Source organism: Chiloscyllium plagiosum, unplaced genomic scaffold, assembly GCF_037043375.1.
Source record: "Chiloscyllium plagiosum isolate Xiang-an unplaced genomic scaffold, Cpla_swu_hap1 HiC_scaffold_18, whole genome shotgun sequence".
NCBI classification, from domain to species: Eukaryota; Metazoa; Chordata; class Chondrichthyes; order Orectolobiformes; family Hemiscylliidae; genus Chiloscyllium; species Chiloscyllium plagiosum.
The window spans coordinates 59,543,143-59,615,231 of NW_028270156.1; the positions used below are offsets into that span (position 1 = coordinate 59,543,143).

The following is a 72,089-nucleotide window of genomic DNA, read 5'->3' on the forward strand; positions in this document are numbered from 1 at the left end:
GGAGGCAATTCTAAAACTCTCTAAAAGGCTGTAAGAGTAATTTTATGCAGCTCTGGGCACGGGCAATGGGGGAGGCAATGGCCTAATGATATTCTCACTAGACTGTTAATTCAGACATCCAGATAATATCATAGGGACCTGGGCTTGAATCCCTCCATGGCAGAATTTGAAGCGAATAGAAAATAATCTGGAATTAAGAGTCTAATTTATGACTATAAATCGATTATCAGGGTAAAAAAGCCCATCTGGTTCACTAATCTCTTTAGGGAAGGAAACTGCCACCCTTCCCTGGTTTAGCCTACATGTGACTGTAGACCCACAGTTATGTGGTTGACTCTTTCCTGCACTTTGGCAATTTGAGATGGGCAATAAATGTGCACCCAACCAGTGCCACCCTCATCCCATGGATGAATAAACAAAAAGGCGAGATGTTGAGAACCTAACAACTGATTTTTTTTTTTAAAAGTGCTTTCCATGGAAGTTAAACTGTAAAATTTTTTTTTTTCTTTGTTCCTTCATGGCACGTAAATGTGATTTGCAAGGCCAGAACTTGTTGCCCATCCTAATTGCCTTAAACTGTGTGGCAGGCTGGGCTATTTTCAGTGGGCAGTGAAGAGTCAACAACATTCCTATGGGTCTAGAGTCATATACTGGGTAAGCTTGGCAGCATTCCTTCTCTAAAGGGCATTAGTGAACCAACTTTTTTAAAAAAAGAATAATTGAAGATGGTCATCATGGAGTCTGGCTTTATTTTCCAGATTTGTTAATTGCTGTTAAGTTCCACATGCTTCTATGCAGTGATTTGGACCTCCAGAACATTAGTCTAAGCCTCTTGATTACTAGTCTAGTGACCTTACTACCAGTCATGTTGCCATAGTCTCACCAGACCATAGGACTGCTCTCTCATTGGAGAGAGATGACTGGTGGTGATGTAATATGAGGGGCACACACCTCAGTTGAGGGGACAGGTTGAGAAGGAGACGCCATTATGGTAACCTCTGTCAGTGCGGGAATTGAACCCAGACTGTGGGCTTTGCAAGCCAACCATCCAGCCTATTGAGTTAAACCAACCCTCACAAGCTGCCAGTAAAACCATTGTCATAAACGATTGCTGAAGCACAATGAAATGAGGCCTTTAATCATTGGTCAAAGAAGCAATTTGTGACTCTGGAATGTGAAGAGCAGTATGATGTTAGACTGAATGGCTAATGTGGAGCAAAATACCAAGCAATTACCGCATAGGAACACAGGGAGAGTAAACCATTCTGCTGCGCAAGCCATTTCCAATACTCATTTAGATCATGGTTGATCTCAAGTCTATCTACTCAGCTTTAATACACATCTGTTGACACCCTCACTTCGCAAAACTCTGTTAACGTTTTCAATTGACACATCTCCAACCTTTTATGGGACAGATTTCTTGATTTCTGCTGTCATTTGTGGGAAATGCTTCGTGCTCCCTTGATAAAGCCAGCACAGCAGAGCAGGCAATGGTGCCAGTAGAAGGCCTAGACTCATCGAGAGAGCCAGACCTCATTGCTATGGTTGGCAGTAGGCTGTACAGCCTGAGAAAGCATCCTGCCACATGCTGCTTGTTCCAGAGAGCAGTCACCGCTTTATCGAGTCTGTTATGGCATGTGACTTACTGCAGCACTTCACTTCTTTCCCATGTTATATCACTGCCACGTTCTGGGTTTCCAACTTGAGGATGCATATTTTGGGTTTGCGGATATGGGCTCCTGGTGACTGATGAAGCGATCATATACTCAGTGGGGAAATTAATCTTGTGATTGCGTTACATCGGGTGGCAGGGAATCTTTCTCTCTCTCCCACTTTCTAGATCCATGGGTGTAAAACAAATAATAATCAGGAGAGATGTAATGTAGGTGGCTGACTCATTATTATCCATTTTACTCAAGGTTAAAACTAATTGTGTTATGGACTAGGCCAGGCCACTCAAAACATTCTTAAGCAGGCAGCCCAGACCATAACTTTTCAATTTGTTTTGGTAAGTGTACAGTGAAAATTACCCAAAGTAAGTTGCTAGGTTGACTACTAGATTTTAAAACAGACAAAAATGTATTCACAAAGTTGCACAATGAAACACAAAGAATAGAATAAAGAATAAAGATCAGTCTATCCAAGTTAGACTTAATTATGTTCTTCCAGACATACACAACAGTCCCAATTAGCAAACTCCCTTTCAAACCATGCTAACAATTGAATTTGAAGGGTAGAATGAGAGAGAGAGAGAGAGAGAGAGTTTCCACACAGCGCCCTGTTGAACTCCTTACCAGTTCAAACTGAACGAAAACTGCTAAGCTCAGCTAGAGAGCTGACCACTCCTCCTTTTTTATACAGGTCACTTCTAAAACATGACCACTTTGGCCTGAAGTCTCATCTGTTACATAAAAACAAAAGGCCTCTCAAACTCCTTTTCGTCTCTGTGCCAAACCAGACTGATCAGAGCCTGGTCTGGTTTATTGCCCCTCTGAAAAAAATCAAGGACAGAGTATCGCTGAGCCAAGGAGCATCATTTAGAAAGAAAAGAGACTAGCTTTGTGACAATTGCAATGCATCATTCAATCACACACAAATCGGTAAAGGTATACCGATGAGTGGAAAGTGCTTAATTATGAAAGGACTAAAAGCATTTAGATATTCAGGATCTCATTTGATTGAAGAATTGCCAATTGCAAGCACACTGTCAATTGAACAGCAAAGCCTGCATTCAGTATCCTTATCTGCAGATCTACAAGAGAACTGAAAAGCAGATGGCTACAAATCAGAAAACTGTGTGAGTTGGTTAACTGCATGAAAGAAACACATACTTGGCAGGAGTGGTCTTCCATTTTTCTTTGCAGACACATGAAAGCAGCTAGTTGTGAACATGATTGGAAAAGTTGGCTCCATGTATCTAAATAATATGTCAATTGTTCACAAGACCCTGACCTCCTGTCGACAAATAGGGTAAGCTTCATACATTAACTTGTATTTGCAACAGAACCTTTTTATAATTAAATCTTCTTTGCTGCATTAAAATATTGCTGTTCCAGAAAACTAATGGAGCCTGTGACAACAAGGACAAAAGTCTTAAAGAGTTCTTAGTACTGGATGACGGGTGGGGGAGGATAATAATGGAGATGTTTGGGTGAAGGGTATGTGGGGAAGAGGGGGGATTAATGCAAAGTTGGCAGTGACAGATGTCTGAATGTTTGTGGAAAGTGAGAAGAGTTAGTCCTGAGTTTGAAAGCATCTAGGCAGTGAGCTAGTGGAAAGAGGGTACAAGTGAAGAAAGGCCATACATTTTCATCCTCCTCTTGCTATTTAGTTTTAACTCCATTTCAAAAGAATCTCCCAGCACTAAGCTGGGAGCAAACTCCCTTATGTTTGAAGTGCGTTTGTCCTGTATTTGCAGATTTTGCATCAGAAACCGCAGAGTAAGTGCACTTTGAACAACTGCAAAATGGTTCCTGGCTTCATGCCACCAAAGCCATTTGTGGACACTTGCCTCTACTCTCGGAAAAGACAGAATGCTGTATTCCCACTGTGACCTGGGCACTAGTTTTGAGTACTTTCAAAATACTTTTTACTGCTTTGGTAAAAGCATTGCAAATATTTTAGAGAACTGACACAGTTGCTAGGTTATGACTAGGCACATTTCAAATTTGGCCTTTCTGCAACAGAGTGGGATAGGAGTGGATCGGAGAGATAGTGGTAAAAGTGGTATTATCACCTCTGTTTTCTATGTCTAACACTCTATGAATTCATTTTTCTCATATTCTTTTCTTCACTTTATTCCATCCATCACCACACCCCACCCCCATTGCTTTCTCCTTCACCATTTCTGCCTTCAAACCATTCATTGGATGAGATGCTACCTCAGACTCAGTAACTCAGCCTGACAAGCTGATGGATTGCAGAAGTTTCTCTCTTTGCTCCAGATTCCTGGTGTAATCCAGATCTGCTTTTGGCAGCAATGTGTTTTGGGCAATGGGACTGGTTTTGACTGCAGTGCTATCCATAGCGGAGTGAAGGAAGTTAGCTTATGCCTGAAACGTTGATTCTCCTGCATCTTGGATGCTGCCTGACCTGCTGTGCTTTTCCTGCTGTGCTTTTCGACTCTGAAGGAAATTAGCAGTTCTGAAGAATAAGATTTGAATGAGTTGAAGAATGTGTCAATGAGGGGTAAGCATAAATAGTAATTATATATATAGCAGACAGCCATTTCATAAATTGAAGGCTTCACTTTCCATCATCAAAGCACAGCAGTCTGATAGATCCAACACAAGAGACAGGTCCATTTTGAGCATAGGTACACATTGCTTTACTCCTGCAGTGCACTGTTGGATTAGGGCTTAAGAGATTGTACAGTAAAAGCGAGAATGTTAGATGATGTCAGATTATATGGAAGTGAGACTTGAGGGCAGAAGGTTCTGAAGGAGTGCTGTTGAGCCATGTGTCTGTAAATCACCAGGCCTACATGGAATTGCTGAGGGAGGAAAGGGAGCGAATTGCACAGCCATTGACAGAGAACTTCCAAGCTTCTCTGAGCAAAGGATTCATCCAAGGAGACTGAAGGATTGCAAATGTGGCGCCATTGTTTAAAAAAAAAGGGCAAAAGATATCCCAGGAAACTACAAACCTGTCAGCTTGACATCAATAGCGGAAAATCTGATGAAGTCCATAACATGGGTTAGGCTAGAGTAAAATAACTTAATACTAAACAGTGAACATGGCTTCATCAAGGTCAAGTCTGACAAATTTAATTGAATTCTTTGATGAAGTGACACTGGCAGTGGATGAGGGTTGTGCTGTGGATGTTTTATATTTGGATTTTCAGAAAATATTTGATACAATGACAGATGGCAGGTCAGTTAGCTAATTACAAATGTTTGGGATTGATGAATCCTTTGCAGCATGGATTAGAAGTTGAATAAAGGATAGATTAGATTCTCTACAGTGTGGAAACAGGGCCTTCAGCCCAACAAGTCCACACCGACCCTCTGAAGAGTAACTCACCCAGACCCACTTCCCTCTGACTAATGCACCTAACACAATGGGCAATTTAACATGGCTAATTCACCTGCCCTGCACATCTTTGGACTGTGGGAGGAAACCCATACAGACACTGGGAGAATGTGCAAACTCCACACAGACAGTCACCCAAATTGAACCTGGGACTCTGGTGCTGTGAGGCAGCAGTGCTGACCACTGAGCCACCGGGCTGCCCTCCACTGAGCCACCATGCCACCTTAGGAAACAAGGCATTGGTATAGATGGTATTTCTCAGTTGAAATTGATGTGTTGGGAAGGTGTTGGGAACCTTGCTTTTTCTGATTTACATGAATGATTTGCAGAAGTGTGTTGAGGACAAAATCTCTATACTTGCAGATGATACTAAGCTGGGGAGAATAGTGAATTATGGCGATGATGCTGAGTAATTTCAGAGAGGCACTGACAAGTTGGCCAAATTGACAGACACCTGGCTGATGAATTTCAATGCAGAGGAATATGAGGTAATGCATATTGGTCTAAGCAACATGGAGAGACAATACAGGCTCAATGGTAAAACTTTGAAGGGAATACAGAAGAAGGGGAACCTCCTTCTGTCCTGTAAAATGTTATGATTCTATGAAATAATATGAATAGTTAATAGCTGAACCCATTCATGATATTTATACATGGCAGCAGCAGTTTGTGAACTGTTTACCAAAGATCCTAGCTGAGATTGATAAAAGCAGGCAAGTGAAAAGCCTTTGGGCTTGCAGAGCACACTTAGGAAACATCTGCAACAATAATCCGATTCATGAATCATCACAAAATTCCCTCAACAGCTGACAAGAAGTAAGCAGTGGGATTGAAAATGTCTTCTGCCTTCCCTCAACCATGGACTATGTGTAGGTCATCCTCAAATCCAGGTACTGCATCAATTACCATTGCCCATTCAATATATACCAAACCACCTCCAGGGTCATTCAGAAGCCTAGCCAGGATGGTAGCCTTACACAAACATCAGCAGGGCCAATGCCAAAATCAAAGAAGAAGCCACCAAATCATCAAGGCCTTTAAAATAATTGACGTTTGTCGTGCAACTCTATAATCGACCTGGTGAAATTTCATTGGTGCAACTAGGGACCAGAGGGGACTATTGACATGTTTATAAATGGGGCAGCACGGTGGCTCAGTAGTTAGCACTGCTGCCTCACAATACCATGAACCCAGGTTCGATTCCTGCCTTGGGCAACTGTCTGTGTGGAATTTGCACATTCTCCCCGTGTCTGCGTAGGTTTCCTCTGGGTGCTCTGGTTTCCTCCCACAATCCAAAGATGTGCAGGTCAGGTGAATTGGCCATGCTAAGTTGCCCATAATGTTAGGTGCATTAGACTGGTGTAAATGATAGGGGAATGGTTCTGGGTGGGTTACTATTTGGAGGGTCAGTGTGGACCTGTTGGGCTGAAGGGCCTGTTTCCACACTGCAGGGAATCTAATCTAAATGATCTGAATTTCCTCACTGATAATTGGCAATACCGAATATTAGGATATTGTGTTACTGCACTGGAATAGAAGTCTCACTATTCCCAGAGCTGTCATAGAAGTTAAAAAATTTAAATCCTACATTTACCTGATTTTTAGACTCAAGTTGACAGAATGCCTGGTTTCCACATTTAAAACTAATTACTATTTACACACTGATATATATATATAATTAATTAGGTTTAGCTACAGGTGAACAATTATGAACCATTGACATATAATTCTATAGTTAAAACTCAAGCGTCATTCTAAAACTCCCCCTGCACCCACAGGTAGGGGGAGAAGAAAAGAAGTGATGTGATGGGTGGAGGGAAAGACTGGGAAAGTACACCAATAGTTCCTGACCACAAGATTCACTGAGGTGATCCTTTTGGCTTGTCAGGGCTTACTGCTCCTTGCGTACTGCTCCAGCGACTTCCACTTGCAGGAGGTGGAGGGCCAATACATCAAAACGTGTCTAGATTCAAACTATTGGTTAACAACTTATGGCAATTGATGAGAGAAGTAAATTTCAGAGGAAGAGACAGTTCCTTCCTTCTCAGAGCTCCGATGATTTCTGAACTAAATATCCACACCCACAACGGGCTCAGCTACCTGGGAGCCAATCACATAGTTGTTGGTAGGCAGAAGATAGTTGTCATCAGCAACTGGTCACCACTCCACAGTCCAATCAGCTACTTGTTGCCGGCCAAGTCTACCTCCTTCCACATGTCCTAGCTACTTGTCATCTGTAGTAATCTCCCTCACTACTTGGACAGACAGTAGTGTAAATGAGTGTGAGGCAAACGCTCCCACAACTTTTGTTTTGAAAACAGTCCTTTTCTCATTTCAATCCATAATCAAAAATACAAAGAAGTAAAAAGATGTGCTCTTTACAAGATGAGGTCATAAGAGCCTGCATTATAGTGGGAGTTGATCAACGAAGCTTTATTTGAATTCTTGCAGTCCAAAGAGGACCATATCTTGGCCAAATCAGTGCAGTGCAAGGCATGGTAAATATCGCAAGCAAAACAGATTTTATTCAAGGAGACAGGGAGGCTTCCTGGGGCCAGACCATCGATATAGACTTCATCCAATTCATCAATCACAGGGCAGTTAATGTGCCAGGAAGAAAACAGAACCAGTGGGAAGAGGGTGCAGTCAGTGCAGCCATTTCTTCATGTCCATGTTGTAGCAGGAAAATGCTTCGTTATCACTACATCCATCCAACTATTCATGCTGAGAGCCATGCACACCATAGAGAAATCATTTCAAGATGGTTTGCAGAGCAGCTGAAGACTTCCATCTGCAGGATAAAATATATAAAACGAGACCACATGAATCTACAACTATCCCAGAAGTAGATGACACTGAAAAAAAAAACATGCATTCTTCTTAGGGGAAGTTATAGATGCACTGGAGTATTTTTGGTTTCCTGATTAACAACAGGAATATGAATTTTTAACTGGTCATAGTTAAGTGTCCATTCTTTCTGAGACCATGGTTGTGACATGAATTCCTCTTGCCATCATTCATTCTACTTCACGGAATCAGACAATCCCTACAGTGTGGAAGCAGGCCATTCAGCCCATCATGTCAACACCATTAAAAGCAGCCCTCCTACCCTATCCCCTTAACTTCATATTTCCCATGGCTAATCCACCTAACCTACACATCCCTAGATGCCATGGGCAATTTAGCATGGCCAATCTACCTAACCTGCACAGCTTTGGACTGCTTCTGGTGCAAGGCATATCCCACTGAAGGCACAAGGGCAGATGTTTGCTTTATATCCATAGTATGGGAGGGAGATCATTGACTCCGTGTATATCATACCTAACCAGCGTTGTTCTCATTAAGCAGAGAAGCCTGCATGCTTTTGAATCTTCTTTATCCACTCACTACAGAGGAATTTCAAAGTTGACTCAATATTCCAGACCTAGGATCACAGGAGTCCAGTGCAGACTTTGCACTTCACTTTGACAAGAAACTGGCTGTAGATCCAGAGTTTTGATTTGCTTGATGAAGGCAGAGGAGATGATGTCCATGATAACACTGATGACTCTTTGAAGAGGATCAACATATCGTTGATCACTGCCTGGGCACTGCAGAAGTTCTGTTTAAGAGAACAGGGCTTCTCATAAAAGAAACTAATGGAAGCACACTTTGCTGGCAAATATTTGAGAAAGAGGATTGCTCTTGTTAATAATAAAGTATTGACGCTGTGCAGAAATCTTTGAGTCTCACTGAGGAAAGTGCTGCTGGATAAGCCACTAAAGCACAATGGCAGGGATTGAAGGAATAAATAGATTGCAGTAAAGGGCGACCCCCGTATCCATGGATCCTGTTACCGTGGTTTCAGTTACCCGCGGTTTACCGTGGCCCGAACACATTATAGGGAACATTCCAGAACCAGGGAACCGGAGGCAGCTGGGAAGGTAAATTTCCCATTTAAATGAATGGGTCTGCTCCTATCCGTGGTTTCGGGCTTTCGCGGTAGATCTTGGAATGTATCCCCCACGGGTACAGGGGGACTACTCTACCATCTCACATGTGAAGATTTGACTCAGCTCTGCAGAGTGTAAAATTATAAACTGCTACTGCTCCTGTACAATCTCAATATAACACGAAGTACAAGAGATTCAAAAACTACAGCAAGTAACTTTTCAATATGATTGTATAACATGGTGCTGCTTCATGGCTCAGTTGGACAAATCAAAGGCATTCTGTACCATGAGTATTCTGAACAAATTTGCATGGATTATTTACCAACCAGTGCGGTGTGATTACGTAGCGAGAAATTGAAGGGGGTGGTGCAAAAGGTTTTCTGCAGAATAACAGCATTTTTTTAAATAATGTTGCCTGCAATATGTACAAGGGAAGCATGACCTCATAGAAGATAGCAATCACCCAGCAACGTCAACATCAGAGAGTAATTCATGCATTGGAAATAGTGCAACAGACGAAAATGAACATATTGCAGGAGAGGAGAATGTAAGTGTTATACCTCACATCCTGCTATGCCACACATTAATGAGATCAAAAGAGTATCAGTTGAATATATGGACTGCAGATCATTCTTATCACATGTCAAAAAAAGCACTTGATGAACAAGTTATTTGTGAAAATAACCATTCATCACAAGCTCCAGGTTTCTACAAATTACACTAACAACGAAGAAACGAGAAAACAGCGACACAGTTCAAATCTCATTCTCACAACTCATAGACTCAAAGAACTATAAACTGCATCTGCTTTTATCTCACTACTTAAACAAGACATGCTTCCCTCTGTTTTCTCAACTTACGACCTGTGTTTGTGAATGTTTATCTGATTCTCCTTTTTCCTCAGGGGTAGTAGGTAACAAAAGTCATCTTTCTTTCACTCAAGAGAAATTTGGAATCAGCTCCCTGATTTTGACATAGATACACAACATTAATTAAAGTGTAATAGCATTTGTATCATAAAGAAATATATTTTGCAATTGACTGAGAGTAAAAAAAGAAAAAAGCCAATTTCTCACTAGTCACAACAGCTTTAATACTCCATTTGTGTTAAGTAAAAAAAAATCAACACAATTCCTTTAAAAATTGTCTGATTTTTGAAATTCACTTATTGAAAAATATCTATATTTTGTTCCAGGCACCAGAACGTACACACATTAATATCAATGTGCCTGCTGTAAACTATACTCCGACAACTGAATAATTGCTTTATTCTGTAAACAATCTTAACATCACTTGAAAAATGGTCGAAGGCTTCAAACAGCTAACACTATGAACTGCCAGTGTCAAAAATGTCTCAAATATATCTCAGAAAAAATAATTCACCTCAGAGTTATTTCCCAAGTGCCAAACCAAAATTGTTTCAATGTGGTGCTTGAAACAACTAGTAGGAACAATGTAAGGGGTCCTGAAATGTGTGATGGATAAGATGACGCTATATACAAAGTTTATATAATCATAGTAGATATTATCTGTTAACTTGTATTGTCAAGTGCACATTATATTATTGGCACCATTGTTTTTTTAGTGGCTAAATTGTTCAATTTTGTTTTTTTGATGAGCTTTATAATCACATCTTAAATTTCAACCAGTCTTTTGGAATTAGCATTTTTGTCCATTTTTGCAAAAAGCACGTCCTGACAAGTTTAATTTTTTCTCTCTTAACATTTCAAAATTTGAGGGAAGGTAAATTCACCATAGTCCTATTGGACCATTGGGTTGCTCATTCATTAGAGGGAGAGCCGACTGATGGTAATATAACCTGAGCATCCCCCTACCTCAGTCGAGGGGAGAGATTAGGAAGGACAGGCTGTCATGGTAATGCCAGCTGGTGCAGAAATTAAACTCACTCTGTTGGTGTCACTCTGCATTGTAGACCAGCTATCCAGCCAAGTGAACTAACCGACCCCCAAAAGACGTTGATTACAGGCAGGTATGCAGGGTGATATGCAGCAATTCCAATAACAGTATTTCCACATATTAAAATTAGAGAGGGCTCAGTCTGGCAGTAACGGAACATGTCCATAAAACAAGGGAAATGTCAGAGTCTGGAGAAAAAGATGAATAAAAGATAAATTAACCCTGAAGAGATGATATAGCTGAAAATAGCAACATAAAGTGTAGGGAAGGAGGGTGATGAGAAAACCTAACTATAAGTATTACACTTGAACCAAAAATAAACCTTTAAATGAATGATAGATGTACTGTATTCATTTAAGATCCTCCCTAAAGCCTACCTTTTTGACCAAGTTTTTGGTTATATCATTCTAGGATCTCTTTCTTGAAGTGAGTCTCAATTTTTGCCTGATACATGTTCGTGTGAAACAACTTTCGATATATTATAATGTTAACGATCAGTGCAAGCTGTTCCAATAAAATAGAAACACATGAAACAAATACACTGAGAAAAATTCACAATAAACTTCCCTTCTTAATAACACCTGAAGAAATAAATTCTTCCTTTTCACTTTTTGGAAAACACCATTCTCTTCCTTTTTGAAGTACTTTTGATTTTGTTTTCCCTTATCTGCTGGCCTTCTACTCCAGTCTGAAGCCAGCTAGAAGTCTCTTAAATAAAGTAATGTTAAACCCTCATTTTAAACCCTAATTTTTTGTTAATGAAATTGATGACATTTATGACACAGGCAACCCTTTCACTATGGTGAAGAATTCGATGACTGGGGACAAACGTCGATAGTAAGAAAATAAATCAAGTGAAAGATTTTTATGATGTGGAATAAGTTATCTGCAAGGTTATTAACAAGGGCAATATGAATCACTCAATAGGTGATTTGGGAAGAAGGCTTAAGTTAGTAAGAGTTGGGGAACATGTGGGAGTGATTACTCAAAAAGATATTCATGGTTCTTTCTATTTTAATGTAGTAGAGATGCTTGTTCTTAATACCAGGAAATATGAATTGATTAAATTATTTTTTTTTACTGCTGCAGCCAATGTACATTAAGTAAGTAGTGAGTTTAAAACTTATTGTTATTCCATCTTGCATACTTTATTCCTATGCTACTTTCAGGTATAATTAATTCACTGGGACAAGGTTTAGGGATATCACAATGGGTTACCCCTTTAGCTGTTACCGATAGCCGGATGGAACCGTTTCATAGTCTTACTATAAATCGTATCATTTTCAGATTGGGGCATTTTATTTCCATGCTCATGGCCTGACTCAATTTCCAAATACAGCTTTAAATGAACTGTTACAACTCTTTCATTCTAAGCCAAGGCCTGACTCCACTTTAAAATAGCTGCATTGTGAAAACTTACAACTAAAAAAAGGCACAGACGTCACATATATGTTTTGCTACTGTATTATTAAAATTGAATTATTAAAATTGTTGCAACAAGATTTTAACCATTTGTTGATCAGAGTAGCAACACTCCACAAGGAGCAAGTGAATTCAGTATTGAAATAATATTCCAATATAAATGATGCCCCAATAGTCATAAATTGGAGAATGAAATTACAGTTGATTTAATGCAACAAAACATTTACACTTTAGTTAAAGTTACAAATTATCAAATAAATCAATAATGTATTTGCATTAAAAAAATTATGTTTTAAGGTTTAACTGTAGCAGTCTTCACTATCCCTTTAAAAGCTGATGGAAGAAATGGACAATCTTTTAATGGGTGTGTGATGCAAGCACTTAAGATGCCTCTGCCCTATCAAAGCTCACTGTGCAAAAAGCACTTTTAATTTCCGAGGAGACCATAATTTAGTGAATTTTTCTCATCATTACTATTGTGTAGTCAGCCATTCCAAAGTAACTAAAAACAAAGTCCTCTGCATGGTCAGTGTAAGGAGAAATTGCAGTGATTTTTTTTTTTAATTGCCTGTTTCAAAGTCCATTGTTTCAGTTTTAGATGAGACTTTATGTTATGCATTTCTCCTTGCACACATTGTCCTTGCATCAAGAGTTTCTGGGCCATATATACAAATGCAATTTTGAAATAGAGATTTGAATCTTTTCTAATGTTAAAGGGTCCAATAAATGACTTTATTTTATTGAAAATGCATTTTCTCTTAAATCCACTTCTCTTGAGAGCAGAGGAGTACATTTCTCCCAACTTCTGACATTAATTTTGGCAGAAAATCATGGCTGCTAAAATTATGGCCCATCTGTGAATTATAATAGGTGGACAATCAGCACTTCTGTTTTTAGATGTAAGTAGGCTGACATCAAAATAGAAATTGATACCAAAATGTAATCTCTACTGCAAATGGTGTTGCCTATGTAATGAGATCCCTTCCCACACTCACCTGAATTCAATTGGATACAGTGGCTAACATCATGGCATTAGTATTAATCCACAATAACATGCTATTGTAACTTCTCAAAGATACATTGTTCTGAAGAAGTGACTGTAAATCTTATTTTCCTATTAGAAAAGAATGAATCTTTGCAGCAAGTATGCTTTCAAATTCACTGGTATAACAGAGCTTGACAAATAATTAGATTAGATTCCCTACAGTATGGAAACAAGCCCTTCCACACTGACACTCCGAAGAGTAACCCACCCAAACACATTCCCTTACCCATGGGCAATTTAGCACGGCCAATTCACCTAACCTGCACATCTTTGAATTGTGGGAGGAAACCGGAGCATCCAGAGGGGACCCACACAGACACGGGGAGAATCTGCAAACTCCACACACAGTTACTCGAGTCTGGAATTAAACCCAGGTCCCTGGCAGTGTGAGGCAGCAGTGTAAACCACTGAGCCACCGTGCCACCCCAAAAAAGTATGAGAAAGCCTGAATCTTGTGTGATAGGAGGTCACCAAGCAAAATACAGTACAGTCCAAATTTAATCTGCATTAATTTGCTAATTTAATCCAGGAAGGTTTGAAGATATCTGGTGTGGAAATAATATATCCAGAGGATAAAAATGTATATGCCTGGGAATGCATAATTCAGACACCACAACCTTAAATCTACCGTTTGCAAAATTAACAGGAGATTAGTTTGTTTATTCATATGATATCCTTATTGTTATTTTAACAGACTAGCCCAACCCATTTAACATAAGTGATATCTCTTTTACAATACTGGAAAGTGGGTTGGACTAGAAATAAACTTAGGATTCCTGTACTAATTTCAACAGCGACTACACTGCAGAAGTACTTAATTTGCTGCAAATATCTTTGGGACATCCTGAGGTTGTGAAAGGTGTTACATAAATACAAGTCTTTCTTCTTTCAATATAAACAAGAGTAATTTGCAAGGTTGGGTGCCAAAAGGGAAAAGCATGTCGTGAGGTCCCAGACATGAAATCCATCATGTCAATTAGCAAATTTTCATAAAAACATTTAGATTTGTATCTTAATTTTATAATAGTATCAGTGTCTTTTTTTTCAAACTTCATCTAATCAAATATATACAGGGCCTTAATTTTAACGCAGTTTGCTCAATATAATAGTTTTCCTGAGGGTCTGCACATAGCACCATAGGATTCATGGGTTTAAAATGGCATGCTCAGTAAACAATGAGCTACTCTGTTTCAAGAGTGCAGTTGAATGCATTTTTATGGAATCGTTTGAGGAGCACCAATGGCGCTTGCTGTGACTTCCTGGGTGAATGATGGAATTTATTTTGAAAATTGACAATCAGAAGGGAAATAAGGAACCTATGGATCTTTAATAGTGTTTTCCAGTGGGTTAGCTACCAGCATTTATGACTAATTGGGAATTCAGATGTAATAAGTAAATAACAAAAGAAAACGCAGGACATAGCACGCCATTAATCTCAACACTTTTTTATTTTTCCATGGTATATGTACTTTTTCTGTTTAATAGTAAAATAGCAGATCGTGCAGCTTCTTTTGATCCATTGTCAGCACATTACACCCTTGGTTAATGAATGTGGTAGATACTTGTTAAATAAGTATACATATGAGGCATATTCACCTGTATTTTGTAAGCTCATGAAAGCTATTTTTCATTAATATTAAGCAAAATCAGTGCTACCATACTGATGGATTACCAGCAAAGTATTCAGATTGTGATAAATGTTTAAAAAACATCTAAGAGACTTTTTAGAAATTTAACAGTCAGAAAACATAATTGTTCAGTATCTAGGAAACAAAAGATTACAATGTTAAAGTCTTGGATCAATAGAATAGGATGGTAAATAGAAGGAATGAAGAGAGATTTGGTAATCAGAAATATTTTTACCGGAACAGAAAAGGCACAGAGGAGATTTCATGTAGGTTTTTCCAAGTACAAACCATTCAAACATTTGCAATGGCAGGGCAGCACGATGACTGAGTGGTTAGCACTTCTGCTTCACAGCGCCAGGGATGGGGATTCAATGTCACCCTCAGGTAACCATCTGTGTTGAGTTTGCACATTCTCCCCTTGTCTGTGTGGGTGTGCTCCAGTTTCCTCCCACAGTCCAAAGATGTGCAGATTAGATGGATTGGCCATGCTAAATTGCCTTGCAATGTATGGGTTAGCCATGGAAAATGCAGATTATGGGGATAGGGTGTGGGCTGCTGTTCAGAGGGTCTCTTTCAGCACTGTGGGGATTCTCTGTTTCTTTTAACTCCTCTGTTGGGAGAGTTAGTGATCAGAGGTTGCCAATTTAAAACAGTCACAAAGAAATTAAGGAGAATGCTAAAAAGATATATCTTTACAGAGAGTTGGAGCACAAAATGATTTCAGCTAAGGAATGGAATGTTTCAGGGAAGGGCATGTGGCTTCCATTGAGTCCCCTAACCTTAGATGTTTAAGATATCTTCCTGGAGATAATAATCACAAAGTAGAAGGCAGCATAAGATCACTCCAGTGAATGCTAAGGAAAGTTCCAGCTTCTCTCAAGTCCAGCCTGAAAGACAAGATAGAAGTATTAACTTGAAATGAAGTCACATGTAGTCTATGAGTACAGTGAAAAGTTTACAAGTCACCACTTACCGTGCCACCTTCGGTACAAAGGTATCTAGGTATAGAATCTAAGTTACGAAGCAGAAAAATAAGGAAAACAAAGTTGAAAAGTTAAACATTACAGTCCTTCTTACTAAGAAGTGGAAAAAAGCAAAGATACATTGTTAACAGTTCAACACAATAGTCCATAAGTGCTTGGCCATGCTGGACCACTTACAAGGGCTCCACCTTGCCCCATCTGACAGTCCAGGCTGCTCACTCTCACTTCCTTGCAGCCTGTTCCTGCTCCCACCACTGCCTCAGGCTGCCCTGTCCCCTCACACTGCCGGCCAGTGGGCAGTGGTGGGAGCAGGAACAGGCTGCAAGGAAGTGAGAGTGAGAAAAGAAGGGAGTACTCAAGAAAATGACAATTCCCATTGAATGGATTAGCATCATGGTAGCAGTGATGCTCCCTTCTCAGGAAAGCTGAGAGTACACATCAACTCAAAGTATCTAACAGTAACTCTGAAGAGATCTTACTGCCTTATGCCAACAGTTGACAGAATTTTGCCAAAACTTCCAAAGCTCTTTAATATCCTGGATGTGAAGTATAGCTACTGGCAAGTGAAGCTGAATGAAAAATGCAGCTAAAGCTATACTTTCTAGAACCTCAGCTATTCACAATGTAGATTAATATTTTAGATGAGGGAACTAAATATAGTGTGTCCAAATTTACAAGTGACACAAAGTTGGAAAGGACGGTGAACTGTGAGAGTACAGACATACCTCAGTGTGATTCAGACATGCTGAGTGAATGGGCATATGGATGGCATAGTGCGGATATCTGTGAGGTTATCCACTTCAGAGTAAGAATAGAAAGACAGATTATTGTCTGAATGGCTGTAAATGAAGAGAGGGGAATGTGTAGCAAGACTTGGGTGTCTTTGGACATCAGTTGCTGAAAGTAAACATACAGACGCAGTGATAAAGATAGCAACCATAATGCTGGTCTTCATAGAGAGAAGATTCAAGTATGGGAGCAGGGATATCTTACTACAACATTTAATTCACTCCACAAGATGGCAAGAAACAGTTAAAGGCACTGGATAATGCAATAGCTATGGACCCTGACAATATTCCAATATTGAAGACTTGTGCTCCAGCACTTCTAGCACCCCTAGCCAAGCTGTTCCATCTATAACACTGGCATGGAATCATAGACCCTTACAGTGCAAAAAGAGGCCATTTGGCCCATTGTGTCTGTACCAGACAGAAATCAATTGAAGGAAACAGGTCCTCCAGAGGAGCACAGACTTTGAGGAGATTATATTACATCTTTGAAAGAATGGATCACCTATTTAAATGAGGCAGGTGTGAACAAGGGGATTATGCATAAATTAAGCATAGCATTAAGTTAGAGTTCTGCAAGCAGTCAGCAACTTCTGAGATAAATTGTGGGCATGTACAAAAAGTATAGGTTTGCTGCAAACATTCTAATCTCAGTTGAATGTGTTCCAGACAATGACCAACCTTCAGAGGGTAGGTGGATCAAGGAAGATACTGCAATCTTCTGGCACTTGATTTATCGCCTTTGGTGGGGGTTGGGGCAGGAATTTTCAATAGAGTTACATTCTATTTTGATGCCTCTCCCAGGAAATTACTATGTGATAAAATGAATTTGTTTTGAAACTGTGCAGCTGCATGACTGAGATATAGAAGCATTGGGTGCCTGAACGGAACTTAAATGTAATTCTAATGCAGCCACTCATAAAATCGTGCGTGGCATAGATAAGGTAGATAGCCAACAGCGTTTCTCTACAGTAGAGGAGTCTGAAACTAGAGGGCAGAGGTGTAAGGTGAAAGGGGAGAGCTACAAAAGGATGCAGCAAGGCAGTTTTCTTCACACAGTGGGTCGTGAGTTTATGGAACAGGTGCCAGAGGTCGTGGTGGAAGACAGTTCAATTTTGTCATTGAAGAAGCATTTAGATAGATACATGGATGGGATAGGTATGGAGAGAAATGGACCAGACATAATCATACAGGATCAGTTTAATTAAGAAAACTGGGTGGCATGGGCAAGCTAGGCCGAAGGACATGCTTCATGCTGCAAACCTCTATGACTCCAGGAATACCAGGCAACTTCTACATTGAAAACTGCCTCCTCAAATCACTGCCCCACTCATTTCCCACCCCCTGATGATATCCCATCCTGAAGGAGGTCTTTGTCATGGTTTATTGCAACAATGCAACATGCAGTTAGTGAAATAAAACTTCCCGAAGGAGTTTCACAGGACCATCATCAGACAAAATTTGGCACCTAAACAAAAGTAAAGGACCAGTTTAAGGAATGTGTCAAAGGTCAACAGAAACATAGAAAGGTGAAGAATATTGTGTATTGCATGGAATCAGATGAACACGCGCTCCATTACAGGCAGTAATTATTGAATTAATTTACACTCCCCAGTAGAGATGGCAAAGTTAAAAAATGCTTGGATCTTGCAATACACTACACTCCAAGCCCAGTTTAAAAAAGCAGCTTATCCATTTAAATGTAAGATGGCAAATGTACACACGTTTTCAGAGAACAGGATCATTAAACAGGCATCAAAAGTGCTTGAAATTTAACAGGTTATTTTGCAAAATTGTTGTTATTATAATCATATCTAAAACATCCTGAAGAGTTTCGGTGTAAAAAATACTTCCACACAAGTACGTATTTAGTTTAATAATCAGCATTTTACTAAACTGAATGAAAATAATAATTTAACTTATGCTTTCTTCCTTTGACTCGTTTTCAATTTCCCAGTCTGACTTTCTCTTTCGATTTAAGTGTCTCCTTCCATTTGCATTATATTGACTCTGTCTTCTCAAAATCCCTGTCAATTCTGAACTTTGACTTTAACAAATGATGGTTGAGACTGTGATATTGATTGATTTGTGTTAATCTAATCATTGCTTTTTCAGTCATTTTTATGTGAAATTTGTAGGACTTATGTAAAGGATTGTAGGACTTTATGAACAAATTACATTCAGTGTAACTTGAATTTCTGGAACATTTGACAGTCAAAAAACTATTGCAAAATGTTCACTCATTATATTGGGAAAGCCCTCAGGAAGAATTGGGAATATTGCTACTTACACTCGTTTGATGAAAGGATCAACATTCAAGCTGTATCATTTGGCCACAATGACACAATTGGGCATTTTTTAAAAATATATTTTCTTTTAATTTATTAGGAAGCTGATTCCTTTAATTGTCTTATATATCTCAATTAAGTCACCTCTCAACCTTCTCTCTGATGAAAACAGCCTCAAGTCCCTCAGCCTTTCCTCGTAAAACCTTCCCTCCATACCAGGCAACATCCTAGTAAATATTTGAATCCTTTCTAAAGCTTCCACATTCTTCCCAAAATGCGGTGTCCAGAACTGCATTCAATACTCCAACTGCAGCCATACCTGAGTTTTGTACAGCTGCAACATGACTTCATGGCTCCGAAACATAATCCCTCTACCAATTAAAGTTAACACACTGTATGCCTTCTTAACAACCCAATAAACCTGAGTGCAACTTTCAGAGATCTATGCACTTGGATATTGAGATCTCTCTGCTCATTTACACTACTAAGAATCTTACAACACCAGGTTATAGTCCAACAGGTTTAATTGGGAGCACACTAGCTTTCGGAGCGACACTCCTTCATCAGGTGATAGTGGAGGGCTCGATCGTAACACAGAATTTATAGCAAAAGAATTTATAACCTGGTGTTGTATGATTTTTAACTTTGTACACCCCAGTCCAACACCGGCATCTCCAAATCAAGAATCTTACCATTAGCTCAGTACTCTGTATTCTTGTTGTTCCTTCCAAAGTGAATCACCTCATGCTTTTCCATATTAATCTCCATTTGCCACCTCTTAGTACAGCTCTGCAGCTTATCTATGTCCCTCTGTAACCTGCGACATCCTTCAACACTATCCACAACCCCAACGACCTTAGTGTCATCGGCAAATTTACTGACCCATCCTTCTATGCTCTCATCCAGGTTATTTATAAAAATGACAAACAGCAGCAGCCCCAAAACTGATCCTTGCGGTACATCACTAGTAACTGAACTCCAGGATGAACATCTCCCATCAAACACCATCCTCTGTCTTCTTTCAGCTAACCAATTTCTGATTCAAACCACCAAATCAGTCTTAATCCCATGCCTCCATATTTTGTGCACTGGCCTACCATGGGGAGTCTTATCAAACACCTTACTGAAATCCATATACACCATATCAACCGCTCTACCCTCATCCACCTGTTTGATTACCTCGACAAAGAACTCAGTAAGGTTTGTGAGGCATGATCTACCCTTCATAAAACCATATTGACTATCCATAATCAATTTATTCCTTTCTAAATGATGTTAAATCCTATCGCTTATAACCTTTTCCAACAGTTAACCCACAACTGAAGTAAGACTCACTGGTCTATAATTTCCAGGGTTGTCTCTACCCCCCTTCTTGAACAAGGGGGCAACATTTGCTATCCTCCTGTCTTCTGGCACTATTTATATTGACAATTACAACATAAAGATCAAAGCAAAGGCTCTGCAATCTCCTCTCTGGCTTCCCAGAGAATCCTAGGATAAATCCCATCCAGCCCAGGGGACTTACCTACTTTCACACTTTCCAAAAATGCTAACACCTCCTCTTTGTGAACCTCAACCCTAGTCTAGGAGCCTGTATCTCAGTATTCTCCTCGACAAAAATGTCTTTTTCCAGTGTGAATACTGATGAAAAATATTCATTTAGTGCTCTTCTTTTACCTCAGACTCCACACACAACATCCTCCTACTGTCCTTGATTGGCCCTAACCTTACTCCAGTCATTCTTTTATTCCTTATATACATATAGAAAGCTTTAGGGTTTTCCTTGATCCTAGCTGCCAATGACTTCTCATGTCCTTTTCTGGCTTTTCTTAGCTCTCCCTCTTCAGGTCTTCCCTGGTTAACTTGTAACTCTTAATCACCCTAACTGAGACTTCACATCTCATCCTTACATAAGCCTTCTTCTTCTTCTTGGCATGAGATTCAAATTCTTTAGTAAAGCATAGCTCCCTCACTCGACCACTTCCACCCTGCCTGACAGGTACATACTTATCAAAGGCATGTAATGGCTTTTCTTGAAGAAGCTCCGCATTTCAAGCGTACCCATCCCCCGTAGTTTCCTTCTCCATCCTATGCCCCCTAAATCTTGCGTAATCACTTCATAATTGCCTTTCCCCCAGCTATAACATTTGCCCTCCGGTGTATACCTATCCCTTTCCATCACTAAAGTAAACATAACCGAATTGTGGTCACCATCACCAAAGTGCTCACCTACCTCTAAATATAAGACCTAGCTTGGTTCATTACCCAGTACCAAATCTAATGTGGCCTCTCCCTTTGTTGGCCTTACAACATTCTGCATCAGGAAACCCTCCTGCACACAGTGGAAAAAAACTGACCCATCGAACTATAGCATTTCCAGTCGATATTTGAAAAAGTAAAGTCTGCCATAACAGTTACCCTGTTACTATCACTCCAATCCAGAATCATCTTTGCTATCCTTTCCTCTATTTGGAGGCCTATAGAAAACTCCCAACAGGGTGACCTCTCCTTTCCTGTTTCTAACCTCAGCCCATACTACCTCAGTGGATGTGTCCTCAAATGTCCTTTCTGCCATCGTAATACTGTTGCTGACCAACAATGCCACACCTCCCCCTCTTTTACCACCTTCCCTGTTCTTACTGAACAGGAAGAACCCCAGAACATGCAACATCTATTCCTATGCTGCAAGTTCACCAACCTTATTCCAGATGCTCCTGGCATTGAAGTAGACACTTCAAACCACCTTCCTGCTTGCTGGTCCACTCTTGCGACCTTGAAACCTTATTTCTGACCTTATTACTCTCAACCTCCTTGACACTGGAACTACAATTTAGGCTCCCATCCCCCTGCTGAATTAGTTTAAACTCTCCCGAAGGGAATTAGCAAATTCCCTCCCCCAGGATATTGGTACCCCTCTGATTCAGGTTTGTAGACCATTCTGTTTGTAGATGTCCCCAGAATGAACCCCAATTATCCAGGTATCTGAATGCCTCCCTTCTGCACCATCCCTGTAGTCACATGTTCAACTCCTCTCTCTCCCTATTCCTCGCCTCACTAGCATGTGGCAAGGATAACAAACCAGAGATAACAACTCTGTTTGTTCCAACTCTAAGCTTCCACCCTAGATCCTTGAATGTCTGCCTTAAATCTCCATCCCTTTTTCTACCTATGTCATTGGTGCCTATGTGGACCATGACTTGGGGGCTGCTCCCTCTCTCACTTAAGGATACTGAAAACACGATCTGAGACATCATGAACTCTGGCATCTGGGAGGCAACATACCAACCGTGAGTCTCTCTCGTTCCCACAGAACCTCCTATCTATCCCCTTAACTTTGGAGTCCCCAATCACAAATTGAACACTTGAACAATTACTTTATCTCTGTATTCACATGACAGTCTAACATGACATTAGATGAAGAGATGAAAAGACATTTAAGATAAACAGAGGAATTTAATTGATAAAGTAACCAAACTCAGAATGAATTAAATCTACAAATGCATTGTATCCATGCATGTTAAAAAAGCAATGGAAGAGGCAGAAGATGACAAAGTACTGACAGTGAGCTCGGGGGAGATTTTAAATTAATGGCAGACTAGACGCCATTCAGGGGACTGAGAGCTTGTACTCTACGTGAAAGCTGAAACTCAAGCCAGCCTGTCACTAACCTTTCAACTCAGTATTTACATTTGAGTTTCATATTTTCTGATCAATCAGGTGTGATGATTGTTTGTAGAAGTTGAGCTTGATTGCACTGTTTCAAGGAACACTGCAAACTTGACATTGGTGGATTGGAGATAAGAGAACACAGAAATTTTATAGTAGAGTCTCAACTTGTCTCATCAATTCACTGATGCCTCCTTTAAGACCCAGAAGGAAATTCTCTTCTCTGCTAACAGGAGGAAGAAGCCTGCCACTGAAAAAAACAAAAGACACGGCTCAAGAATGTTCTAAAGGTGAACAGTTGATGTGCGGTGATCACATTCCAAGATATAGTGCCTCAAGCAGGAAAGGTGAGAACAGTGGCATATTCCATTCCATTCTCCTGTATGTATCACATGAAGACTCTCACACTGCCTTCTCCAGGCAACACCTGCTCAGACCTTACAGGTGGATTCATGCCTCACTTTCTGTGTGTTTCCTCAAATCCCCACCTGTCCATTTCCTAACATTCATCCTCAGCTTAATACAATGTCACACCTCCACCTCAGTCACCCACATCGAACGCTGTTCATCCATCTATCCATGATGTGGGCAGGTGAAGGCCTAGTAGCGCTGTTGTTGATTTAGTAACCAAGAGACCTAGCTAGTGTGCTGGGAACCATAGCAAATTTAATTCAATATTAATCAGGAATGACTATGAAGCCATTGTCAATTCTCCTAAAACATCATCTCAGCAAAAAACCACCCAATAATCCATGTCCTTGGTCTATGTGCGACTTCAAATCTACAACAATGTAATAGACTGTTCAGAGAGCAGCTCTGAAATGGCCTGGAAAAGGCTGTGTGTTACCTTTGTTTTTCAAATGCCTGAGTCAATGCCAGATCTAAATGACATCCAGAAGGGTGGTAGAAATATGGAACATGCTGTCTGAGAGGGTAGCGGAGGCAGGTCCTCTCAAACAAATAAGAGGTATCTGGATGAGGCACTTAAAGTCCCAGGACTATGGACCAAGTGCAGAAAAGTGGGATTGGTACAGTTTGGTGTTTATCACTATAGACATGTTGGGCTGAAGGACCTATTTCTATGTTATATGACCTTATTTTGTCTGACTCTATGATAAACCTGATATTGTACACCTTGAAAGGGCAGTACTTGAACAGATGTGTCACCAACCCACCATATCCTCACTTCCCCAAGGTTCATTCTCACATGAACAAAAAAACTTACCAGTGAGTGTCGAAAATCCTGTATCAGCTTTAACGAGTTTACAAGGAACAGAAAAATCACAAGGGCAGTGAGACAGAGGAATTCTTTTATAGCCAAAGATTCTCTCACAATTCTGCATAGTCTGTCCAAATTTATTACACCTTTGAATGGATTGGAAATATAAATTTATTGAAGCCTACAATAAGCAGCGTTAAATCTTCATTACTTCCACTCAGATTGGGAAAATCCCTGGGACAGGGATATCCACACAGAAAGACTTTGGAAAGAAGACATTACTCTGTGTTTCTTTTTGATTTCTGACAAGCATTCAACTGAATACATCTAACCCTTGCATATACCACAGACAAAGGCTTATAGAAATGCGTTCAAGAAACAAAAAAAACGGCTTCTTCACTGTCCATCTGCTTTTGACCAGGTCTCTTTACATAGCAAGATGTAGAAATATATAAAACTTTTAAAGAAGCATTGAACTAATTTGTATTTTCCCTCTTTACCAGCTAGATAAACTGGATTGTCTGATTGAAGGTGAATTCCTACATGAATAAAGAAATTAGCCCCAAAACAACCTCAAAACCAAGATGATCTAACTGAGGGTGTCACCAGATACATTATAATTGTCATTATGATTATCAGTTTGGAACTGAAACTATTTTTCTATCAATCACAGGTGGCTTTACTGTTCTTGACCTATGTCATGTCAATCAGTGCCAGATGTGATACAACTTGATAACTGGCCTTTCAGTACCAGTAAAATGTGGTGCCAAATTCTTTTTGTGAACGGTGACATTGAGGCTTTGAAATTGGATGCTTGACTTAGATTAATTTTAGAATACTGCTTGCAATTCTGGTCTTCCTGCTGTAGGAAAGATGTTACAAAATTTGAAAGGGTTCAGAAAAGATTTACAAGGATGTTACTGGGGTTGGAAGATTTGAGCTATAGGGAGAGGCTGGGTATTTTTACCCTGGAGTATCAGAGGCTGAGGGGATGACCTTATTGAGGTTTATAAAATCATGAGAGGCATGGATAGGGTCAATAGCCAAGGTCTTTTTCCCAGGGTAGGTGACTCCAAAATTATAGGGCATAGGTTTAAGATAAGAGGAGAAGGATTTTAAAAAGACCTGAGGGGCAACTTTTTCATGCAGAGGGTGGTTCATGTATGAAATGATCTGAAAGAGGAGATAGGAGAGGCAGGTACAATTACAACATTTAAAAGGCATCTGGATGGGTATGTGAATAGGAAGGGTTTAGAGGGATACGGGCCAAATGTTGACAAATGAGACTGGATCATTAGGATATCTGGTCGGCATGGACGAGTTGGAGTGAAGGGTCTGTTTGTGTGCTATTCCTCTTAAAATAGCAAAAGGTTACATTTAATACATGAATATTTCTCTATACAAGTCCATACTAATTATAACTTCAAAACTTGAATTTCACCACTTTGGCTCATTGTATTTAGCACATTTATTGGGGTAGACCTTTCAGCCAATCATCAATTCTGCAGCACGGGTAAGGTAGAGCTAGGGGTTTGAGCTGAGATCCATATGTGTATGATTTAATCTGCCTTCTGGCTTTTTGCACTATTTGAAAATATCTAAAGACCTTTGTGTTACTAAGTAATTCGTGGAAATTGTACTTAAGTTGAGGAACACACTGTGTGCTCCCCTTGGCTATATAAAATGGTCGTTGTAGGCCAAAGACATTCTGAGTTCTCAGAAAGCTGGTTATTAAAACTTCATCTGCAGCGCCTCACAGTTACATTTTGTTTTTATGAGATTTTTGAATTCTGCAATCAGAGCTTTAAGTTTTTCGAGAGGAACATGATAAAGGAGGAAGGTAGTTCGCACACTGGCATCCTTAACCATAGCATTTGGCTTTGCAAACCAACACATACACCTGACAATATTCAAGGACAACTGCTGTCACAGTCTATGTTAATAAGGAGACAAGTGGGAGTTGTGATATCTGCTGGGATCTGGCCTGCAGGTAATATTGTCAATGGGGTCAGTGCCAGTGCCAGCAAAGATCACGGCAACATTGAGTCAAGAAATTACATATTAATCTCATTCCAAGCCACCACAAGGAACACCGGCAACCTCAGCCTGTCCAGCAGGTCACCGAGTGTGTTCTTGCAAACAGTCAACACTTTCATTACATTCCACCCGCCCTACCCCCATAAGGAAACACAGCAACAGAATGTAATTTTTCTGTGCTGGAGGCTTTCCCAAAGCTCACAATATTATTAATGGCACTCACATCACACTATATTGTCCGGTACATAATTACATGAACTGCAAGGGCTCTGTTCCATCAATAATGTCAGTGGCTAGCGATGAGCAACGCAAGACCATGCAGGTAAGTGCCCCCTAAGGCAGAAAAGTTGCTTTCTTTTGAAGACAAGTCTAGGTTATTTAAAGCAGGAGGAACAGTGGAGGGATAGTCCCTTGGATCCAATTCAAATCTGCGTTGTGACATCTGTAACAGCCACAATTAACAGCTGACTACAGCTATAATGAATCCCAGCAGATGCAAAGGTAATTTCAGAAAGCGCTATGGATGGCTTGAGGCAGTGAGTCCGATACCTGAACATCTCTTATTACAATAGGATTTGTTTATTATTGCTTGCTGAATACTTCACAGCTCTGCCACATGCAGAAACGTAACCATAGAGCAAATGTTGGAAGGGGAGAATAAAAAGAAGAGGGCCAAAAAGGTTCACAGTCAAGAAAGACTTGACAATGGTCTGACTGAAACAAGTTGCCACCATTAGATTTAAAAGGGGCTAAATCATCCAATAATAAATCTTGGGCTACATGACATATAATCACTCAGTATCCATGCCAATGTTGTGCTGTCTAAGCATTACCATGATTGCAGCATGTAGCGAGCACCAAATGCTTTTATGAACAACTGCGTGTTCCAACAGGAGCCCAACTTCCCGAGAGTTCAGTCTACACTCCCGAGAACCAGTTTACATTCTTAAAGGGGACAGACAGGGACTGGAGCAGTTGGTAGGAGCTCTTGTACAGGACACTTTTACAATGGAAAAAGACTGAATCATGGTAAAAACATTGTAGAGAGCTCAAAGTTCTCAACTACTGTTGTTGAGGCCTCAATTGTGAAGGTCCAAAGAAGAAGATAAGTGCTGCTCCCATCAGCAATATAATCCCATTGCTCAACAAGCAACAGTCACTGTCAATCTGAACTCTGACTCAAAATCCCAAGCTCAACTCACCAACACACACATTGACCTGCTGTCAGCCTCATATCTCGTATCCTGCCAGCTGTGACAGCTATATAACCCCAATATATTACCCCATACCCACTGCTAGCAATGACAGCTATATAACCCTAACATGTTACCCACACCCACTGCCAGCTATGGCAGCTATATAATCTCAGCATGTTACACCAGATCAAATGACAGCTTTCTAACCCAACATATTACCCCACATCTACTGCCAGCTACGGTAGCTATATAACACAAACATGTTACCCCTCACCCATTGCCAGCTACGGTAGCTATATAACCCCAACATGTTACCCTACATCACTGCCAGCAATGACAGCTGTATAACCCCAACATGTTACCCCCACACCCACTGCCAGCTACGGTAGCTATATAACCCCAACATGTTACCCTACACCCACTGCCAGCAATGACAGCTGTATAACCCCAACATGTTACCCCATACCCACTGCCAGCAATGGCAGCTATATAACCCCAACATGTTACCCCACACCCACTGACAGCTACGAGAGCTATATAACCCCAACATGTTACCCTACACTCACTGCCAGCTACAGTAGCTATATAACCCCAACATGTTACCCTACACCCACTGCCAGCAATGGCAGCTATATAACCCCAACATGTTACCCTACACTCACTGCAGTAGCTATATAACCTCAACCTGTTACCCCACACTCACTGCTAGCACTGACAGCTATATAATCTCAACATGTTACCCCACACCTACTGCCAGCTATGGTAGCTATATAAGGAGAAAGTGAGGTCTGCAGATGCTGGAGATCAGAGCTGAAAATGTGTTGCTGGAAAAGCGCAGCAGGTCAGGCAGCATCCAGGGAACAGGAGAATCGACGTTTCGGGCATAAGCACTTCCTGAAGAAGGGCTTATGCCCGAAACATCGATTCTCCTGTTCCCTGGATGCTGCCTGACCTGCTGCGCTTTTCGAGCAACACATTTTCAGCACGGTAGCTATATAACCCCAACATGTTACCCCACACCCACTGCCAGCAATGGAAGCTGTATAATCCCAACATGTTACCCCACACCCACTGCCAGCAATGACAGCTGTATAACCCTAACATGTTACCCTACACTCACTGCTAGCACTGACAGCTATATAACCCCAACATGTTACCCCACACCCACAGCCAGCAATGACAGCTATATAACCCCAACATGTTACCCCACACCCACTGACAGCAATGGAAGCTATATAACCCCAACATGTTAACCCACACCCACTGCTAGCTACGGTAGCTATATAACCCCAACATGTTACCCCACACCCACAGCCAGCAATGACAGCTGTATAACCCCAACATGTTAGCCCACACCCACTGCTAGCAATGACAGCTATATAACCCCAATATGTTACCCCACACCGACTGCCAGATATGGCAGATATATAACCCCAACATGTTACCCTACACCCACTGCCAACTATATAATCCCAACATGTTACCCCACACCCACTGCCAGCTACGGTAGCTATATAACCCCAACATGTTACCCCACACCCACAGCCAGCAATGACAGCTGTATAACCCCAACATGTTAGCCCACACCCACTGCTAGCAATGACAGCTATATAACCCCAATATGTTACCCCACACCTACTGCCAGATATGGCAGTTATAAAACCCCAACATGTTACCCTACACCCACTGCCAACTATATAACCCCAACATGTTACCCCACACCCACTGACAGCTACGGTATCTATATAACCCCAACATGTTACCCTACACTCACTGCCAGCTACAGTAGCTATATAACCTCAACCTGTTACCCCACACTCACTGCTAGCACTGACAGCTATATAATCCCAACATGTTACCCCACACCTACTGCCAGCTACGGTAGCTATATAAGGAGAAAGTGAGGTCTGCAGATGCTGGAGATCAGAGCTGAAAATGTGTTGCTGGAAAAGCGCAGCAGGTCAGGCAGCATCCAGGGAACAGGAGAATCGACGTTTCGGGCATAAGCCCTTCCTGAAGAAGGGCTTATGCCCGAAACATCGATTCTCCTGTTCCCTGGATGCTGCCTGACCTGCTGCGTTTTTCGAGCAACACATTTTCAGCACGGTAGCTATATAACCCCAACATGTTACCCCACACCCACTGCCAGCAATGGAAGCTATATAACCTCAACATGTTACCCCACACCCACTGCCAGCAATGACAGCTGTATAACCCTAACATGTTACCCCACACTCACTGCTAGCACTGACAGCTATATAACCCCAACATGTTACCCCACACCCACTGCCAGCTACAGTAGCTATATAACCCCAACATGTTACCCCACACCCACAGCCAGCAATGACAGCTGTATAACCCCAACATGTTACCCCATACTCACTGCCAGCAATGACAGCTGTATAACCCCAACATGTTACCCCACACTCACTGCTAGCACTGACAGCTATATAACCCCAACATGTTACCCCACACCCACTGCCAGCTACAGTAGCTATATAACCCCAACATGTTACCCCACACCCACAGCCAGCAATGACAGCTGTATAACCCCAACATGTTACCCCATACTCACTGCTAACAATGACAGCTATATAACCCCAACATGTTACCCCACACCGACTGCCAGATATGGCAGTTATATAACCCCAACATGTTACCCTACACCCACTGCCAACTATATAATCCCAACATGTTACCCCACACCCACTGCCAGCTAAGGTTGCTATATAACCCCAACATGTTACCCCACACTTACTGCTAGCAATGACAACTATATAACCCCAACATGTTACCCCATACCCACTGCCAGCAATGACAGCTGTATAACCCTAACATGTTACCCCACACTTACTGCTAGCAATGACAGCTATATAACCCCAACATGTTACCCCACACCCATTGCCAGCAATGGCAGCTATATAACCCTAACATGTTACCCCCACACCCACTGCCAGCTACGGCAGCTATATAACCTCAACATGTTACCCCACACCCACTGCCAGCTACGGTAGCTATATAACCCCAACATGTTACCCTGCACCCACTGACAGCAATGGAAGCTATATAACCCCAACATGGTACCCCACACCCACTGCCAGCTACGGTAGCTATATAACCCCAACATGTTACCCTGCACCCACAGCCAGCAATGACAGCTGTATAACCCCAACATGTTACCCCACACCCACTGCCAGCTACGGTAGCTATATAACCCCAACATGTTACCCTACACCCACTGCCAGCAATGGAAGCTATATAACCCGAACATGTTACCCTACACCCACTGCCAGCTACAGCAGCTATATAACCTCAACATGGGGGCATAGCTTTAAATTAAGGGGGGGTAGGTATAGGACAGATGTTAGGGGTAGGTTCTTTACTCAGCGAGTCGTGAGTTCATGGAATGCCCTGCCAGTAGCAGTGGTGGACTCTCCCTCATTATGTGCATTTAAGCGGACATTGGATAGGCATATGGAGGATAGTGGGCTAGTGTAGGTTAGGTGGGCTTGGATCGGCACAACATCGAGGGCCGAAGAGCCTGTACTGCGCTGTATTCTTCTATGTTCTATGTTCTATGTTACCCTACACCCACTGCCAGCTACTGTAGCTATATAACCCCAACATATTACCCCACACCCACTGCCAGCTACGGTAGCTATATAAGCCCAACATGTTATCCTACACGCACTACCAGCTATATAACCCCAACATATTACCCATCACCCACTGCCAGCTATATAACCCCAACATGTTACCCACACCCACTGCCAGATATATAACCCCACCATGTTACCCTACACACACTACCAGCTATACCACCCCAACATGTTACCCCACACCCACTGCCAGCAATGACAGCTGTATAACCCCAACATGTTACCCTACACTCACTGCCAGCTACAGTAGCTATATAACCCCAACATGTTACCCCACACCCACTGCCAGCAATGACAGCTGTATAACCCTAACATGTTACCCCACACTCACTGCTAGCACTGACAGTTATATAATCCCAACATGTTACTCCACACCTACTGCCAGCTACGGTAGCTATATAACCCCAACATGTTACATCACACCCACTGACAGCAATGGAAGCTATATAACCCCAACATGTTACCCCACACCCACTGCCAGCTACGGTAGCTATATAACCCCAACAGGTTACCCCACACCCACAGCCAGCAATGACAGCTGTATAACCCCAACATGTTACCCCACACCTACTGCCAGATATGGCAGTTATATAACCCCAACATGTTACCCTACACCCACTGCCAACTATATAATCCCAACATGTTACCCCACACCTACTGCCAGCTATGGCAGTTATATAACCCCAACATGTTACCCCATACCCACTGCCAGCAATGGCAACTATATAACCCCAACATGTTACCCCACACCCACTGCCAGCTACAGTAGCTATATAACCCCAACATGTTACCCCACACCCACAGCCAGCAATGACAGCTGTATAACCCCAAGATGTTACCCTACACGCACTACCAGCTATATAACCCCAACATATTACCCATCACCCACTGCCAGCTATATAACCCCAATATGTTACCCACACCCACTGCCAGATATATAACCCCAACATGTTACCCTACACACACTACCAGCTATATCACCCCAACATGTTACCCCACACCCACTGCCAGCTATATAACCCCAACGTGTTACCCCACATCCACTGCTAGAAATGACAGCTATATAACCCCAACATGTTACCCACACCCATTGCCAGATATATAACCCCAACATGTTACCCTACACGCACTACCAGCTATATCACCTCAACATGTTACCCCACACCCACTGCCAGCTATATAACCCCAACATGTTACCCCACACCCACTGCCAGCTACGGTAGCTATATAACCCCAACATGTTACCCCACACCCACTGCCAGCTACGGTAGCTATATAACCCCAACATGTTACCCTACATGCACTACCATTTATATAACCCTAACATATTACCCCACACCCACTGCCAGCTATATAACTCCAACATGTTACCCCACACCCACTGCCAGCTATATAACCCCACTGCCAGCTATATATGTGTTGGGCAGGCATGGCCAAATTCCCTCACCCTGATGTTGAAGTAGTGCTCTCCTTCAGTGGAGCAACCAGTGTTGAGTCTACTGCCAAGGACCAGGCTGAAACCATCAAAGTTTACAATATTTTCAAAACTATCCGTCCATCAGCCCTTTGCCCTATGGGGTCCACCGGTTTCAAAGGTTCAGATTATGGAAACGTATACCAACAGCGTTCCCCCACCTAACCAAAGCCCTGTCCTCAAGCCTTTCTCCTATCATACATGCCAAACTGTCACTTGGCCAGACAGTGGGGGAAGAGCAACAGATACCACAGCCACTTTGGTCCGAATTGTCCGAATTGGTGCTCTAAGTGAGCTTCATGGTCCACCACTACCCTATGACTTCTCTCACACAGCCTTCTGCTCACTATAACTGAGATCAGGTTCTTCTGCACTCATTTCATGGATGTGTCCGGCAGGTCAAAGGGAAATGTTCACTGCTGCTGGGACCTTAAGATTTTCAATGGCTGCTGCAACCACTTTGTCCTTCCATCTGGCTACCAGCACACTGGGACTGGGGATATTTCTGTAACTTCACTTTTGAGCAACATGAGGCTATTTTGAAAGACAACAGCATCACACAGGCACCTACATGTTGAAGCTGAAACACATCCATAGACTCGACATGCTTTATAAGTCTTAGGTGTTAACCTAGAGTATTTCGCCAAGTATCTGTTGTCTGAAAAGACGACGTTACAAATCAATTCTACTAATGCCTCCATACATGAGCAACATTTTGACTCTTCGAAAGATTGACCTTTGCTCCAAAGTGCAAACATCTGCCATTTATCTACAGCCTGCACTTGGTGTAGGAGCTGCTCACTTCACACATTGGCCCATTTAACATCGTGTGGCACTAAGAATTGATAGACTTTGTCCCTTCAATGTTATAGTAGTGACTAGTTAGACATTCGCAGACAGCTAATGAAGAAAAGTGAACATATATTTACAAATGTAATAACATGTTTACAGTGATATTTACAGCACGGTGGCCTCACAGCGCTAGGGTCCTGGGTTCGATTCCAGTCTCAGGCGACTGTCTGTGTGGAGTTGAAGAAGGGCCTGTGCCCGAAACGTCGAATCTCCTGTTCCCTGGATGCTGCCTGACCTGCTGTGCTGTTCCAGCAATAAAGTTTCAACTTTGCACACTCTCCCTGTGTCTGCGTGGGTTTCCTCTGGCTGTTCCAGAGTGCTCCCCGTATCTGCGTAGGTTTTCTCCCACAGCCCAAAGATGTGCAAGTTAGGTGGATTGGACATGCTCAATTACCCATTGTGTCCAGTGATAGGTAAGTTGGCCATGGGCATTGCAGGGTTACAGGGATACGGTAGGGGAATGGGTCCAGGTGAGATACTCTTCGGAGAATCAGTGTAGACTTGTTGGGCCGAATGGTCTGCTTCTACACTGTAGGGATTCTATGGATGTGTCCACCATGCCACGTATGTGCCCTCAGGAGGTCTTCTTCATCCTTTAACCTCTACCACATCTCTGTGTAGTCCCAGAATTCACAGCTGGCATGGAGGGAGGGTGAGTATAGTGAAGCCTATGTGTTCAGAGGTTTGGTTTGGTGACCTAGCTGGGGTTGGGGAGTGTCTGAGAGAAACTCATGGGGGATCTGCATGTCATTTCTCATCCAGTTGGGTGCCCCTGACTCCTTGTGAGTAAGGGCCACATCCAGTGAGATCAAAATCCTTTGTCCCTCTATTGCCTTGCCATTAGCAAGCGTTGCATGAGCATCATTGCTTAGAGCAATGGAGTGCCAATCTGTGTGCGGTATTTCTAGCAGACACTGAGACTGTTGGAGCTGGCTCCCCCATGGCAGCTGCCAACCTGGCCATGGAGGCAGTCCGATGCCCACATGCCGGAGGCAGCTTGGCCCCAGCCATTCATCGGCAGATCTGGCAGCATCAGTGCAGAGAGAAACAGAGTTAACATTTCCAGTCTTGTATGACTCCTCTTGGTAACTGAATGGTGTTGGTGTAAACTTTTAACAGAGGCAGGGGCACAGTGCATAAGTCAAAAGGGACTGCTAATAGTGGAGAAAGAATTAAAATGAGATGTAAAAGAATCAAAATTAAGGTGTGAAAGGGAGAGAAGGAATCCTAGATAAGAAAAATGACCTAGTTAAGAGAAAAGCAAGATATGACCAAATAATATCAAGTGCAGGATATCCCGCTGTATGGAGAAGTGAACTTAGCTGGAAGGTATTCCACCACTCAATGTTCAAAGATTTAAGAAACTTGTTGGCTCCTCCTGTGCCCTGTTTAGTTCCTTTTCACTGAGATGGACTTGCCCTGCCGCTGTTGGTCACTCTGGATGCCTGCCTATGAAGGCGAAGATGGATTCAAGAAGAGGAGGGCCTATGGGAAGGCCTGAAACAGCAGCAACAGCTGATGTGGAGAATGGACAGCACCCAGCTCAGGGAGAATTCACACCCCCAGGTCTCCTCAGGATGTCTGTGGGGCAGAGGGCGTGCATAGCAAGCCAACTGGCTTTCTGACCCTTCCCCCCAACTTCATTTCATGGGGAGGAGCGAGCTGCACTGCTGAATGTTTTTTAATTGCAACAATATACTTTCTTCATTAAAAAAAAATCCTTATGCACATACACAGTTACGGAATCAGCCCTGTACAGTCTCTGCATCTGAAAAACAAATGAACAAACATTGGAATTTGCCACGCCCTACAGTTGCAAAAAAAGACCCAAGTCTTCTTTTACTTATACAAACTATATTTAAGTGCATTTGAGGCACTGGGAGAGTCTGATAACTGAACCGACCCCCATGTACTTTGGCAGAAAGGTATTAAAGTGGTTTCCCCCACTGTGCCTTCGTGGCAGCTTCCACAGCCTTTTGTGCATCCCTTATCAGGTAATCCTGGACCTTGGAAGGTGCCAGTCGGCAACACTCACTCAAGGTGACTCCTTGCTCTGGAAGGCCAACAGGTTTCAGACAGACCAAACAGTGTCTTTCACTGAGTTGATGGTTTTCCAGGCACAATCAATGTTTGTCTTGGTACATGTCCTGGGGAATAGACCATAGAGCACAGACTCCTGCATCATGGAGCTGCTCAGGATGAACTCAACAAAAAAAAAATCACTCAATTTCTCTCCAGACTTTCTTTGCCAAAGGCAAATTCCAGAAGGAGATGTGCAACAGTCTCTTGCTCCCCACAGCCATTTTGAGGGCAGTGTGCAGTGACACAGAGAGTCTGAGCGTACATGAAGGATCTCACAGGGAGTGCCATTCTCACCCTCAGCCAAGCTCCCTTTTGGTGCCTGTTGGAAAGTCCTGGCAATGAGGCCTTCTGCCAAATGACTTTAACAGTCTGTTCAGGGAACAACTCAATAGGGTCCACCCTCTCCTTTCCCCGCAGGGTCTCAAGGAAGCTACATGCTGACCACTTCCTGATGGACTGGTGGTCAAAGGTGTTTTCCTTCACAAATGTTTCCATGTGGGACACTGGGCATGGACAACAAATGTTGGCCTTACTCATGGCACTTCCTGAAGAAGGGCTTATGCCTGAAACATCGATTCTCCTGCTCCTTGGATGCTGCCTGACCTGCTGAGCTTTTCCAGCAACACATTTTTCAGCTCTTAGTCATGGCACCCCAACCCATACAAGAAAAAAAACCTCAAACCATCTTCTCTTGGTTGCATTGCTTTCTGTAGGACCTTTCTGTTCATAAATTGGTTGCAGTATTTCTGACGTTACAACAATAACTTGCACTTGTTTATTTAACTGGCTGTGAGGTGTTTAGCGTTACTCTGAGATTGTTAAGGGAGCTACATGTGTGCAAGTCGTTTCTTCCTCTGAATTCTTGCCGTGATTAATGATGAATTATACTGAGGTATCAAATTCAGCTGAGATAAATCTGTTCCGAATTAACGTCCAACAGTTAGCACGAATGTATTTATAGAGGGGTCCGTACCAGATGAATTAACACTCTAATCTTCACAACCATGACAAGAGGAAACAAGTTACAGCTTGACAAGAAAAATCCAAAATGGCAGAATGCCAGAATGGTACAAGTGGCTGAACATTCATTTGTTTAGATGCTTGGATAGTAGATCCTTACATGAACTCTTTCTGCACAGTAACATGCTCAGTAAATAAGCAAGGGTATTTCTCAACTCTCAAACTATGAACAGCAGCTCAGGAGACATATATGTAAAATAGTTTAAACAGGGAGAATCGATTTTTCTGAATCGGTATTAAATTGCTTTCAGGTTATATTCAATAACAGTTAATCCCAAACGAAAAGGGCAAAGTAACTCAAATGATAAAACATGCAGATTGAATTTAGGTCTATTATTGGGATTATAGCCTCACGGTGCCAGTTTTCAGTTAGCTGAGACACAGCTAGGAAGTGTGTGAAGAGGAGATTTTGAAATGTCCATTGAAACAATTAGAAAGTTCTTTTTCTTTATTCAATCAAGAGATACAGGCACCACTGAAAAAGTCATAATTTAATGCCAACGACACTGAGAAAGTGCGGGTAAGCCATCAGTTTAAACTGCTGTGGATCCTACATGTTAGCTTCGTTTATAAAGATGTCAGAGAGGGAGTTCCAGGATTTTGACCCAGAGACAATGAACAAAGAGCACCATATTTCCAAGTCAGGTTGGAGTGCAACTTGGAGGGAAACTTACTGGTGGTAGTATTCCAATGTGGTTGCTGACCTATAGGAAGGATGTGATTAAATTGGAGATGGTTCAGAAAAGATTTACCAGGATGTGACTGTGACTGGAGGGTTTAAGTTATAGGGAGAGGCTAGATAGGCTGGGACTTATTTCTATGGAGCATAGCAGGTTGAAGGGTGAACTTATAGAGGTTTGTAGAATCATAAGGGGCATAGATAAGGTGAATAGCCAAGGTCTTCCTTAGGATAGGGGAGTTCAAAACCAGAGGAATATGTTTAAAGTGAGAGGAGAGAGATTTAAAAAGGACCTGAGGGGTAAATGTTTCCATAGAGAGGGTGGCTTGTATGTGGAATAAAATTCCAGAGGAAGTGTTAGATGCAGGTACAGTTACAACATTTAAAAGACATTTGGAAAGGTATATGAATCGGAAAGGTTTAGAAGGATAGGGCTAAATACAGGCAAGTAGGATTAGTTTCAGTTTGGGATACTTAGTCAGCATGGATGAGCTGGACTAAAGGATTTGTTTCTGTGTTTTATGACTCTATGACCTGGATCGTCTGGGTGGTCTATGTTTGTGGATATGGAGACATTGAGGAAGCTTTGGAGAGATGCTGCAGTACACCCTGTAGACAGTACACATTACTGTCATGGTATGCCAGTGGTAGAGGGAGTGAATGCTTTCGGTCCTGGTTGGCGATGCAATAAGGCAGGTTCGTACATTGTGGATGATATAGAGCTTTACGAGTGTTAGAGCTCTACTTATCAAGGCAAGTGCTGAATATTCCAACATACCTCTGACGTGTGTCTTGTAGGTAGTGGAATGGTTTTGGGGAATCAGTTACTTTCCACAGAACTCCCAGCCTCTGACATGCTCCTGTGGCCACAATATTTGTGTGATACATGTAATTCAGTTTCTGATTGAGATAAGATGTTGATGATGGGAGAACCAGCAATGGTAATTTGGTCAAATATCAAGGGGAAGTTGATACTTTGGATTTGCTGTTGGTTGAGATAGTCATTCCCTCGCATACATGATATGTGATTGTTAATTTTCACTTACCAACCAAAGTGTGATTGTTGTCTGGATTTTGTTGAACAAGGGCAAGAATTGTTTCAGTGGGACAACTAATAAATAGGAAAAATACTGCAGGAGCTGGAAACCTCAACCTAAAATGATTCTGCTAAAGGTTGCAGATCTAACATGTTATCTGTTTCCCAACCCAGCAATGCTTACAGACCTGATGGACTTTTCAAGCATTTTCTGGTTTGTTTAATTATTTGATGAGTTACAAGTGGAAAATTGTGTCCACCATCTACATCGCATGTCAGGAGGGGAATGGAATGTTCCCCACTTGCCTGGATGGGTGCAGCTCTGACAACACTCAAGAGGTTTGACACATCCAAGACAAAGCAGCCTGCTTGATCAACACCCTAACTCCAGCCTTTAGCATTAAATCCTTCCACCTTCCACACACAGCAGCAACATGCATAAGATGCACTGCATGAAACCACCAAATGTCTTTTGACAGCACCGTCCAAATCCACCATTTTTACCACTAAGAAGAACAAGGGCATTAGAGTTCAGCACTTAACTCTGAGTCACATACCATCCTGACTTGAAGCTATATTGCAGTTCTTTCACTTCTCTCGGGATGCGCAGGAGTTATAGAATCTCTTCTATTCAATGCGACTGCCTCCAGACGAGCAAGGTCACAGTGCTGCCACAAACCAAGGTTTCCCAGCTCCCGGATGATCCAGCCTGTTAATAGCCAGGCATTGCTGTTCTCATCCTTGCAAATCTTCTCTGCTCCTTTTCCATTGCCTCTCTACTCTTTCCTGAAATACAGATTCGGGTAAGATCAGGCCCTAAGTGGCCTCATGTATTGACCACAATAGGGTCACAATAGGTGGGTGGACCTATCAACTCCTCTACTCCCCATGAAGTTTCAGGCAGGTCAGTAGGTACGTGACAGGAAGACTGACAGTGGTGGAACAGAAATGTCCAAACTTTCAGTAGCAGGCAAAGAATGTTGTGGAGAAAGGTAAGCTAAGGCTTATCCTTCATCCTTAAAACTAAATATCAATGAATACTCTCAACCATTCAAATTATTCTAACAATGGATGTCCATAGTGACAAGTCTCTAAAGAAGCCCTTTCCTTTAATCTTTCTTCACTCATTTCTCCTCCACTCTTACTTTTTCTCTGTTAACTTTCTAGCTTTCCAACTCCAGTCACAGTCTCTCACTCCCAATCCATTTAGATTGATTGATTTATTGTTGTCATATGTGCTGAAAAGCATTGTTTTATATGATAAACAGGCAGATTATACCATACATAGTGCATCAGGGTGGCAGAACGGAGCACAGAGTACAGTGTTCCAACCACAGAGAGGGTGCAGAGAGAGAGATCAATATTAGCATTTGAGAGCTCCGTTCCAAAAGTCTGATAATAGCAAGGAAAGAGCTGTTCTTGTATCTATTTGTATGTGTTTGCATTCTTTTATTTCTTCTGCCTGCTGGAAGAGGGTGGAAGAGAGTATAACCGGGGTGGGAGGGCTGTTTGATTATGTTGGTTGCTTTCCCAAGGCAGCAGGAAGTATAGATGGAGTCAGTGGATGGAAGGATTTTGTGGTGGACCAGGCTGTGTTCACCATTCTCCGTACTTTCTTGGGATCTTGGCAACAGCAGTGACACATCCAGATGGAATGCTTTCTCTGATGCATCTATAAAAATTGGTAAGAGTCCTTGTGGACATGGCGAATTTCCTCAGCCTCCTGAGGAAGTTGAGACATTATTGTGCTTTCTTGACTGACATGACTTGAGTGGACCAGGACAGATTGTTGGTGATCGCCACTCCCAGGAACTTGTTGCTCTCCAACATCTCGACCTCAGCACCAGTGTTGCAGACAGGAGCGTGTCCTTCACTCCGTGTGCCCTTACTCCATTTTTGCAGCTCCTTCATTAATTCAATCTACCTGCTCCCACACTTCCCATGCACATCGCCCTCTATGTTTTTCACTACCTTCCATATTACAATACTGTTTGTTCTCCTTTACAATTCCATATCTTTGTACTCTTCCTTCCTCACATCAACTTCCTCATTGAACCAGAAGCAACATCTTTTGCACTTATAAAAATACAAAATCCTGGACCCACTTATCACCAAATATACATCAGAGTAAGGCCACTATGACAAAAGGTTCATATAGAGGCATCTCATGGCCCTGTTTGTCAGAGTCCTCAGGCCCCAGAGCAGGACTATTGTCACTGTGACTAGATGCACTGAAAACACAGAAATGGAAGAGGACGGATGCGCCAGCAAGCCCAGTACTGGCAGTAACTTCAGTTGACTCCTTCCCACCCTTAACATAAAGAAGTTGGATAGATTGGCCATGCAAAATGGCCACAGTGTCTGGGGATGTGCAACCTAGGTGGATTAGCCAACAGAAATGTAGGGTTACAGGATAGAGTATGGAAGGATGGATCTGGGTGTGATCCTCTTCAGAGGGTTGGTGTGAACTTGATGGGCCAAATGGCCTGCTTCCACACAGTAGGAATTTGATGATTGAAGGTCCCCTCAGGATGCACAGGAGTCTGTCATACTCAAGGCACCTGCCTCCAGAAGAGCAAAGTCACATTGCTGCCACAAACCAAGGTATTCCAGGACACTGTCAAAGAACTGATGGAATAGAAACAGCCACTGGAATGGGTGGACCGCCATCTGATTTCAAAGGCTGCCAAGTTGGTGGCTGGGTTGTCTTTTTATGCAACGGGCTGCCTTCAAGGATCCAATGGGGACCTGGATGAGATCTCACAAACTTCAACCAACAAATGGGTCTCCAATATAACCAGTTTCCTCCAGGTTTGAGCTACGATAGACTGTACACATACTGCATTGAGAGTGGAATATCATGGCATGGCTGACTGCAACAAAAAAGATGTCCATTCCATCAATGTACAAGTCATTTATTTTCAGCAGTACCACATCTCTAGAAGTCTGTGCCAGGTATCCTGGGAGATATCATGATGCCTTCCTTAAGAATGCTCATTTCATGGGCCAGATGTCTTACAACTGACTGATGGTTGCAGGGATACTGTCTGGAACCAGGATTAGTGACTCCATTATCTAACCCCTGAGACAATGCAGCCGGGCCAGGGTCACCGTAGGGTAAACAATAGGTCTGCTGAAAATGAGGTTGAAATGCTTGACTCAGTCTTGGGAGGCCTTACACTACAGTCTGGATAGGGCATGCGGCACAATCCTGAACAGGCTGCACTCTGCACAATTAGAGCAGGCAACGAGCTGATGTGATGGAGAACTGGGAGAGCAATTTTCTCAGGAGGAAGATGGGCACATTGAACAGAGAGACATCATCTTCCTCAAGACAGAGCAGTGCAGAGTCAGATGCAACAGGTCAGACAGCAATTAACAAACACCTGCTTACAATAGATGTGGATGGAAGTGGCAGCAAACACCCGTTGACTACAAATGTGTTGTTCATCGAAAGGCATGTGGTCCCTGCATGCTCCCAGAGACTACCAAATACTTTGTTTGATTATTTTCTTCACTTTTGCCATTGTTCAAGAGAGGTTATCACTTTCAATAGTCTGAAGTCTTTCCAGTACATGATGCTCCCACATTGAACAATGAGAAAATGTTCTAGTACACTCAGCGTTAGGGAAAGAGTAGCATTCCCTTTGACAGGGTTTGAACATGGCATGCTAGTAAGGGTGGCACAGTGGCTCAGTGGTTAGCAATGCTGCCTCACAGGGATATGGGCTCAATTCCACCCTCAGGCAACTGTCTATGTGGAGTAAGCACATTCTCCCCATGTCTGCATGGGTTTCATCCATGTGCTCTGGTTTCCTCCCACAGTCCAAAGATGTGCAGGTTAGGTGGATTGGCCACAGTGTTCAGGGATGTGCAGGCTAGGGGGATTAGCCATGGGATAGGATAGAGGGGTGGGTTTGAGTGGGGTGCTCTCCAGAGGGACAGTGCAGGCCTGATGGGCAGAATGGCCTGGTTACGTGCTGTAGAGGTCCTAAGGACAGGCAGCTTGATTTCTTGTTGTAGGAGTTACAATACCTGTCAAACAAAAAGTGTGATCATGTACAATGCAATATATTTATTAATGTGAGCTTCTGTTTCAAGTAAAGTGTCACCTACGTCCTTCAGAAACTCTCTTTATTCATTTTGTTCCCACTACGAGCACTGTGAAGTAAAGATCTTTAACTGGCTGTGTTTGACGTGGTGCACAGCTGGGGTTTTAAACATGGTGCTGGTACCAGGAATACCAGGAGATGCCCACAGTTTTGGGTATTTCCATTATTGGTGAGCACTGGGAGTATGAGCAGGGTGCCATAAAGGTAGAGAACATACATCTGTATGTGTAGAATTTAGGAACCACAAAGGTAAACAAACCCATAGTTGGAGTTATATCCAGGCTTCCAATCAGTAGTCAGGAGCTGCGGTGCAAAATACACCAGGAGATAGAAAAATGTGTAGGAAAGGCAGAGTTACAGTGATGGTGGGGGATTTCAATATGCAGGTGGACTGGGAAGATCAGGGTGGTATTGGATTGTAAAGAAAGGAATTTGTAGAATGTCTACCAGATGGCTTTTTGGAGCAGTTTGAAGTGAAGCCCACTAGGGAACCAGCAATACTGGATTTAGTGCTGTCCAATGCCCCGCAGACTTGATAAGGGAGTTTAAGGTGAAGAAACCCTCAGGAAGCAGTGATCATATTATGATTGAATGTACTCTGCAATTTGAGAGAGAGAAGATAGAATCAGAAGTAACGGTATTACAGCTGGATAAACGCAACTACAGAAGCATGAGGGAGGAGCTGGGTAGAATTGACTGGCAGAGGAGCCTAGCAGGAAAGACAGTGGAACAGCAATGGCAGGAGTTGTTGGGAGTATTTCAGGAGACAGCAGAGATTCATCCCCAGGAAAAAGAAGCATGGCACAGGGAGGATGAGGCAACGATGGTGACTAGGGAAGTCAGGGATAGCAAAAGAGAAAGCATATAATATGGCAAAGGGCAGTGGGAAGCCAGAGGATTAGGAAGCTTACAAAGACCAACAAAGGGCACCAAAAACAAAGGAGGAAGAAGATTAAATATGAGGGCAAGCTAGCCGGTAATATAATGGAAGAATGTAAGAGTTTCTATAGATACATAAAGGGCAAAAGAGAGGCAAAAATTGACATTGGGCTGCTGGAAAATGATGCTGGAGTGATAGTAGTGGGGAACAAGGAATTGGCTAAGGAACTGAATAATGACTTCGCATCAGTCTTCACAGTGGAAGACATGAGTAATATCCCAAAACTTCAAGCGACTCAGGGGGAAGAGCTAAGTATGGTGGTCATCACCAAGGAGAAGGTGCTAGAAAAACTGAATGGCCTGAAGTTGAATAAATCACCTGACCAGATGGACTACACCCCAGAGTTCAAAGGAAGATAGCTAAAGAGATAGTGGAGGTGTTAGTGATGATCATTCAGGAATTGAGTCAGGGAGGGTCCCAGCGAACTGGAAAATCGCTAACGTGACACCCCAATTTTAAAAGGGCGATGGAAAATTATAGACCAAAAAATCTAACCTTGGTCATGGGTAAGATCCTGGAATCCATTGTGAAGGATGAGATTGCAGAATACTTGGAAGTGTATGATAAAATTAGGCAAAGTCAGGGTGATTTCATCAAGGCGAGGTCATGCCTGACAAATCTGCTAGAATTCTTTGATGAAGTAACGAGCAGGTTAGACCAAGGAGATTAAATGGATGTTATCCATCTGGACTTCAAGAAGGCCTTTGACAAGGTGCCGCACAGGAGGCTACTGAGTAAGATAAGGACCCATGGTGTTTGAGGCAAGATGCTAGCATGGATAAGTGGATTGGCTGTCTGGCAGAAAGCAGAGAGTGGGGATAGAAGGATCTTTCTCAGGATGGCAGCCAATGCCAAGTTGTGCTCTGCAAGTGTCAGTGTTGGGATCACAGGTTTTCACTTTATACATTAACAATCTAGATGAAGGAACTGAGGGCATTCTGGCTAGGTTTGCAGGCTATACAAAGATAGGTAGAGGGACAAGTAGCATTGAGGAGGCAGGGAGGCTGCAGTAGGATTTGAACAGGTTGGAGAGTAGACAATGAAGTGGCAGATGGAGTACAATGTGGGAAAGTGTGAGGTCACGTACTTTGATAAGAAGAATAGAGGCACGGAATATTTTCTAAATGGGGAGAAAATTCAGAAGTTTGAAGTGCAAAGAGGCTTGGGAGTTCTAGACCAGGATTCTCTCAAAATCAACTTGCAGGTCGAGTCAGTAGTTAGGAAGGCAAATGCAATGGTGGCATTTATTTTGAGAGAATTGAATATAAGGGCAGAGATGTACTTCTGAAACTGTATAAAGCTCTGATCAGACCACATTTGGAATATTGTGTGCAGTGTAGGGACCCATATCTCAGGAAGGATGGACTGGCTCTGGAACATGTTCAATGGAGGTTCATTAGAATGGGCCCAGGAATGAAAAGCTTAACATATGAGAACATTTTGTGGACTCTGGGTCTATACTCGATGGAGTTTAAAAGGATGAGGGAGGATCTAATTGAAACTGGCCTGTACAGAGTTATTGTTAGGAAGATGTTTCCCTTGATAAGAGAGACTAGGACCTGAGGGCACAGTGTTAGAGTAAAGGGAAGACCTTTTAGAATGGAGATAAGATGAGAGTGGTGAATCTAACGAATTCATTGCCACAGAAGGCTATGGAGGCTAGGCCATTGAGTATATTTAAGACTGAGATAGATAGGTTCTTGAGTATCAAAGGAATCAAGACTTATGGGAAGAAAGCAGGAGGATGAAGTTGAGAAACCTATCAGCCATGACTAAGCATGGAACAGACTCAATGGGCTGAATGGTCTAATTTCTGCTCCTATGTCTAATGGTATAATTGAGGTGAGCCATGGAGAATTGGGTGAGATAACTTCATAGGGTTGAACAAATGAAACCCTTAATGAAACTCCCCAAAATTGACACTCAGCCAATTTTTGATAAAATTCAGACCTTTCAGTCTATTACCCTCCCCATTTCCTTCACTTTAAACTTTTGCGCTTTGTAAATTCAAAGACTAAAACTAATCAAAAGGAAATCAAATGCTTAGAGGCAAAAGTACTCAAATAGTCTTAGAAGAATAATTTAAAGGTTTGGTCAATAACTCTACGTTAAGCTTTCTTATCAGAAGGACTTCTTAATAAATGATTCTAAAGGAACATATATACTATTTTGCAATATTATGGATAAGACTATGATCTTTATTTAGAGTTGTTTCTTCCTCATCTGTTTTACTACAGACATTACTTTTACCAGTAAGCGTTGAACAAGGGGGAAATTCTTGAATGTGGATCAAAATCTGTTTGGCTCAGATGCCATATTCGCAAACAGCTGGAAATAACAGATCAGATACAAATATCACACAGAAATCTGTATATTCAGGTGTGACCTTCCAAGCATCTCTGACACCAAGTTTGATGGACAAAACACACTTAAAGTAGAACTGTTGGATGCAACATTTCATATACATGAAAAAAATTGCTATGAGAACTCCCATCATGCCATACACAACAGGCTGACTTTTGGTAAAGTCAAGCATTAAATTGTTTTAAAAATCAGAGTCCTGACCCTAACCCACACATGCTTAGTGTATTCCAGCAAACTCCACAGGTTTTAAGTTCAGAGTTTTTTTGTTCCCCCAGATCTGAACAATGATACACTCCTGTCTGTTCACACAGGCAGTCGCTGTTGTCAAGAATTCTATAGAAGCACATAGTTGCTTTAACCATTTGGAATTCATTACAAAATGTAAATATTCAGCATTGAAAACTGGAAATGTTTAAAGTTTCATCAATGCCACAAACTGTAAACAGCTGCTCAACTATACCAAACTAAACTTCTTATAAGCTGAGTTAGTGTTTATTTTTGAGTTCTGTATCTTCTTTTAAAAAAAAGCACATTTACATTACTATCCTAAACTGTGCTTTCCTAGAAATTTTTCTTCTCATCCATCTTCCGTTGGAGGACTCAGAGCTTTTCCAATAACCTATCTGGTTATCTACATCTCTGGGAGTTGTGCACACATACATATATACATGTTTGGCGCTCTGGCCACCTAGATTGAATCAATTCAGTTAACAGTAATGGGACTGAGACACGAATGAAAGCTTTTCAAAAACAACAAATTCCATAATGTAAGCGAGTTCTATCATTGTCCAATTTTTAAACATTCCTTACCATGTCAGTATTTGGTGTAACAGATCAAGCACAATAGTAGCTGAAATAATTTTCCTAAAACATTTGAAGCAAGTCGATTGCTCAGTCTGCTTTATGATTGATTTTCCAAATGGTCAATTCTTTTCTTGTTTAGATATGTCTTTGATTAATAAATAGTTCAGCAAATTTTGTAGCTTTTTAGATCCTATCATCTGGACCCTTTCCATTTTAATTTGTAACTTTTAAAAAGAGCATAATATCTCGGCATTCAGCTTCAAGAAATTCGCACGCAAAGTCTGAAACACAAAGTATGGTGCCAAAGAGTCAGACAAGAAGTGAAGGAGATGTATGTTCAATATGAGGTCTGGACAGTAGGCCACAATAATAGGGCATCCACACCCTGCTTACTGAAGGGGGTGTTTGCACTGGGACTTGTGCAGTCGGCCAAGTTTGAATAAGTGACACAAGATCCTGGCAAAATGTGACCAGGCATTGGGCAGCTCAACAGACAGTGAAAAACAAGTTTAAATTGATTAGAGTCTTAAATGGCTGTTGCTAAATCCCATTGGGAAAAGGGCATCAGATGAGGTTACATTGGAAGTATTTTAAAGGGTTATTTAAAGCTATTTGGGACATGTGCTAAAGGCTTGCTAAACTCAATAGCTGACACGATAAACGTGAAATCCAGAAGCAAAACTCCAAGCATTCCCTATTCTCTCCACCAGTTAAAACGTCATAAAAGCAAAAATGGGAGCCACAGGCCTACAATTACAATGTAATGTAAACAGCGCTTAATGTGAATGATCATTCTAATAGAAAGATATGAAAGACTTTACTTTTAGGCAAGAGGATCACAAAAACTGGGAAATAGGGCCCCAAATAGCTCAAACATGGACCACAGTCATGGGTTGCACATGTACAGTCATGCCCGGGTTAAATAAACACTAAATAAAAACATTTAAACGGCTGCCAAAAATAGAGCAAAGAAAAAATGCAAAAGCAGCATTTAAGAAAACAATTTACCAGAGGAGAATTAACTTCAGGAAAAAAAAGTAGCAATTACCTATGTACAAAAAGGCCGCCACAGATGTATTGCTGCACCCATTTGTGGAAAACAGAAAATGATTTTAAACTATTCAGAAGTGTCAATGGAAATTGGGGAAGTTTAAAACTAGAACAGGGGGAGCTGGGCCCACTGAAATTAGGACTCATGTTGGGAGCCAGCTGCACATGCATAGTATTCACTGGCAATGAGGGAAAAAGACCTGAAAGGCCACCCAACAACTCAGACACTAGAAACACAGCTCCAGGCTTCTCTGACAGTAACACGGCCAAAATCCTCAAGATGATCAAAAATGGCTTGATCCTGGACTTTCTTGTCTGAATGTCACCTGTTGTGGACTTTACAGTGAAAGGTTTTCGAAATTATGTTTCTCACATGCTCATCCTCATTATGTTCAGTTACAACCTGACATGGCTTTATGATTGCAAACTTTTAACCACATGGCATAGGAACCTTTTCTAGAATAATCTCCCAGAATTCAGGAAGCTCTGCAGATACATCCCTCTCTGGCTATTGTTGCCTTGTGACGCTGTTGAGACACATGACTCAGTCAACAGAATGGTTCCACCTGGAGCTAATCAGAAAGGTAAGTGAGATGTTAATCTACGAACAAACTAGAAAAGTCAGATGGACCAAGGTAACCTACAAGAGGAGTACTTAAAATCTCTTTGGAACAGTTAGTTAGAACAACATGAAATGGACCCAACCTGTGAGCAGGCAAAACCAGACCTGGTGTTGTGCACAAACTGGAATTGATTAATAATTTCATGGTGAAGGTGTCCCTAGGTAGTAGTGGTAATATGATTGAGTTTTACATTTAGTTTGAGCGCAAGAGAAATGGATCCAAATCTAATTTCAAAAAAGCTTAAAGTAGGCAATTTTTTTTAGATTGGACTAGACTCCCTACAGTATGGAAACAGGCCCTTCGGCCCAACAAGTCCACACCGACCTCCGAGCAGTAACCCACCCAGACTCATTCCCCTATATTTACCTCTGACTAATGCACCTAACACTATGGGCAATTTATCATGGCCAATTCACCTGACCTGTACATCTTTGGATTGTGGGAGGGAACCCACGCAGACATGGGGGCAATGTGCAAACTCCACACAGACAGTTGCCTGAGGCAGGAATCGAACCCGGGTCAGTGGCACTGTGAGGCAACAATGCTAACCACTGAGCATTATGAAGACATGAAGCTGGCTCAAGTGAACTCTCAAATTAGGTTAAAAGGTAAGTCAATAGAGATGCAGTGGCATTTAAGGACGTGTTTCAGGACATATAGAATGGATATGTCCCAATGTGTAAGAAAAATGACAGGAGATGGACTTGCCATCCATGATTAACTGGCAGGTTACATGTAGAATCAAATTTAAAGAAAAAGCATGTGATTGTGTAAAAACAGGTGACAGGTCAGAAGATTGGACAGAATATAAAAAAGTGACAAAAGAATGACCACAATGTTAAGATGGACAGAAAAAAAAATTACTGGAGAGGCCTAGCCAGAAATATAAAACTGATATGGAGAGTTTTGATGTTGAAAAAAACAGAAGAATTAATGAAGTGAGTTTTTGTTCTACAGACAGTGTAAAAGGAGAACTAATAAAGGGAAATAAAGAGATTGCAGATGAATTGAATAAGTATTTTGCATCAGTCTTTATGATAGAGAATTTAAGTACTGGCCCACGAGGAGCAATGAATCAGGAAATCAAAGAAGGGGAGGAACGCAGGAAAATTACAATCACCAGAGACGTAGTCATTAATAAATTGTTGGCGTTTCAGGCGGTTAGGTACCCAGGTCCTGACAGGCTTCATCCATTAAAAGAAGTGTCTGGTGAGGGAGTTGTTGCAATGGTTTTAATTTTCCAAAACAGTCTTGATTTGAGGATGTTTCCATTACATTGAAAGACAACAAATGAAACTCCTTGACTCAAAAAGGAAGTGAGACAGAAAGCAGAAAACAACAGGCTGGCATCTATCATAGGGAAAATGTTAAAAGCTGTTATTAAAGAGCTTAGTTAAGTTTAAGGTAGTCTGGCAGAGTCAATATGATTTTGTGAAAGGAAAATCACGTTTAATCATTCCTTTATCTGCTCATCTGTTTTTCTCTCTCTATGGGCTCTATCTCCATCTAGTATTCACTCCTTCTCCCCTTCCCCAACTATCTTCTGCATGAATCTAGTGGCTGTCAGTCCTGAAGAAGGGTGACTGGACCTGAAACATTAACTCTAATTTCTTTTCACAGACCTGCTGAGTTTTTCCAGCAATTTTTGTTTTTCTTTCTGATTTTCAGAATTCACAGTTCTTTCTTTATTATTCATTTAGTGTGTAGTTTTCTGACTGGCAAGGTTTAACAAATGGTATACCAGAAGTATTGGTGTTAGGATCTCAACTGTTTACAATTTACATAAATGACTTGGATGAAAGATCAAGGTATGGTTGTCAAATTTGCTAATAACACAAAAGACAGTAAATTGTGAGAAAAACAAAGTGGCTACAAAAAGACAATGATAGGTTAAGTGAGGAGACAAGGGTCTGATAAATGGGACATAATGTGCCAAATGTGAAGTTGTCCATTTTGGTAGGAAGAATAAAATAGAAGCATATTATCCAAATGCTGAGAGACTGCAGAGCTCTGAGATGCAAGAGGTCTGGGTGCCCTTGTCCATGATGTGCAAGAGATTAGTATGTAGGGACAGGATGGGAAAGGTAATAACATGTTAATGTTTGAGGACAGTTGAAGAATAAAAGGGGACATTATGCTTTAGTTATAGAAGGTGTTGGTAACATCACATCTGGAGTATTTTTTGTAGGATATCAGTCACCTTACCTAAGGAAGAATGCAAATAGGAGGCAGTTCGGAAAAGGTTTACCAGGTCACTATCTGAACTAAGAAAGATGTCTTATGAGGAAAGATTATGCAAAGTTAAAAATCACACAACATCAGGTTATAGTCCAACAGATTTATTTGGAAGCACTAGCTTTCGGAGCGCGCTTCTTCATCAGGTGGTTGTGACAACCACCTGATGAAGGAGCAGCACTCAGAAAGCTAGTGCTTCCAAATAAACCTGTTGGACTATAACCTGGTGTTGTATGATTTTTTAATTTGTCCACCTCAGTCCAACACCCGCATCTCCAAATCATGAGGAAGGATTGGACATACTAAGCTTACATCTGCTGGAGTTTAGACAAATTTGAGACATTTGATTGAAACATGGAAGATCCTGAGGGTGGAGATGACAGTGTAGACACTGAGTATATTTCTTCTTGAAGAGAATCAAGAACAGGGTTTATTGTTTGAAACACATATTTGCTCACTTAAATCAGAGATGACAAGAATTTAATTTTTCTCACAGAGGGTTGATAGTCCTCAGAACACTCTTCCTGAAAAGACTTTGGAATCCTAGAACACTTTTAACTCAGAACTGCATAGATTCTTGTTAAACGAGGAAATGAAAGGTCATCAAGCATAGATTGTAATGTGGACTTGAAGTTATAATCAATCAGCTACGATCTTCGCGATTGGAGGAACAGGCTTGAAGAGTTGAACTACCTACTCCTAATCAGAAACAAAAGCAGCCATTATTGGAAAAACTCGTCAGGTCTGGCAGCATCTGTGGAGAGAACTCAATCTGAATATGTTCATACACTGAGAGTCCAACCAATCAGGTTTGAATGTGACAAACAATTGCAATGTGCACACTAAGCTTGACAGAAACAAGGCTCATTCTTGCACCATTTCACTTGCGTTACCAGACTTTCCCACAGAGATGGTGAGAAAACTGAGAAGTTTTAAAATTAACAATTTAGGGCAGGGCAGGTAAAAACAGACCAAAATGAAGACTAATAATGGCATGTAGAGTATGAGAAAGGAATGAGTGATTAACTTTTTAAAAATACATATGCAAATTCTATCAAGAATAAAGTAACAGAGTTAGAAATGGCTTTATATGTAACTAGTGGGAACATTGATAGAATTGGCATCTTAGAATCAAATTTCAAATAGTGTCATAGAGTCATAGAGATGTACAGCACAGAGACAGACCCTTCGATCCAACTCATCCATGCCGACCAGATATCTCAACCTAATCTAGTCCCATTTGCCAGCACTTGACCCATATCCCTCTAAACCCTTCCTATTCATATACCCATCCGGATGCCTTTTAAATGTTGTAGTTGTACCAGCCTCCACCACTTCCTCTGGCAGCTCATTCCATACACGCACCACTCTTTTGTGAAAAAAGTGCCTCTTACGTCCTTTTTATATCTTTCCCCTCTCAATTTAAACCTATGCCCTCTATTTCTGGACTCTCCCACCAGAGGAAAAAGACCTTGTCTATTTATCCTATCCATGCCCCTCATGATTTTATAAACCGATATAAGGTCACCCCTCAGACTCCGTCTAGGGAATACAGCCCCAGCCTATTCCGCCTCTCCCTATAGCTCAAGTCCACAAACCTGGCAAAATCCTTGCTAATCTTTTCTGAACCCTTTCAAGTTTCTCAACATCCTTCTGATAGGAAGGTGACCAGAATTGCACGCAATATTTCAAAAGTGGCCTAACCAAAGTCCTGTACAGTTGCAACATGACCTCCCAACGCCTAGACACAAAGCCCTGACCAACAAAGGAAAGCATACCAAACGCCTTCTTCACTACCCTATCTACATGCAATTCTACTTTCGAGGAACAATCAACCTGCACTCCAACGTCCAATTGTTCAGCAACAGTCCCCCAGAACCATATCATTAAGTGTAAATTTCCTCCTCTGAATAGCTTTTCCAAAATGCAGCACCTTGCATTTATCTAAATTAAACTCCATCTGCCATCCCTCAGCCCATTGACCCATTTAATCAAGAGCCTGTTGGAATCTGAGGTAACCTTCTTCACTGTCAAATTTTGGTGTCATCTGCAAACTTACTAACTATACCTTGTATGTTCCCGTCCAAATCATTTATATAAATGATGAAAAGTAGTGGACCCAGTACCGATCCTTGTGGCACACCGCTGATGACAGACCTCCTGGGGGGAAACATATACTAATTAAAAAGGTAACAATGAGATAAAAACAGAAATTCTGTTTTTAATTTCAGATTTCCCGCATCTGCAGTTCTTTGTTTTATTATAGTAACAATGCAGTAATGTGCATGGTTTTGAGTCATGATGACTCAAGGGTTGTAGGATGGGACAGAAAATACAAACATAGGAGTGCACCAGCAGACAACCATGAGCCTTCCTGGCCAGAAATAAATGTTTGTGGGAGTGAGGAAGTCGTGGGCTTAGGGTACACCACCATCCCAGTAATTAAGTGTTCATCTTGCCTCCACCTCAGACATCAGAACCCTTAATGGCTGTAAGGTGGCCAAGATCGGGACCTGAACATGAAAGTGTGATTGATATTTCAAAAAAAGGATACTACAAAACAGTAGTTGCACTGTTAATTTTACAAGTAATAAGCATCAAACTGAGAGATGGTCTTGGCACGAAAGGACAAGATGGAGGACCAGTTTTGGTACGGATAATGAATGGAAAAGATAAGCCATTACTTGTGGAAGTACTTTATAAGCCTTTTAACTGTATTTACTAGCTAGCTTTGCCTCATATTCTATTTTTCCCTCAATTTTTTTTCACTGTTCAGGCTTTAAGAATCAAAAGAAAACAATCTGTTTACCCACCACTAACATTTATCCTTAATGTCCTTATTCAAATACTAATGAGGTCAGAGCAGACAGAAAGAGATATATAAGGAAAGTACTTTAATCAATATGTAGATTGGGTGAATTGGATTAACAAAGGTAGTTTAGAAAATTAGTTCTTGAAGTGTATTGGGGACAACTTAGAGCAGTATATTCTAAAGCCAACCATGAAGCAGCCTCTTCTAGACCTGATAGTGAGCAATGGAATAGGAGTAATCAATAACATCATGGTAAAAGAATTTCGAGGTGACAGTGATCATAACGTATTCAGTTTGAAGAGTCTAGCATGGGTTTAAGACTAGCATTTAAACCTAAACGAAGGGTATTATGTCATAAAGGCAGAGCAAGCTAAAATGAACTGGGAAAGCTCAGGGTTACAAGGCAGCAAAATAAAGAAGCAGACTTAGTGAACATTTAGAGCGTGGTGCTGGAAAAGCACAGCTGATCTGGCAGCATTCGAAGTGCAGGAGAATCAGCGTTTCGAGCATAAGCGCTTCATCAGGAATGGTCCTTCTTGATAAAGGGTTTATGTTCGAAATGTCGATTCTCCTGTACCTCGGATGCTGCCTGACCAGCTGTGCTTTTCCAGCACCTCACTCTTTGACTGTGATCTCCAGCATCTGCAGTCCTCACATTTTCTTAGTAAACGCTTAGCAAAGGTTTACCTCAATGGGAAAGAGAGACACATTGAGAAGGTTGCATCATTAGTATTTGAATAAGGACGTTAAAGATAAATGTTAGTGGTGGTCAACAGATAGTTTTCTTTTGGTTCTTAAAGCCTGAACAATGCAAAACAAAATTGAGATAGAAAATAGAGTCTGAGGCAAAGCTAGCTAGTAATTTGTAAACAGACAGTAAAGATTTCTACAAGTATCTAAACAGTAAATGAATAACTAAATCTAGTGTTGGTCCAATAGAAAGTGAGCCTGGGAAATTGATAATTGGAAACAGGGTGTTGAATGGACACTTGTGTTGAGCTACAGAGCCTCCTTGACACAACTATTAACTATGCCCCTTAGTCTTTAAGACATGCCATTTAGTGGAAGCACATTCAGTGTGTTTGCCAAGTACAGGATGTTCTGCTATAACAAGCATTTCATTAACACGATTTGGCTATAACATGATTTGGGGACACTGTTTCTAAAGCACAGAGTTTTAATGTCCGTATTGGCTATAATGCAGTTCTGGCCCCATTAGTTTAAATGGTGCTGCTATTACACAATTTTCTTTTAATATGGGATTACATGAAAATGGAACTACCACGTTATAGCAGAAACATCTGTAATTGGTGGCACATGGTATAGATGTAACATTGATATATCATGGTGCTGTGCTATAACTGCAACTCTTTCACTGCTTTTTGTCAATAAACATGTTGCCTGGTTCTGTGCCTGTGTTAATAGGCAAGGCAAGACAGAACTATTCCAAAGTGTAGCATGTATTATTAGTGAGCCCACAATGTACCATGGTGATATTGTGAGGCTGGTGATTGTAAGATACCAACCTCCAGAGCAGGAGAGGGAGACATGCGCTGCCAACAGAGCACTGGGGGTTGGTGGCTTGCAGTGGACATCATTGATCTGCAGCTATCAGGTACCATATTGGGAATAGTTGCCATGACGTTTCTCCCCAGCGCCTGGAAAATTAGCAACCCCCATGCATATGAAGTATGATAAGATTATAATGAGATCTCAATGCATACAAACAATGAGATTCTCATCTTGCCATTAAACCATTGGGTGGAAATTTGGACACTTTTTCGTTGACATTGAGCATCTCATTTTTTCTATTTGTGTCATATTTTCCCAACAGAGTTTCCATTGCTCACGTAGTTAAGAGGCTGAGAAGGTTCTATCCATGGAGTTCAGACCACAATCAGATCAACCCTGATCTTATCGAGGGGCTAAATGGTCTAAATTTTTCCTAAGTGTTATGTGGAACCACCAAATCCCAGATGAGGTCCCCCAATATATTTCTGGACTTCCAGATAGGAGAACAAAACCATTAAGTTCCCAAGTAAAGAGGGATAAATTGGCTCGCTTTAATTATTTACCCACCCCCTTGACTGGTTTAACAAGAAGCCTTTTCTTTGCAGCTACCTTTTTCCCAGACCACCTTAACTTAAATTTTCAAAGGAATCAATTTATCAAGCTTTCTTGAATTAACAAAAAAAAGTGTCATTTAATTACTACGCAAGGCAAAAAATGCTGATGTAACATATATGCAAACAGATGAGACTGAAAAGGTAGAAGTCAAAAAAAAGTTTATACAGTCTCCAAATTGTTCATAATGAGTTGATAGTTGAACATAGTGGCCTTTGCAATGGAGGTAAGCAATTACATTGGGATTGGTGGTCGAAGAATTGGTTTCACAACCATTAATTTAACAGGTTAGTTGGGATTCTGTAGTTCTGATTCCTTTCAAACATGATTGAAGTCCAGCATTCAGGGTGCAAGAGAGGACTTTTTATTTGTCATCTTTCCTTTTGTCTTGTCTTATCTAGTTAGCATGGACAAGTCAGACTGAAGAGTCTGTTTCCATGCTGTATATCTCTATGACTCTTAGAGACTGGGTTGGTTTGGCGTGCATCAAAACCTATATTTCACAATTAGTAACCAGGAGGTGGATGAGTTCTATATGACTGAGTAATTGTGGTATTGGTAGAGTTAATGTTGTTGGTCAAAGCTAAGACCAACACAAGAATGTGCTGCTGAAACATGAGTTTGGAAAAACAGAAGCTACAAAGTTGGGCGATCTCTCTGCAAATATTAACTGGGGCACCTGTCATGAAAATGAAGCAATGTAAAAGGAAATATATACAAGACTTTTGTATAGGAAACAAAAAAATCCTATTTGAAAATAGCAAAACCCAAATGCAAGGAAATGAACAATAATGAGGCTTTGGATTGTGACAAGAGCCAACTGAGGATAACAAGGCCAAAGAACAGGTGGGTGTGTTAAAAGACAGATTTGTAAAACTATTATAAATGATCAGGGCACAGCAAAAATACTGATTAGATTTTCCTCACCCATTTCACAAAAGATTAAAACAGATAAATTCTGTTCAATACTAAAGACTGAGTGATCCACCAAGTGTCTAAATATAGTAAGGAATGGATTATGTAGAACTAGAAAGATTAATTATTCAACATGTCTGATTGGATTCTTCTCAAAATGCTCCACTACCTGAAAAGTTTCAATCTGCAAGATTACATGTTGCACATCACTATGAAACCATAACATTGCTTTCCACTTGTAAAACAATTTCCAAAGCAGGAATTGGCAGTAATTATACCTGTTGTGCACTCCAACAATTCTTATTGTTGAAAAGTATGCACCAGTTTCTCTACATCAATTTCTCTACTTTACCAAATAAACTTGCACTTTTTAAAAACACATGCCACATGTGCACATAAAAAGTGATATGCAACACTGCTAGAACATTTATTTTCCAATTTCTGAGTAAAAGCTTGAAGTTGTGAACACAGATTAAATATAATGAAAACATTCTCTTTATCGTGATAACGCACATGACACACCTCACAATCTATCTCCACTAAGAAAATTCTACTTCTCAAACTTCTCTCTGTTGTCCAATATATGTGATGCTACAGGGAACTTGCGACCTGGAATCTTTTCATGTATCTTGCATCTTAGTCACTTTGATCTCTAATTCAGCATGGGTGCAGATTCGGCTGCCCCACCTCAGAAGTCAAAGAATCAAAATCCCTACAGTGCTGAAAGAGGCCATTCGGCCCATTGAATCTGCATCAATCCTCTGAAGAGCATCCCACCCAATCCCCATTACCCTGCATTTAGCATGGCTACTCCACTTGGCCTGCACATCTTTGGATTGAGAGAGGAAACTCAAAGAGACACAGGGAAAACAGTCACCCAATGCTCGGGCTCAGATGAGGAAATAGGAACAGCCACTCCATCATCAATGGCACTCTCAGCAACAGTGGCTAGCTCCTCCACAGCTGCAGGCACCTCCACAAGAAAAAAAGGGGATGGACACAGAACTGAAGCTTGAAGGAGACCAGACTCCAAAAGACAGCGTATATAGACAGGGGATCAGGTTTCTCAATGTGACTAAGTGGCAGTGTCCCAGGATGTTTAGGATTGTCTTGCAGGTCACTGCTGATATCTGCAATCTACTGGAATTGGAACCCCTTCACAATGGGTTATGTGGGCACACAAGGCCAGGGCCAGTCAAGCTCAACTGAGCTATGAATTTCTTCACCAAGGCCAATCAAGGCACCATCAGATCAACAAGCTCCTTTTATCCATGGAAAGGAATTACACTCCAGATGGTATGTGACCAGCAGTGGATTTTCCTGCATTTCTGCAATATTCTGCAAGAAGCACCTTTCCCAAAAGAGCGAGCAGGAGATGACTTAAAGACGATGCTACCTTCTAAGGGAGCTGGCTCATAATACCGGTGCCAATGGGTGGGAAGGCACATCATTGTCGAGGCTATTGAGTCGCTGACATTGCTATGCAGTTGTCTGGACAGATCCTTACACAACAGCACACCGTAGATAGACTTGGAGAAGCAGGAGGGAGGTGGAAGTCTCCATCTTTCTGTGAGGAGGATGAGAAATGTAATGTATGCAGAGTGCTGGGAGATGCTTATCAGGCCACCAGAGAATCTTATAGTGTACTCATCCTGACCTGGTCGAGATAACACGAGTGCATGAACATTCATGGCAGAACAGTGTTGAACTCACTGACCCACAGCTACAGTACAGCCTGCTACAGAAACAAGACTTGCAAACTTCTAATGCAACACTAACACCAGCTCTTGTTTTCACTGCATGTACTAACTTCACAACAATGTTGTCCGTTGTGCTGACCCTCCTCTCAGCCTGGACAGTAAACTGGGAACATATACCACTTATTATCATTGCTCTTTCTTCAATAAAACACTCCATAGCATCTCTGAACAGGAAACTGCACAAAGAGAGAGTTTTCAATTGCCCTTTCAAACCCATCTTAAAATCAACGTTCATAGGTGAACAACCTAACTTCTAATCACCCAGGAAACGAAATCACTTTTTATTTTTTTTTCTTCTCAATTTAGCATGGCCAATTCACCCGACTGCACATCTTTGGACTGTGTGAGGAAACCGGAGCACCCGGAGGAAACCCACGCAGCCACGGGGAGAACGTGCAAACTCCACACAGTCAGTCGCCCGAGGCGGGAACTGAACCCGGGTCCCAGGCGCTGCGAGGCAGCAGCGCCAACCACTGTGCCACCGTGCCGCCCCGAAATCACTTTTTATACATTTCAATTTTATTAAATTCAAGTACTTCTCCCAAAGGAATGGTGTGAATCTGTGGAATTCACTATTGTGTGGTGGATGCTGGGACAGTGAGTAAATTTGAGGAGGAGTTAGACAGATTTGTAATCGTTAATGGGTTGAAGGGGTATGGAGAGAAGGCAGGAAAATGAGGGTGAGGAGCAAATCAGCTATGATCAAATGGCAGAAGAGACATGATAGGCCTAATGGCTTAATTCTGCTCTTACATCTTGTAAAGGACATGAGTTTTCGTATTTGGGATGAGCAACTTGAAAAAAAATCAGGTTACATCAGTGGATGTTATAACATAGTAAATGTTTGCCGTTTCTCATGAAACTATTGCCTTAGAACCTTTTTAGCATGAGTTAGAAATAACAATTACAGGAAACCTCTGACTGTGTTTACGATTTTACTCGTGTACAGCCACTAGAGGAGAGCTTCCTTAAGGGCCTTTAATAAACAATGATAGCATCTTGTCAAAGTGGAGCACACATCTTCAGAAAAGAAATGACTGCAGTTGATGTCCGAAAGACACCGGGTTTGCGACAGAATGAATCACAGCTGTTGGAAGTAATGCCATTGGTGATTTGAGTCTTTAGGTTAACATGCACCTTTGAAGTGGGACTGCTTTTAATTCATTAAAAGCTGCATGGTCACAGCTCCTCTTCACAGACAAATTCTAATTCAAGTCGGAAAACAAAGGCTGCAGATCCTTTTATTGTACGAAGCCATTGTAAGCAAAAATCTGCTTAGCTTCTTTCACATGGACATGGGGGACAATTATTTATATGCATCCCTGTCCATTCCTTGCTGCCTGACTGTTTCAGATTGGGGACACAGAAAGGTAAACAAAAAACTCAAATGCCGCATCACATTCTGCAGCCACACAGGCCTAATATTATTTTGGGAAGTGGCTTGGTGCAAACCAAATGGTAACGTAAGGTCATGTCATGCAATCTTATGAAGGTCAGCATTGAACTTGTTAGATGGCAAGTCTGAACTTGTCTGAGTGATTCATTGCATTGTATATGATGGGTTTTTAAAGGAAAGGAGGGGCTTGGGGCGGGAGGAAGTTAAAAACATCCAGATGTTGAACTAGCAGTGATTTTGTTTTCACTCAGACATCTCATGTCACTCTAATAGGTTTATCTAAAGTTCACCAAACAATGTGAAATGCTGAGAGGTGAACTAAGTATTGGCTGATTTTGTTTTGAGCGCTTGTGTGTCAATGGTGTATGTTACTTGTTTGAACAGCTGCAGAGATGTGAATCTGTTTGGGTTTTACTGGCATTAAAAAAATGGTTCAAGCACAAGCTGCCTTTTAACAAAACCAAATTTAAAAGTCTGGATTGACCTGTCTGTGGTAATGTTACTGTACATTAATAATTGTAGTCTTGTACCACTGTCAATAGTAGATCACTGAGTAACTATTGCTACTTTCCATTGCACTTTCTGATGCTAAACACAACCTCAATATAACAAGTTTGGTAAAGGGTGTACAATATATCTAATGGGGTACTAACATATTCTGTGTCTATTAAATAAACTGCAAATTCATCAGTGATATCTCCTGGGGTAGTAAAATTCCTTTTGCAAATGCCTAATATTTTAACTTACGACAAAATGGAAATGCAAAATGAGGATCAACTTATATGGCAAAATTATTAACGGAGGAGTTTCATCCCACCTTTGACAGTATCTTGGACTGAAATTCTGTTCTAACTGGCCCTATGTTAAAATGAACTCATTTCTGAAGAAGAGTCATACCAGACTCGAAATGTTAACTCTGCTTCTCTCTTCACAGATGCTGGTTTAGTTTTTCCTGCACTTTCTGTTGCTACTGGATTATCTGTTCCTCCTCCATTTCTTTGCTCCATCACAGAAAATTTCCAAACTATTCAGTTATATTATGACGCACCTCTGGATTGGGTACAACTTGGGTTTCTCGGCTCAGAAGATGGGTCATTACCACTGCACCACAAGAGTAACAGTGAGGATAGACATTGCTGTGGATGGATCCATTGAATCATTATTACTGAAGAAGAGTTATAGCTAACTTGAAACATTAATTCTTTCTCACTCTACAGATGCTGCCAGACCTACTGAGTTTCTCCGGCAGTCTCTGTGTTGGTCTCACAAATGATTTGTAAGCATTCTCCGACATACAGTGAGACATCAATGATTCCAATAAGAAGGGCTATGGAATGCCTCTACATGCACTTTGGCAGAGGGGACCTTATTCCAACATATGTGTAGCACAAGGCATACTGTGTAATTTCCATAAGATATTGTAAGTGTTCTAGGATTACTGAGATGTTTCCTTCCGACCCCTATCCCAAATTCCAATCTTGGATTGTCTTTGGGAATCATGGCATGCTGGTGTTACTTTGAGGTCATCTGTGATTGCCTCTGCTTCACAGACCATCGACATGGTTCAGAGTTCTTGTGACCAGAATTTGTATTCTACACAGTTTGACCCTGCATGCATTCCCTATGCAGAGTGCTACAATTACAGATGCCTTCAAACATTAGTGTGAACTTGCCTGATTAATACAACTGCCTCTTGGAGGACCTCAAAGAGTCCTCATGCTCAGGCAGGAAGAAAACAAAAACTTCATTCCACCCACTCCAGGTGTGGGGCCTGCTTTTTTTTTCTACTTCCATTGCACATTTTCAATTCACATGGAAGGTAACACTTGACACTAAAAGCCTCAGGATCAGCCAGATAATCAACAGATTCCCCCCAAATCTCTGTGATCCTTTCTTCTTTGCACTCTCTGAAGACTGAGCTTTCACCTGTCCCCACTTAGCTCTTTAAACTACAACCTCATCTTCCAACATTACCCCGAGTCCAGGCACGAAATCTTTGTGATGCTAACCAACATGCTGCACCGTCCCCCTCTTTGAAGCCATGGAGGCTGCGACCAATGATATCCAGCTCCCACAGTAACCCTTATTCTGCAAGGTGCTGTCATATCCCACTCTTTATATATAGAGTTGCATTTCCCCCTTCACAATTATTTTCTCTTCTGTATCCCAGCATGCTGTCTCCAATCTGCACAATTGTCTTCGCCTGCTTCCACACCAGAGCAGTGGCTCCCGATAAGCCCCCTTTGAATTTTATTGAGCAGATCTCCAGGACTGATTGTAACCCACCTTCCTCACTGACTTGAACGGAGAACCCCGACTGATGGATGATGGGCTGCTGACTGGATACTGCGTAGTTCGCTGACCAGTCCCCAGACTAGCCCGTACTGGACTTGCAGAACTTACCATGACTCACTTCCTGGACTGATGCACCCAACGGAGCATATCCAAGACCCTGCACTGATAACAGAACCCACCAGACTGAAGGCTGCCTCTTTTGGTCTGAATGAGGAACACTCCCCTCACATATGGAGACATGGCCTTTTAGTTGTAGCAAATGCTGTGTGTGTTTGCTAAGTAAGCTGTGGGCACAAGCTGCAGTCGTGTCATTCACATGGTACATGGAGTAACATCTCCTTGACTGATCACTGCTAACATCCACGGCAAGTTTGGATGTGGGTTAAAAGGCCATGCATGACAAAACACTCTAAGTCATTGAGCCCTGGCAAAAGGGTTAAAGTGCAAAAAGATGAGGCAATGCAAACATACTGTGAGCATCAGTGTAGATGCAAAGTGAATGAGCACCAATAAAAGCAAATAAAGAGGCCCGAGGCGCACCCTGGTGGAATCCATGAGTTGGGTCCCTATCCTTGCACATAATGTGTCCTGGCAATAGCATTCCAATGACAGTTGCCAATGTGTTCCAGAGTGCAGTATTGCAGTGCAATGTACGTGGGTCAGAGATATGTCATGATGATGTGATGTGTATCTGATGCCAACCTCTATCACTACCCACAAAACATGTCCTGAAATGTTAGTGCCTGTGGGCCAAGATGGAAGCACGAAGGAGCGAGCAGCAAGCTTCCAGGCACCTGCTCAGACTTTCATATCAGGAATTATTGGCATCTAATGTCTCTCCGGCAAAAAGGAGAGTGAGAAAACACATATCAATGCAGCTTAGGCCTTACTAATTCAAGCCACTTCACCACAGCCCAGCAAGGTTCTCCTCTCACTGTTTAAAATGTGCTTGCAGAATTGGACTGCCTTTTCTGGACATTGAGAATCTGCTGGTCTCACCCTGTTTTCCCAACTGACTCACCAATGCCCACATCGCTCAAGAGCTGGGAAGATTCTGGCCTGTGTTTTGATTGACTTCATTATTTTTCCAACCAGTTGCAACCTGAAAGATTCTGAAATCATTTTTTGATGGACTTTCTTGACCAAGTTGCTGCTTTTTATTCATTCCTTAAGTTGTGATTTCTTAAACACGAAATTTAAGACAATCCAATCACACTCTTCTATAGTGGGACTGTCTCGAACAGACAACACCACGGGTGTAACAGGTGCCATGTATTCCCTTGTTCTTTTACAGTATAGACATTGTGACATTTTCATGTTTCAAGGATGTAAAGCTAAGATCTGCTTTCGTTTCTCATCTGTCGTTATTCTCGGGAAGGTAATGTGAGCTGCTTTTGTGAACTGCTGTGGTCCTAATGGGGCATCCCACAGTTCTTCAGAGTGTTCTGAATCCTGACGCAATACAACAGCAAAGAAACAGCAATATAATTCAAAGTCAGTACGGTGAGTGACTTAGAAGGGAACTTCTAGGTGGTTATGTCCCCATATGTATGCTGCCAATATCCTTCTACGTGACAGAGGTTCAGATGATGATTTGCAGCAGTGGAAGTTTACCAGGTACACATTGTTTCCACTCTGCTATCAGAGATGGAGGGAATGAAGGTTTAAGGTGGCAGTGCTGATCAAATCATTGTGGATAAATGACTCAAGAAGGGTGGCATGATGGCTCAGCGGTTAGCACTGCTGCCTCACAGCACCAGGGTCCAGGTTTGATTCCAGCCTTGGGTGACTGTCTGTGTGGAGTTTGCACATTCTCCCAGTGTCTGTGTGGATTTTCTCTGGATGCTCTGGTTTCCTCCCACAGTCCAAAGATGTGCTGATCAGGTGAATTGGCCATGTCACTGGGCCGATACTCCTTCGCCACCACCTTGCCACCAACCAATATCAGAGTCACATCTCTCGCCATTGGGCCTACCCCATGGATGTTGCCATGGTGCCCTTCCACCACCACTTCACAGCATCAGACCCAACCAACAAAAAAAGTCGCCAATCCCTTGATAAGAGGACAATGAATATCAGCCCTCGTAGAACAGTTTTGCCAAAATGAATCTTCAGGGACTTAAATAAAGAGTTAAATTAGATGCACATGAAATTATGGATGATAGAGTCATACAGCACGAAAACAGACCCTTCAGTCCCGCGTGTCCATGCCGATCAGAATCCCAAACTAAACTAGTCCCACTTGTCTGTGCTTGGCCCATATCCCTCCAAATGTTTCTTATTCACCTAACTGTCTTTTAAATGCGGTAACTGTACCTGCATCCACTAGTTCTTCTGGAAGTTCGTTCCACACATGAACCGATCTGTGTTAAAAAAAATGCCCCTCTTGTGTTTAAATCTTTCTACTCTTACCTTAAAAATATACCCACTAGTCTTGAACCCCCCCCACCACCACCCTAGGGAAAAGACACGTGTGCCATTCACCTTCTCTATATCCCTAATGATTTTATAAACGTCTATAGGGTCACCCCTCAACCTCCTCTGCTCTGGCGAGGAGAGTCCCAGCCTCACCAATCTCTTGATCTTGTCAGTTTTCTGGCAGACACCTTGCTTTTGAAGTTTCCCCCTACATGTGCTTCATTTTACACAAGGTTTTCAACAAAATATGCACTAAGGCAGCCTGTTCACCGACTTGGGTAATTTTTTAAAACTATAAATACAATAGACACACATGGTAAGATGGAGATTGCATACTAGCATTAATACTGCACCCTAAGTGCTTGCAGCTCTCCCAATCATCCACTATCTCTGAAAGTGGAATTATGAACTCAACAGCATGACTTAGCCACTCTTCCTTCCTTCCTGAGGAAGCATCAATGATTTAAGATACTGATAAAACATCCATAAATTGTTGAATTTATTACTGATTTTTAGATTCTAATATGTGAACATTTCCCATAACGTTACCTGGTTTCTTTATTACTATTCAAATTTGGCGATGAGTCAGTGAGTGATTTCTTTTTTAGCAAAATGCTGCACAGCTGATATGTCAGCAAGGTGCAGATAACCTGCAGATTGTTCTCCTGCTGCTTTTTCCTGCTGATTGTCAATGTTACACATAAATTCTGACCTAACTCACCAGCCGAAAGAGCCGAGTGTTCCCAGTTCCTGAACAACCTCAGTAATGGTGAGGCAGTTCTGAAAATATGGCGAGAAACATTAGATCCTTGCAATCAAGAAAATAAAACTTGCACCCAAGGTTTCCACAGTGAGACAAAAGTCAGTGGCGAGGGGTCTATTTATAGGTGTTAACAGCTTTCTTATTTATTCTTGTTCTTCTCCTAATAATGGAGAAAAACAATGACAACTCCTGACTTGAAAGACAAAGTTGACTTGTGTTTGCTTTTTGTCCACCTCCACAGGGCAGGGTCAATGAGCAGTGAACATCTGAATGCAGGTCCACTGAGTTGGGCATCAGACACACACCAGCCACTCAACATTATCACACCACACCTCCATCTCACTTGGAATATAGTCATCCACTTCAATGTTGCACCGTCGAGTGAATTGACCAACAACCTGTTCTGTTTCTGATGTGCAAGCCGCAGTAGGGATTATTGTCGCTGTAAGGCACAGAAAAAGGTGAGGAACAATCGATGTGTTAGGAAGACCAGGACCAGCAGCAACCTTCAGCAGATGCTGAACAGCTGCCAATGTGGAGAGGTTGCAGTTGAAGGTTTCCTCAGGATGTGGAGAAGATACAGGAAGCCCAGAGTCTATCGCCCTCAATGCCACTTCATTCACATTGCTGTAATGGACTGAGGATTTTCCATGGAGTGGGGGGTGGGGGTCAGGTGGTGGACTTGCAACCTGAAGACTTGGGTGATCAATCTATCCCGATAGCCATCATTGCTGCAGTTGCACCTAGCTTTTCATGTAACTGGCTATTCCCAAGGAGCCACTGGGGACCTGTGTAGAATTCCCCCAGTTCTCAGCTCACTAAATGTATCAAGATTGTAGCCAATACAATTTCAGATCATGCCACTTTGTCTCATTTGCTTGTGAAAAGGTCAGTGCTGGCATCAGAGCAACAACCTGTGCTGACAGAACTGTCTTTCTCCAGATGATGGGTGCTGCAGACTGTACATGTCACATGGAGAGGGCCATATCATAGCATTACGGAGTAAATCAACAAGAAAGGGTTCCAGTCCCTCAGTGTACAAGTCATTCGTGATAATGAGCACCGCAATTTAAAAGTCTGTGCCAGGTACCCTTGAAGCAGCCATGATGCCTACATCGAGAACTCTTGTGTTCCTGCTTCATTTCAAGGGCCAGATGCCTTAGAAGAATAATTACTAGCAGACAAAGGCCACCCTCTGAAACCAGAGCTGTTGACTCCATTACACATTCTCCTGACTGAGGGGGAGAGCAGATACAATGCAACTCACCCTCACACTGGGTCATCACAGAGCAAGCAGATGATAGGGTTTCTGAAGATTATGATTAAATCATCGAATCAATCTGCTAGTGCCCTGGAGAACATTCCAGACAGATTGTTCTGCAGAACTGAAACACACAAATAGCCAATGCGATGGATGAAGATCTGGGACAGCAGCAGCACTCTTCCAAGGAGGAAGATGAGGTCATTGAGCAGAAGGAACATCACCTTCAGCATGAGAGAGCAGAATGGCATCTGGCACATGTCAGACTGCACTTAGAGTCTTAGAATCAGACAGTGTGGAAACAGACTCTTCAATCCAACCAGTCCACGCTGACCATAATCGCAAACTAAACTAATCCCACCTGCCTGTGCTCGACCCATATCCCTCCAAACATTTTTTATTCATGTACTTATCCAAATGTCCTTGAAACTTTTTTACTGTACCTGCATCCACCACTTCTTCTGGAAGTTCGTTCTGTACACGAACCACTTTCTGTGTAAAAAATTGCCCCTCACATCTTTTTTAAATCTTTCTCCTCTCACCTTAAAAATATGCCCCCTGAGTCTTGAAATCCCCCAGGAGAAAGTGAGGTCTGCAGATGCTGGAGATCAAAGTTGAAACTTTATTGCTGGAACAGCACAGCAGGTCAGGCAGCATCCAGGGAACAGGAGATTCGACGTTTCGGGCACAGGCCCTTCTTCAGGAATGAGCAGAGAGTGTTCAGCAGGAGAAGATAAAAGGTAGGGAGGAGGGACTTGGAGGAGGGACGTTGGAAATGTGATAGGTGGAAAGAGGTCAAGGTGAGGGTGATAGGTCGGAGTAGGATGGAGGCAGAGATGGTCAAGAAGAAGACTGCAGGTCAGGAAGGCGGTGCCGGGCTGGAGGGATCCGGCTGAGACAAGGTGGGGGGAGGGGGGATGAAGAAACTGGTGAAGTCCAAGTTCATCCCCTGTGGTTGGAGGGTTCCCAGTTGGAAGATAAGACGCTCCTCCTCCGACCGTCGCGTTGTTGTGGTTTGGCGGTGGATGAGTCCAATGACCTGCATATCCTCGGTGGAGTGGGAGGGGGAGTTGAAATGCTGTGCTACAGGTTGGTTGGGTTGGTTCGTCCGGGTGGCCCAGAGGTGCTCTCTGAATCGCTCCGCAAGTAGGCGGCCTGTCTCCCCAATATAGAGGAGGCCACACCGGCTGCAGCGGATGCAGTAGATGATGTGGGTGGAGGTGCAGGTGAATCTGTGGCGGATATGGAAGTTTCCTTTGGGGCCTTGGAGAGAAGTGAGGGGGGAGGTGTGGGCGCAAGTGTTGCACCTCCTGCAGTTGCAAGGGAAGGTGCCGGGAGTGGAGATTGGGTCGGTGGGGGGTGTGGATCTGACAAGGGAGTCGCGGAGGGAGTGGTCTCTACGGAAAGCTGATAGGGGAGGGGAGGGAAATATATCCTTGGTGCTGGGGTCTGTTTGGAGGTGGCGGAAGTGACGGCGGATGATGCGCTGTACATGGAGATTGGTGGGGTGGTAGGTGAGGACCAGTGGGGTTCTGTCCTGGTGGCGGTTGGAGGGGCAGGGCTCAAGGGCGGAGGAGCGGGAAGTGGAGGAGATGCGGTGGAGGGCACCGTCGACCACGTCGGGGGGGAAATTGCGGTCCTTGAAGAAGGAGGCCATCTGTGTTGTACGTATTTTGAACTGGTCCTCCTGGGAGCAGATGCGGCGGAGACGAAGGAATTGGGAGAATGGGATGGTGTTTTTACAGGGGGCAGGATGGGAGGAGGTGTAGTCCAGGTAGCTGTGGGAGTCGGTTGGTTTGTAGTAGATGTCCGTGTTGATTCGGTCGCCTGAGATAGAAACAGAAAGGTCTAGGAAGGGGAGGGAGGAGTCCGAGACTGTCCAGGTGAATTTGAGGTTGGGGTGGAAGGTGTTAGTGTAGTGGATGAACTGTTCAACCTCCTCGTGGGAGCACGAGGTAGCGCCGATACAGTCATCAATGTAGCGAAGGAAAAGATGGGGGGTGGGGCCAGTGTAGTTGCGGAAGATGGATTGTTCCACATACCCTACGAAGAGGCAGGCATAGCTGGGGCCCATGCGGGTGCCCATGGCTACTCCTTTTGTTTGGAGAAAGTGGGAGGATTGGAAAGAAAAGTTGTTCAGGGTGAGGACCAGTTCGGTCAGTCGAAGGAGGGTGTCGGTGGAAGGGTACTGGGTGGTACGGTGGGAAAGAAAGAAGCGGAGTGCTTTGAGTCCTTCGTGATGGGGGATGGAGGTGTACAGGGACTGGATGTCCATGGTGAAGATGAGGCGTTGGGGACCGCGGAAGCGGAAATCCTGGAGGAGGTGGAGGGCGTGGGTGGTGTCACGAACGTAGGTGGGGAGTTCTTGGACTAATGGGGACAGGTATGCTGAGATGAGTTCGGTTGGGCAGGAGCAGGCTGAGACGATGGGTCGTCCGGGGCAGTCAGGTTTGTGGATTTTGGGCAGGAGGTAGAAACAGGCGGTGCGGGGTTGTGGGACTATGAGGTTGGAGGCGGTGGATGGGAGGTCCCCTGAGGTGATGAGGTTGAAATCCCCCACCCTAGGGAAAAGACATCTGCCATTCACCTTATCCATGCCCCTCATGATTTTATAAATCTTCAAAAGGTCACCTTTCAGTCTCCTATTCTTCTGTGAAAATGTCCCAGCCTCTGCAGTCTCTCCTTATAACTCAAACTATAACTCCATTCCTAGCGACATGCTGACAGATCTAGTCAACACCCTCTCCAGCTCCATGATATCGTTCCTGTAAAAGGGAGACCAGAACAGCACAGACTGCTCAGAAGATGCCTCATCCAAATTCTACACAAACTCAACATAACATCCCAACTCCAATACTCAAATGTCTGAGCAATGAAGGCAAAAGTGCTAAATGTCTTCTTAACCATCCTATGTGGTGCAAATTTCAAAGAATAATTGTATAAGTCTTGCCTTTGATTGTTTTACCAAAATGCAATACATCGCATTTATCCAAATTAAGCTCCATCTGCCATACATCAGCCCGTTGATCAAGATCTCTGTCATCTCCGATAACCTTCTTCACTGTCCACTACGCCATCAATCTTGGTGTCATTAAGGGAGTCCCTGTCAAGGTTGGGGAAGTTAAAATTACCCACCATAACTACCCTGTTGATCTTACATCTTTCCCTGATCTGCTTACACATCTATTGCACCATCTCCCACTGGCTATTGGGAGGCTTATAGTGTAACCCCATTACAGTGTTTGCAACTTTCTTATTCCACCGAGGAATGGAAAATTGAGTTTAATTTAGATAAATGTGAGATGCTACATCTTGGAAAGGCAAATCAGGGCAAGATTTATATACTTGTTGGTAAGATCCTGAGGAGTGTTATTGAACAAAGAGACCTTAGAGTGCAGGTTCATAGCTCCTTGAAAGTGGAGTCGCAGGAAGGTAGGATAGTGAAGAAAGCATTTTGTATGCTTTCCTTTATTGGTCAGAGTATTGAGTGTAGGAGTTGGGGTGTCTTGTTGCGACTGTACAGGACATTGGTTAGGTCACTTTTGAAATCCTTGACCTTGGCACCAGGTAGCCAACACACCATCCTGGACTCTTGTTCGTAGCCACAGCAACCTGTACCTGTACCCCTGACTATCAAGTCCCCTCTCACGACACCTCCCTGCTGTGCAACAGCACCAATCATGGTACCACTGATCCGGCTGCTGCTGCGGTTTTCCCAAGAAGCCATCTGCCTGCCTTCCCATATCCACTACCTCCTCCACCATCCCCAGCCCCTCCCCGACATCCTCCTACTTGCCCATGCCATTCTCCAGCTCCACCCATCCCCTCCCCAACAGTATCCAAACCAGTCTGTTTGAGAGGGAGTAGTTACAGGCGACTCCTGCACTACCTGCCTACACTTTCTCATCCTCCTGGTGGTCACTCAACTCTTCTCTCTTTGTGAACTTTACTTGCATTTGGTGATCAGCTCATTGAACGTGTTATTCATTGCCTTCTCAGCCTCAAGAAAGCTCCACAGGGAGTTCACCCACAGCTCCAAACACTCCATGTGGTTAATTAGGAACTACAGCTGAACACACTGCTTGCATACACTTTGGAGACTGGAAATGTCCCAGGTTTCCCACATATTGCAGGAAGAGCACTCCACACGGTCATTGTCTCCAACCAGTTTGAACCTTACCAACTACACATGATAACCTAGGAAACAGCCTTACTCACTACTCACCAAAATCTGATTTCTCACTCGCTATTCCTAATGAACAATAAACCACAAGAATACATACGTCATCTCCCTCCAGACACTACTTGTTCTGTCTCTTGACCTCACTCCTGAGTAATTGATCCTACATCATTTTGCTTCATGATGTCACCTTCGCCCCTGGATTCAGCATCACTCTGCTCTAACTGGGCTCAATCCAGGCCCTGCTCCTCAGGCTTTATCAGGTTCAGTCTGTACTAACTGAGCTCAATCAACACCTCACTCCTCAGGCTTTATCAGGTTCAGTCTGTACTAACTGATTCGATCCAGACCTCACTCCTCAGGCTTTATCGGGTTCAGTCTGTACGAACTGAGCTCAATCCAGGCCCTGCTCCTCAGGCTTTATCAGGTTCTGTATGTACTAACTGAGCTCAATCCAGGCCCTGCTCCTCAAGCTTTATCAGGTTCAGCCTGTAGTAACTGAGTTTGATCCAAACCTCACTCCTCAGGCTTTATCGGTTTCAGTCTGTACTAACTGAGCTCAATCCAGGCCCTGCTCCTCAGGCTTTATCAGGTTCAGTCTGTACTAACTGAGCTCAATCTAGGCCCTGCTCCTCAGGCTTTATCAGGTTCCGTATGTACTAACTGAGTTTGATCCAGGCCTCACTCTTCACGCTTTACAGGTTCAGTCTGTACTAACTGAGCTCGATCCAGACCTCACTCCTCAGGCTTTATCAGGTTCAGTATGTACTAACTGAGTTCGTCCAGGCCTCACTCCTCAGGCTTTACTGGTTCAGTCTGTACTAACTGAGCTCGATTCAGACCTCATTCCTCAGGCTTTATCAGGTTCAGTCTGTACTAACTGAGCTCGATACGGACCGCAGTCCTCAGGCTTTATCAGGTTCAGTCTGTACTAACTGAGTTTGATCCGGGCCTCACTCTTCAGGCTTTATCAGGTTTAGTCTGTACTAACTGAGTTTGATCCGGGCCTCACTCTTCAGGCTTTACGAGTTCAGTCTGTACTAACTGAGCACAATCCAGGCCCTGCTCCTCAGGCTTTATCAGGTTCAGTCTGCACTAACTGAGCTCGTTCCAGACCTCACTCCTCAGGCTTTGTCAGGTTCAGTCTGTACTAACTGAGCACAATCCAGGCCTCAGTCCTCAGGCTTTTTCAGGTTCAGTCTGCACTAACTGAGCTCGATCCAGGCCCTGCTCCTCAGGCTTTATCAGGTTCAGTCTGTACTAACTGAGCTCTATACAGACCGCAGTCCTCAGGTTTTATCAGGTTCAGTCTGCACTAACTGAGCTCAATCCAGACCTCACTCCTCAGGCTTTATCAGGTTCAGTCTGCACTAACTGAGCTCAATCCAGACCTCACTCCTCAGGCTTTATCAGGTTCAGTCTATACTAACGGAGCTCGATTCAGGCTTCACTCCTCAGGGTTTTTCAGGTTCAGTCTGTACTAACTGAGCTCGATCCAGACCCTGCTCCTCAGGCTTTATCAGGATCAGTCTGTACTAACTGATTCGATCCAGACCTCACTCCTCAGGCTTTATCAGGTTCAGTATATACTAACTGAGTTCGATCCAGGCCTCACTCTTCAGGCTTTATCAGGTTCAGTCTGTACGAACTGAGCTCAATCCAGGCCCTGCTCCTCAGGCTTTGTCAGGTTCAGTCTGTACTAACTGAGTTCGATCCAGACCTCACTCCTCAGGCTTTATCAGGTTCAGTCTGTACTAACTGAGCTCAATCCAGGCCCTGCTCCTCAGGCTTTATCAGGTTCAGTCTGCACTAACTGAGCTCGTTCCAGACCTCACTCCTCAGGCTTTGTCAGGTTCAGTCTGTACTAACTGAGCACAATCCAGGCATTACTCCTCAGGCTTTTTCAGGTTCAGTCTGCACTAACTGAGCTCGATCCAGGCCCTGCTCCTCAGGCTTTATCAGGTTCAGTCTGTACTAACTGAGCTCGATTCAGGATTCACTCCTCAGGCTTTTTCAGGTTCCGTATGTACTAACTGAGCTCGATCTGGGGACTCACTCCTCAGGCTTTTTCAGGTTCAGTCTG

At 42.5% G+C, this 72,089-nt stretch overlaps 1 long non-coding RNA gene across 1 annotated transcript; it reads left to right on the plus strand.

The window, feature by feature from the left end:
* The first annotated feature begins 9,419 nt into the window (after positions 1–9,419).
* On the plus strand, positions 9,420–34,739 carry LOC148146986 (uncharacterized). The gene is made up of 3 exons (XR_015760029.1): positions 9,420–9,510; positions 22,934–23,047; positions 34,531–34,739. It is a non-coding gene; the product is annotated as an uncharacterized LOC148146986 (long non-coding RNA).
* Positions 34,740–72,089: the final 37,350 nt, after the last annotated feature.